This window comes from Anolis carolinensis, unplaced genomic scaffold, assembly GCF_035594765.1.
Source record: "Anolis carolinensis isolate JA03-04 unplaced genomic scaffold, rAnoCar3.1.pri scaffold_12, whole genome shotgun sequence".
NCBI lineage: Eukaryota > Metazoa > Chordata > Lepidosauria > Squamata > Dactyloidae > Anolis > Anolis carolinensis.
In genome coordinates this window covers 9232529-9304617 of record NW_026943823.1, presented here as the reverse complement: position 1 = coordinate 9304617, position 72089 = coordinate 9232529, and positions in this window count along the sequence as shown.

Here is a 72089-nt window from a genome sequence, read left to right as displayed (position 1 = left end):
AACTATACTCCTATTTATATTTTCCTGGATGGAAGCAAATGAACTGCCGCTTCCTGACATTGCCAATTTTATAAAGCCAAGCCATTAGATCAAACCTATCGGTGGATTTTGAGATATTAATGAATGGGTCAAGCGGATGCTTTATTTCTAGACTGATATTTTTAGAAGTAACTATAAATACAATGAGAAAAATTGTTTATTTATGTACCAGCATGAACTTTACGATCCACTGGGGAGGCCCTTCTCTCACTCCTGCCATCGTCTCAAACGTGTTTGGTGGGGACTGTGATGCCTAGGACACCTTTGGCCCCTGACCCTGTGGCCATTTCTGACCAGGACGAAGAACATTTTGGTTTTCTCCCACATCAGCAAGATTCAACTCCATTCCAGATGCCTCATGTTGACAACTCCCAGCCAGAGCCAATTAAGAATGCCCTTGAAACAGTGCCGGCTCTCCCAGATTCTCCGGAAAGTTTAGTGTTTGATCGTAGAGCATTTGTACAAACAGAAAGATCACAAAGACAAAGCCTACGGAGAAGCGCCAGATTAGCGGAGCGTGGTGACTATGGCTAAGCCCAGTTCTCTTGGGAAGTATTGGGGAGTTAGACACCTGATGCAGTGACTGTAACAAGCTCAGTTCTCTTGGGAAGTTTTAGGGAGTCAGGCACCTGGTTTGGGGGAGCTTGTCACGACCCAGGCTGCAGAGCACCAATAACCATACACAGAGGCCAGAATCTATCTAATATCTTTATTAAGGAAATATATAAAGTTAATAAAAGCAAGTGTATGAAATAGTTCAAAAGTAGACCTTTCAGGAAAGGTCAAAATTAGTCCAAAGAAACAATGTCCAATATAAAATATTAAGGTCCAAAGTTGTAATCCAATAACCGAAACACTCACTTTGCCAGGCAAAGTGAGGGGAGATGACAAGGTCCTTTAGTCCATGAACTTGAGCAAGGCTAGGAAATAACTTGAAACAAGGCTTAATACAAGGCAACAAGGAACGAGGAGCGAGAACAAGATCCGTGGAATTACTTGGCAAAATCCGGAAAACAAGGCAAGGTCCGTGGAGGTAAACAAGGCTGGAAACGGGAACGAAGGCTTGGAAACGGAGCGAAGGCTTGGAATCAGGAACAAGGCTTGAAACAGGAACGAGGCTTGGAAACGGAGCGCGCTGTCCACACACAACTTACTCCAGTAGCTGACGAATTGACTCCGCAAAATCCCTTTGTGGGTAAAACACCTAAATAGGGTCTAGTTTTCCCACCAAAGAGCAGTTCTCTGGGGAACCAGAAACGAAAGCTAATCTCTGAGTCCAGATGCATGACTCCTTAAGGTTTCCCATGGAAAGCAGGCTTAATCAGCTGAATTCTTAGCAGCTATCCTAGCACTCCTACGAGAGGCCGCTTGAACTCCTCTCTGTTGTTTACAAAACTCGTGGCGAGAAAACACAGGAGATTTAGACTCAGGGCTTGTTTGACAGATTTCTGGAAGACAAATCTCTTGCAGGTGCAAGGTTCCCAAATCTGGCTGGGAAGGTTCCAATTCTGACTGAGACGGTGAAAAACCCAAGTTCTCCTCTTCATCTGGGACTATAGTGCCATGAACGGGACTACATGGCCCATGACTCATCACAGAGCTTATGAACTTCAATAAAAGTATTGCGCTGACAACTTTACTTCAGACTGAGAAGCATCATTGTCTCTAGCTCTTGAAATCCAAGCGGCCTGAAGGTGCGCTTACTCTTGAGTAGACCGGGTAACGGTCTACCTCCTTGCCAAGTTTGGACTGCGTTTCAGCTCCTGTACATCTAGTTTCTGCCTTGCCCTGAAATCCTGCTTTTGGATATTTATTCTAGAGAACTCTGTTTGCTACTTGCTCTTTTCCCCACTCAATACTCAAGCCGAGTTTGAGTGTGTTTCGGTTTCTGGACTTTGGACTCTAATACTGGACATAAGACTTTCACTTATTGGACTAATTTTGATCTTTCCAGAAAGGTCAATTGCTTATTCAACTTTGCTGCTCATTTCCTTTAGGAACTTTATTTTCTTTAATAAAGATATTATATTGTTATTGGTCTTTGTGTTGGTTTTCGGTGCTCCAGCTGCCTAGGGGTGTAACAGTGACGAGGGAAAGGGCCTTTTCAGTTGTGGCTCCCCGGTTCTGGAACTCCCTTTGGAAAGAAATCAGACTAGCGCCCATGCTGATCTCCTTCAGGAAAGATATGAAAACCTGTTTTTTTCAAACCATTTTTAATTAAGAAGAACATCAAAGTGAGCCCCTACTGCTCTTTGTTCCAACACTTTGCACCTTATTGCTATACCATTCCACTAGAAGTTATAATGCATTGCACCTTGTTAACCTTATTCCTCGCCCTTAGTCTGAATATTGAAGTACCAACTATACCGCTCCAGGGCATTGAACATGTTTTAATTGTTTTAAATTGTTGTTGTTGTTGTATGTTTTTTCTTGATGTATTTAGTACTGTGTTTGGATTTGTTTTTACTGTTGTAATTTTATATTGTTTGGGCATGGTCCCTTTGTAAGCTGCCCCAAGTCCCTTTGGGGAGATGGGACAGGATATAAAAATAAAGTATTATTTATTTATTTATCGTGTCAGAAGCGAGTTGAGAATAAATGTATGAAAACTTAGCATCATACTAAATTTCCTTTGACCAGAAGCTGGTCACTTGAAGTGCCTCTGGTGTCCCCGTAAAAAGGTCCTCCGTGGTGCATGTGGCAGGGCTGAGGATGCATTGTAGTCAGTGGTCTTCTGTGTGCGCACGCAGTTATACTCACAGAAAGATCTATGTTTTAATATGCATACTCTGCAAGCAGTTTGATTCATACTCGCATTGGAATCAAACTGCTTGTAGAGTATGCATGTTAAAACATAGATCTTTCTGTGAGTATAACTTTTACATTATCCTTGTTATGTATCTTGTATGTCTCATGTAACTATGTGTATTGTAAATAACCTGTAGCCACTATATATGTTCCCTATAGGATCCATATAAAAAAAACTCAGAAAAACAACTTAAACTACAATCCACCTGATGAAGACTCTTTTGAGTTGATACCGGTTGTGGTTTCGGAGTCTACTAAGATAAATAAGAACAATTATTATATATAAGAAGAGGAGTCAATTTATGTATCTGGAACAATTAAAGAACTAAAGAACAATTATTGTTCATGAGAAGAGGAGTCAGTTCATCTTTCAAGAGAAAAATATTATTTTTACTGTGAATGTAACAGTCCTTTGATTGATTGTATAGCAATGCTTTTTGTATCTGTATTCATATTGATGCATTGAACTAAATATAGGTTTAATGTCATCTAAAACAATTTCTGTATTACAGTAACAGTGGATACTTCCCAACAGATACCAGCTAAACAGAATAATTTCTCCAGAAAAATTATAGGAGTGTTGTTTTGATATTTTAAATGCTGATTTTACTGCATATGTTGATGTATAAGTTGACATCACGTTTAAGTTGAGGACATGCAGATCAGCTTGCACAATTTAAATGTATAGGTCAGACCTTGTGTATACATGCATAAGCTGACCTTATGTATAATTCAAGGGCAGGTTTGAGATCCAAAGTTATGGATTTTGATATGACTCATGGTTACTTTGAGAATCATTCCACACAGAGGTGAAATCACTAATGCAGATTCAGGGTTGCCACCACTATTTCCTCTCCCAGGCATTCAGAAAAGCCAGAAATAGCATCATGGCAGACAAAGTAGAGCAGTGGTTCTCAACCTGTGGGTCCCCAGATGTTTTGGCCGTCAACTCCCATAAATCCTAACAGCTGGTAAACTGGCTGGGATTTCGGGGAGTTGTCAGCCAAAACACCTGTGGACCCATAGATTGAGAACCACTAGTCTAAAGCATACCGTTAACATTGAAGTCCAAAAGCATACATGCATGTACCTCCACTGAGGTCTAAAAAAGTAGTTCTCAACCTGTGGGTCCCCAAAAGGTTTGGCTGTCATACCCCAGCCACCTTTGGCTTCTGAACCTGATTCAGAAATGAACTTTGACCAGGATGAAGCTTATTCTGACTTTTTACATAGTCCGCAGAACTCCTTCCAATTACAGCTGCCGGCTGTTGATAGCTCGGATGATTCCTTAATTGGGAGAGAAACTAGAAATATTACTCCCATGGCTGAACCAGATGTTCTTAGTTCCCCAGAGAATGTGTCCTTCAACAGAAGGGAGTTTCTGCATCGCCAGAGATCAGAAAAACAAGGACTCCGCAGGAGTAACCTCTTGGCATCTCGAGGGGATAATGGTTAGAAGAATCCCTTGGGAACTTTTGGGGAGCTTGGCTTCCCTTCTTTGTGATCAGATCTAAGTTCCATAAAAGTGTCTTACACTGTGAACACTTTGCGGTGTCAACGTAGCTATTTCCTGAGAACAGTTCACTGACTCTAGCTCCTGATTCTACCAAGCCAAGTTTCCTGTTCCTGGTGGCCAAGCCGAGCTGCGACTCCCGAGTAGACCTGGAGTAAATCTACTTCCTTGCCTTGTTCCTGAATCAAGTGTGGTCTTAGCTTTGTCTCGTTCCTGCCTTGATATCAAAGACTTCCTAGTGACTTTGGACTTTGTTATTCACCCTTGCTTCCTCGTTGTTCCCAGCTCAAGAACTTTCCAACAGTTTTGAGCATGTTTCGGTTTCTGGACTTTGGACAATAATATTGGACATTTCTCTTTAACTCTTTGGACTAATTCATACCTTTTCACAAAGGACTATTATCTACTCAACCTTTCCACTTATTCATGCCTGAATGTATAATTGCTTTAATAAAGATATTATATGGTTATTGGTCTCTGTCTGTTTTCTAGTGCTCACACTGCCTTGGGGTGCAACATTGGCCTTCAACTCCCAGAAATCCTAACAGCTGGTAAACTGGCTGGGATTTCTGAGAGTTGTCGGCCAAAACACCTGTAGACCCATAGGTTGAGAACCACTGGTCTAAAGCATACTGTTAACATTGAAGTCCAAAAGCATACATGCATGCACCTCCACTGAGGTCTAAAGAAGTAGTTCTCAACCTGTGGGTTCCCAGATGTTTTGGCCTTCAACTCCCAGAAATCTTAACAGCTGGTAAATGGGCTGAGGTTTCGGGGAGTTGTCGGCCAAAACACCTGTGGACCCATAGGTTGAGAACCACTGGTCTAAAGCATACTGTTAACATTGAAGTCCAAAAGCATACATGCATCTACCTCCACTGAGGTCTAAAGAAGTGATTCTCAACCTGTAGGTCCCCAGATGTTTTGGCCTTCAACTCCCAGAAATCCTAACAGCTGGTAAATGGGCTGAGGTTTCGGGTAGTTGTCGGCCAAAATACCTGGTGGCCCACAGGTTGAGAACCACTGGAGTAGAGGGAGTGAGTACTTTTAAGTTCTCTTGGGATGGACTAAGTCTTTCGTCATCTTCTCAAGATAAAAGGGTCCATAAGTGACCCAAGGGAAACATTGACTCTGCTCTTTTTGGGTTGATTTTTGGACTAATACGCGAATATATAAGTATTTTGTGCTTGTGAAAATACAGAAGGAAAGTGACCACATTCCATCCCTGAAGTGAAGTCTCCCAATTTATGCTGAGGACAGCTCTACTTGAAGCCAACAATGACCAAGGCCAACAGCTGTGGGTGCTGGAAAGAATAGGGGCTGCTTGATAGGGTGCCATTTGTCCATGGGAGCCCAGTGGAGCTTTGAGCAGAGATCTTCAGCTCCTATTAATATTCCCAGCTTTGGCTGGTGCTGTGATTGGGTGATGGAGTGGATGATTGCTGCAGATTTTGTTCGGCGCAATCAGCTGCACATGAATGCCACCCGATGTATTATTTGCCATGTCGCTGATGAATATGCATGACCTTGGAGCAAGGCAACCTCAGGGCAAAGCCTAGGCTGATTTTGGCCAGGTAAAAGGACCTCACGTCCTCGGTGCTTCCAAAGGTAAATGTTATTTGAAGAGCTGGCTGCTTTACAGAATGCGTCAAACCCCGCATAAACAGAGGGTGCATTTAGCCATACCATGGATCCTCGCAGGAACGGCTCAAGTGTTGTTTTCCAGCGACTGGCCAACCAAGATGACTAGCAAAGTAACTGTATAAACATTTATATTGGAAATCAGATCTATTAACAAAGGTATTTTATTTTTTAAAACCCAAACACAAATGCGGCTTTGACGGGGATCCAAGGGCTGTTTTAGGCTTCCATCCCAACAGGACATTGACACTGTGTGGCTTGGAAGGCGTCCCGTGTCCCCTGCAGGAAAGCAATCTGCCCATTTGCATATCAAAGCAAAGAGAGAAGCCAACCCAACAGCCCTGGGAGGGGAAGCGGAGCTGGGGGGAAAGTCTCACTTCTGAACAACTCTGGATTAAAAACAAATACAATCCACGTCCCTTCTTCTTTTAAATACCATCCATTTAATGTGTTTCCCCTCTCAGTTGTTTGATTCTCAGGGAAGTCATTTCACATCAAATCCCCACTCCATCCCACTCCCAGGTAAGCTCTATAACAGCATTTCTCAACCTGGGGATCATAACCCTGAATGGGTTGCGAGGGGGTGTTGGTCATGGGGGTTCTGTGTGGGAAGTTTGTCCCAATTTGATCATTGGTGGGGTTCAAGGGGCTCTTTGATTGTAGGTTAATGATAAATCCCAGCAACGACAACTCCCAAATGTCAAGATCTATTTCCCCCAAACTCCATCAGTGTTCACATTTGGGCATATTGAGTATTCATGCCAAGTTTGGTCCAGATCCATCATTGTTTGAATCCACAATGCTCTCTGGATGTAGGTGAACTACAACTCCAAAACTCAAGGTCAGTGCCCAGCAAATTCTTCCAGTATTTCCTGTTGGTCATGGGAGTTCTGTGTGCCAAATCTGGTTCAGTTCCATCCTCCAGGCAGAAAGCAGCCAGGCTTTGAAGCTGCAAGGCCATTCAATGCTAATCAAGATGGCCAATTGCAACATTCCCACTTGCCTCACCCTGGACATTATTCCATAGATGTATAAACCTCACTTGCCTAGTTTCCAAGTGACCTCAACAACCTCTGAGATATGGGCGAAACGTCAGGAGAGAATGCTTCTGGAACATGGCTATACAGCCCGAAAAATTCACAGCAACCCAATGGCTTAATCGATTTTAATATTTATTCTTAGCATAGTTCTATTCATTTTTATTTATGCATGAATTTATTTATTTATTTATTTGCAGCATTTATATTCCGCCCTTCTCACCCTGAAGGGGACTCAGGGCGGATCACATTACACATATAGGCAAACATTCAATGCCTTTTAACATAGAACAAAGACAAGACAAACATAGGCTCCGAGCGGGCCTTGAACTCATGACCTCCTGGTCAGAGTGATTCATTGCAGCTGATTGCAGCTGGCTTGCTCTCCCGCCTGCGCCACAGCCCGGGCCTTATAGTTGTTCTTTTAGCAGACTATGATTATTTTTCATTCTCACTTTTATACGCTTGTTTATTGTACTTCTAGCCGTTCCTCTGATATGTTGTGAGCCATTTTGGGTACAGCTTTGTAAGGAAATGGCAAGCAAATGAACAGATGATGGATTACATTGATAGGATTCTATAAATGGCAACGAGTACAATAATCAGTAGTTAGTCTCCTAGGTCACTGAGTGTATTGACTGTTACTAATCGGAAAATATTGAGAATATACAGATCACAATATAAGAGAAGGATTTGTACACATTTGCTGATGAATCAAAACATCAAAATACTGCACATGGCATTTGGCATATGAAGTAAACTTTCAGCATGCATTCATGTTTGAGTTCTCACACCATCTGCTGGCAATGTCTCAAGAACATGGCATATTGCCATTTTGGCCCAGTTCACACAAAGAATTTTATTTCAGCGATAACACTGATGTATATGTTTGTTTCATTCGTAGGTAAACCTTTGTTCCTAAATGCGAGACCACTTATTTACAAAGGTACCAGAACACCCCAAGGGCAGCTAGTTAATACTTGGATGGAAGGTCACCAATGGCTTGAGAGGCCACCGGTAAATACCAAGTGCTGTAGGCTGTATTTCAAAAGAAGGAACTGGCATAACCATTTTTCTGTGTGTTTCTTGCCTAATAAAACTCTATAAAATTCACATGTATGTGTGTGTATATATGCCTTCAGGTTGCTTGTCAAGCTATGATGACCTTATGAATTTTATAGGGCTTTCTTAGGCAAAGAATACTTGAGGTTTTTTTTCATTCCTTCCTCCGAAATATCGCCTACAGCACTTGGCATTCATTGGTAGTTTCCTATCCAGTACAAACCAGAACTGACCCTTCTTAGCTTCCACGATCAGATGAGATCCATAAGTCAACAAGTTACTTAGAGGTATTTATATACATTTATTTATTACATCACTTCTACCCCGCCCTTCTCACCCATCAGGGGACTCAGGGCGGCTTACAATATAAACACATCAAAAAACAGATTTAAAAATCCATCAAGATTAAAAATTACAATAAAATTAAGAGTATACATTAAAAAATATACATACAGTAGAGTCTCACTTATCCAACATAAACGGGCCGGCAGAATGTTGGATAAGCGAATGTTGGATAATAAGAAGGCATTAAGGAAAAGCCTATTAACATCAAATTAGGTTGTGATTTTACAAATTAAGCACCAAAACATCATGTTACACAACAAATTTGACAGAAAAAGTAGTTCAATACACAGTAATGCTATGTAGTAATTACTGTATTTACGAATTTAGCACCAAAATATCATGATGTATTGAAAACATTGACTACAAAAATGAGTTGGATAATCCAGAACGTTGGATAAGTGAGGCTTGGATAAATGAGACTCTACTGTAATTATACATTTAAATATACATTTAAGGCGTACACACACACACTATGGCCTCTTCCACACAGCTCTATAAAATCCGCACTGAACCAGATTATATGACAGTGTGGACTCAAATAATCCAAAGCAGATATTGTGGCTTATCTGCCTTGATATTCTGGGTTATATGGCTGTTTGGCAGGACCCACACACATGTAAGACTTTCATCAAAACAGAAATAATAGGAACGCCTGAAATAGCACTGTTGTCATTTATGGATAATATTCAAATATCAAAAGAGTTAAAGGTACTAATCGCCAACTTGGTAACAGCAGCAAGATTGTTAATAGCCAAAAAACGGAAAGGAAGGGAGGAGTGCCAATTGGAAGAATGGTATAAGGAGATTTGGGATATTGCGATAAATGATAAATTGACATGTAATATTAAAATTAAAAGAGGGTTATTAAAAAAGGATGATTTTGGGAAGATATGGGGAAAATTTATATAGTTTGTATACGTAGAAGGAAAGGGGGGGAAACCTGTAAAAGAAACAATGGAATTTTGGAAATAAATATTGTAATTGGCTGGTCTGGGGTGAAGGGATAGCACTAGGTGAAGGGTAACAAAAGGTAAATAATATGAGTATGTAATATAGTTAGAGAGTGAAAATACCATAGGAGCTATGATATACATAACTCTGTATTGCAAATTTGTTAAAGAATGTATAAGTTTTAAATACTGAATATGTAAAATTCAAAAATTTTAAATAAATTTAAATAAAAAACTGAAAAAAAGAAGTAAATTGTATCAGTTACTTCCATTGCTTGCATTCAGGCTCAGATTTAGGTGTTTATCACACAATACAAGCAAGTTGGCATTGCAGTTGGATTGCTTCTTTTGGTAGCAGTCCCTATTGCATGGCACCATGTGCACCCAGGTGCTGGTCACCATGATTCTCCTATGAAGCGATTGATGAATAAACGCCATCAATAACTTCCAGTTCCGCAATAGCTTCCATCACAAGCTATTAATGGGGAAAATCCATTCATAGTTCCCATCACACCTATTTGGGTGCAATGGGTCTCTTCCACTTCTTTGTTGTCATGCCAGAAGTAAAATGATGCCAGGAGACAGGATCCTGCTCCTCTCCCACCTTTTGATGTTATTGTTCTTAAATGTTGAAAATATAGACATCAAGGAACAGCAGTAGTACCCAAAGCAGAGTTATGAAAATGTGTGTTATTAAGATTGCAGGACCATGAATTGGTGAACTGGCAAAATTGCACTAATGAAGGCGGATGCAATATTAAAGGTATGTGTATCCAAGTACAGTAGAGTCTCGCTTATCCAACACTCACTTATCCAATGTTCTGGATTATCCAACGCATTTTTGTAGTCAATGTTTTCAATATATCGTGATATTTTGGTGCTAAATATGTAAATACAGTAATTACTACATAGCATTATTGCGTATTGAACTACTTTTTTCTGTCAAATTTGTTGTTTAACATGATATTTTGGTGCTTAATTTGTAAAATCATAACCTAATTTGATGTTTAATAGGCTTTTCCTTAATCTCTCCTTGTTATCCAACGTATTCGCTTATCCAACGTTCTGCCGACCCGTTTAAGTTGGATAAGCGAAACTCTACTGTACTATCATTACTCTAGCAAAATAGTTAGTTGGTGCAATAAGTTGCGTTCAAAAGATCTGCAAACATATAAGCATTTTTAACCAAACTCCAGTTGTGAAACGTTGAGTTTTTAAATCTTTGTTGGATTTCGTTTTAACTCATCAGTTTGAAAGCTCCAGAGATCCCTCCTCCTCTTCTTTTTCTTCTCAACCCAATGGCTACCACATCCTGCACGCTCCGTGTTATTTTAGCCAAATGCTTGCACCGGTAATTCGTCTGTAATATGATTTTTTTTTCTTCCCTTCAGTTCTGAACGATCTGAAAAAGTAGCTTGCTGCTACATGTCCAGTATAATAAAAGCTGATGAGAAACAGCCGAAACGTTGCCTTTTCATGCATTCAAGTGGTGCACTATGGCTGGGAAAAGAGTGACTGCTTTGTTAATGGTGCAAAAATGCTTGGTGTTAGATCAGCAGGATTGTGTGTCTTTATTATGATTTCTAGCAAATGTACTTACTGGAAGGTTTATTTATTTTTAATTAAAATAAAACTGATGAGGGCCAGTAAATTTGAGACTGATGGACTGACCCTAGAAAGCAGTAATTCTTTCCTTTAAGGGTGCTTTGGTCCACGACGTCAGCTCCAGAGAGGAACCTAGGCGCTGTTAAAAGAGAAAATGAAGCCTCTTTTATTTTATTTTGAAAACACCTAAGGGTTTTTCCACACAGCCATATAACCCAGAATATCAAGGCAGAAAACCCCACAATATCTGCTTTGAACTGGGTTATCTGAGTCCACACTGACATATATTCCAGTTCAAAGCAGATAATGTGGCATTTTATTCACTTCCTCTGGATACTCTCTCTCTGGAGTCAATAATATATGAAATCTTGCAAATTTTACTCCCCCTTTCCCTGTGAAATAATAAAGAATTGCCACATAATATTTTATGTGTATGTTTTGCATACTAAATACTTGCATTACAAGCTAACAATGTTCCCGTTCTCCCACTCACTTTTTCACATTTGATTTATACCCTGTGCTGCCATGTTCCAGAAGCATTCTCTCCTGACGTTTCGCCCACATCTATGGCAGGCATCCTCAGAGGTTGTGAGGTCTGTTGGAAACTAAGCACGTGGGCTTTATATATATCTGTGGAATGTTCAGGGTGGGAGAAAGAACTCTTATCTGTTGGAGGCAAGCATGAATGTTGCAACTGGCCAGCTTGATTAGCATTGAATAGCCTTGCAGCTTCAAAGCCTGGCTGCTTCCTTCCTGAAGGAGTCCTTTCGTTGGGAGGTGTTAGTTGGTCCTGATTGTTTCCCGTCTGGAATTCCCCTGTTTTCGAGTGTTGTTTTATTTACTGTCCTGATTTTATTATTTTTATTATTATTAAAATGGTACTTAACCAAAGTTATCATACCATGATGAGACACCATGATTCATTGATAAGGATGGTCTTTCAGTAAAATGAAAACAAGCAAGAAAAATGGGGAGCCCCCGGTGGCGAGGTAGGTTAAACCGCTGAGCTGCGGAACTTGTTAACCGAAAGGTCGGCGGTTCGAATTTGGGGAGCAGGATGAGCTCCCGCTGTTAGCCCCAGTTTCTGTCAACCTAGCAGTTCGAAAACATGCAGATGTGAGTAGATCAATAGGAAGGTAACGGCGCTCCATGCAGTCATGCCTATGGCCACATGACCTTGGAGGTGTCTACGGACAATGCCGGCTCTTCGGCTTAGTAACGGAGATGAGCCCCAAACCCCAGAGTTGGACACGAATAGACTTTAACCTTTACCAAGCAGGAAAAATGGAAGGCCACATTATAGATCGATTTCTTCAACAAAGTTTGCAAGGCCTGGGTGGGGTCACCTTGGCGCTTGGTGTTTCAAAATTCACCAAAAAAAACCTACCGTATGACTTGGGTGGTGTGTCACTTTGAGAAAAAAAACATAATTTCACAATATGTATAGTTTAAATAACAAAAATGTATAATAGTAATATATAACTGTATTTAATAAATCAAAAACTATTTACTACCATTATTTCCATGTACAACAATCTATGGTACCTCTTGCAATTTCCATGCTGATTTCTCTCTATTGTAGTTTCAATGTAGTCATGAATAATGAATAATATAATAATAATATAATAGTAGTAATATTAGTAATATTAGTAATTAGTAATAGTAGTAATATACTAGAATAATAATAGAATAATAATAGAATGTGTGTGTGTGTGTGTGTGTGTGTGTGTGTGTGTGTGTGTGTATATATATATATATATATATATATAGTGATGGCATCACGGCAGCGGACAAAACAACAAAAGTAAACACCCCACAACCTCGAAAATTGACATCACAACCCCTCATCCATGCCTCTAGGTTGATACAACAAAAAGAAAAGAAAAATAAAATCCTAATTAGAGGGAGAGGGATAATTGCTTTTATTCAATTGCTGCCAGTTAGGCTAAGCTCCGCTCACTTGGTCTCCTAGCAACCCACTCAGCCCAGAGGACCCTTTACCTTAACTACCACCAATTCCTCAATACTTTATTTCCCAAAGCACCATACTTCGCCACAGCAACACGTGGCCGGGTACAGCTAGTATATATATATATATATATATACACAGTAGAGTCTCACTTATCCAACGTTCTGGATTATCCAACGCATTTTTGTAGTCAATGTTTTCAATACATCATGATATTTTGGTGCTAAATTCGTAAATACAGTAATTACTACATAGCATTACTGTGTATTGAACTATTTTTTCTGTCAAATTTGTTGTATAACATGATGTTTTGGTACCTAATTTGTAAAATCATAACCTAATTTTATGTTTAATAGGCTTTTCCTTAATCTCTCCTTATTATCCAAAATATTTGCTTATCCAACATTCTGCCGGCCTGTTTATGTTGGATAAGTGAGATTCTACTGTGTGTGTGTGTGTGTGTGTGTGTGTGTATATATATATATATTGCATAATTCCCATGGAGTAAACAACAAAACCACTTGACCAAATCACACCAAATTTGCCCACAATGACATTAGTCATCCAATCAATCTGCATGCAGCAGCGTGTCAGCAAAAATGGCTAGGCGTGTCAGTGCTGACACACGTGTCATAGGTTGGCCATCACTACCTTAAACTGAGGTTGATTTAGTACGCAACAAATACATAACTACATGGGCTAGATATAGAGTGGCTTACCATACAAGGTAGGGCAAAATCCCTAAAAGAGTATGAGATACAAAATTAGGGATGGCTATAATCTTAGGTCATTGAGTACTGTTTTGAAGAGTTGCTTGGGTTGCTGATGTCGTGCAGAATTTGGACTACATCTTCCTCTGTTCTCAAAGTCCCGATTTCATCCTATTTGTATGCAGAGGTCCCAGAGCTCAGAGCCTGTTGCATAGAACAAGGAGAGGAATCCGCTTCCCATGGCAGCGGCGGCAGAAGCATAAATTACGATTTCAGTCCATCCCTTCCTGTAAAAGCTCTCCAGCCTCTCAGGTGGCTTTTGGGATGACTTGGAGAGGCTGCCGAGTGACAGGAGCTCAGGTTTGTTTGCCTGGGAGCCGCTAGGCTCACGATAAGCACTAGCCAAAGACCAAAAAGTTCACCCTCTCCGGCAAGGTTACCCTTCTTGATGAGCATTTAAAAAGATAGCTCTAAGCCATTCACAATTATGACCTTGACTAGGAAAATGTAAGTTAATAAGGCTTCAACAAATTATGGTCTTTTTGGTCGATTTGCCTAGTGAACTGTTAATTGTAAAACTGAAAGACATTATGTTCGGCTTTCTCTATCACATCTTTTGTGTTTTAACAGTGACACTTCATTGAGTGCAATTAACAAAGCCTGGGAGATTTATTAACACACTTCTTCATGGCCAATGATCCATTCCACTTAAGACATAACACTGTAAAATGCACATTATCTCCTTTTGGCACTTACAATAATGCTTCATGAACTAGGAAGGCATATGTTAAAACAGATAAAATAGCATTATTAGCTGACAAATCTTACAATTTATTAGACAGTTAATTTATCAGCTTAAAAGACACTTAAAACAGCTGTGCATTTAATGTCTTTTTAATGTATCCAGTAAAACTTGCATAATTGCCTGTAGTGCCATTTATTTTTAGCTATGTTGCAAAATGTCTGCATTTACTGTTTACATCTTCTTAAATTTTTCCTGCAAGGCTCATCAGAGCAAAAGTGTGATGCCCATTGATGGAAGGGCAGGTCGCCCGCTCGAAATATGCTTGCTTTCCGGGACCCAACACAGTCTATATGAAGCCACTTTGGAAAGCATGCACTGAGTTGGATTGAAGTGGCTTTGCATTTCCAGAGGAGGAAGGGGAGAAAATGTGGAGGAAAAAAGAGAAAAGATAGACAGATTGGCAGGGAGGAAGGAAAGGGTATGCAAGCTAGTGGTATGCATCTGTGTGGAATCTCTGTTCGTTTAGTTTAGTTTCATTTGTTTTGTCTCAGTTTCATTTTCATCCCCGTTTCCGAAAATGGGGAGCCTATATGGATAGAATTTTCATTTCACGTCCGAAAAAAAATGAAAATTTTCGGACTATTGGTGGCAATGAGAGGGCTTCCGAGGCTCAGCCCCCCCCCCCCCCCCCAGCATTCAGTTTTTGGACTAGAGGAGTGAAAATTGCCACACACTGAGGGCATTTCAACCCCTTTTAGTCCACCAACTTTATTTATTTATTTATTTATTTTAAAGTATTTATATTTTGCCCTTCTCACCCCGAAGGGACTCAGGGCGGGTCACATTACACAAATAAGGCAAACATTCAATGCCTTTAACATAGAACAAAGACAAGACAAACATAGGCTCCGAGCTGGCCTCGAACTCATGACCTCTTGGTCAGAGTGATTTGTTGCAGCTGGCTACAGCTGGCTGGCTGCTCACCAGCCTGCGCCACAGCCCATTAAAACGTTTGGGTCTTCCCCAGATGTAATAGTTATTATAATTAATAACTATTGTTATTAATAGTAATATTATTATTAACACCCATTGGCACACATCAGCCGTCATGGGAAAGCAGACCTCTCTCAGACCCAGCTTAGGGTCCCAGAGTAATTATTGTTGTATTATTATTATTATTATTATTATTGTTATTATTATGAACACCCATTGGTACACATCAGCTGTCATGGGGAAGCAGTCCTCTCTCAGACTCAGCTTAGGGTCCCAGAGTAACTATTGTTGTTATTATTATTATTATTATTATTATTATTATTATTATTAACACCCATTGGTACAAATCACCTGTCATGGGGAAGCAGACCTCTCTCAGACTCAGCTTAGGGTCCCAGAGTAACTATTGTTTTTGATATTAATATTATTATTAACACCCATTGGTACACATAAGCTGTTGTATTATTATTATTATTATTGTTATTATTATGAACACCCATTGGTACACATCAGCTGTCATGGGTAAGCAGTCCTCTCTCAGACTCAGCTTAGGGTCCCAAAATAACTATAGTTATTAATATTATTATTATTATTAACACCCATTGGTACACATCACCTGTCATGGGGAAGCAGACCTCTCTCAGAATCAGCTTAGGGTCCCAGAGTAACTTTTGTTGTTGTTATTATTATTATTATTATTATTATTATTATTATTATTATTATTAGCACCCATTGGTACACATCAGGTGTCATGGGAAAGCAGACCTCTCTCAGACTCAGTTTAGCATCCCAGAGTAACTTTTGTTGTTATTAAAATTATTATTATTATTAACACCCATTGACACACATCAGCTGTCATGGGAAAGCAGACCGCTCTCAGACTCAGCTTAGAGTTGTTGTTGTTGTTGTTGTTGTTGTTGTTGTTGTTGTTGTTATTAACACCCATTGGTACATATCAGCTGTCATGGGAAAGCAGACCTCTGTCACTACCTGCTTATTGTTACGTGGCCCGAAACAAAAGGGGGAAAAAAGCAAGCACAGTTACCGTGCAGCTTTCTCTTTCATGTTGCCTTTTGTTTTGTCCGAAAATGGCATCTTTCATTTCGTGTATCCGGATGGATGATACTAAACGAATAGACGAATGAAACAGATGAAACGAATGCCGTGCACATCTCTAATGCAAGCTAATATAGGAATGAAGGGATGGACTGCCAAACATATCGGGTTGGAAACCAGTGCTCAGAGCCCATTGACAAGCCACATGGTTGGGGTATAAACTAACAAGGTTCCAAGGCAACATTAGCAGAGGTGTTTCATTTCATAATTAAGGCAATGGCTCCCGGAGGATCAATTGTAGCAGACCGAAGTACTATCTGTGCAGAAAAGGGAGGGTGGGTTGAGGATCCACGTTTAATGACTCTGGTGCATAAATTGGCTGTGTTTGTTTATTACTCCCTCCTTTAATGGAACCTTTGTTAGGTCTTCCCAACCCTCTTTTATTGTTATGTTTTCCCCTTTTCTAACAGAGTCACAGTGACATATTTTTTAAACCAAACAGCGCTGAATCATCAAAATAAAAATAAGGTGGGCATAGCCACTCTCGTTCATCGTCAGATTATCTGTAATCACTGTATAAATATTTTATCTACTTCCTAGCCGAGCGAACGAGAGAGGTCCCAAAGCAACTGAAAAAAAGAAATGCCTGCAGGTTGTACGTATGTTAAGGAGTTTGGCCACATTCCATCAGAAACAGTTCAGTCACTCTGTGTAGTTCAAAAATGTATTTATTTTACACATATTTGGCTCTCACAGCCACTGTGCCAGAGCTACAAAGTAAATAGCTGCAAATAACAAGTTATTTGTAATTAATTCCTTTCTTCCGGGAGTACAAATATAATTATTTCAAAGATACAATGTTATGTTGTGTCGAAGGCTTTCATGACAACCCCAGAATCATCCAAGGGAGTCTTGGGCATGCAATAGTAGTGTCCAAGCACTTGCTAGCAATTTATGGCATCACAATATACTCATCAGCGGTGCTGTGCTAATCAAACAATAAAGCCCTTTTCATTAGATGACTACCTCCGCCAGAGTAACGCGCTATTAAGTGCCCATGTTTAATTAGAACGGTAATTGATGAGACCTCACTCCAAATGAACGTAGGTGTGTGTATATGTCAATATCATTTGTCTTAACTTGGGGTGCAAGTGCGCTCTTCTTAGGATGTGGAACAATCTATCACAACCCTGGCTGTCAACCTGCAATTTCTGGAGCACTTTTCATTTGAATGACACAGGCTTCCCAAGGTCTTAGATGAGCACTTGCCCAGTCCTTTTAATTGGAGATATCGGGGGGTCTAACCCAGAACTATGTGCCAAGTGTGTACTCTAATAATGTGTCATGTTCCCTGCATGACAAGGAGGTCTAGATGTGTGTAAGTAGACCAAAAGAGAGAGAACCCCATACAGACAGATCCCTTATTCATCTACACTGTAGAATGAATAGAGTCTGATGCTTCTTAACTGTCATGGTTTAAAACTACGGAATCCTAGGAGTTGTACGAGGGTTGAATGAAAAGTAATGCCTCCACCTTTGTAACTCCTCAACAGATGACAGGTACTGGCTTGTTCAGTAGACTCTCCTCTACAGTTCCATTTGGCACTTTAACAACACAACCATTCAATGCTAAGGCTTCCCGCCAAATGGAACTGTCTGCGCAGGGTTCCATACTTCGCACTTTATCAACTCAACTGTTCAATGCTAAGGCTTAGCATTGAACCTTGAGCCTTAGCATTGAACAGTTGAGTTGATAAAGTGCGAAGTATGGAACCCTGCGCAGACAGTTCCATTTGGCGGGAAGCCTTAGCATTGAATGGTTGTGTTGTTAAAGTGCAAAGTATGGAACCCTGCGCAGACGGGGAAGCCTTAGCATTGAACTGTTGTGTTGTTAAAGTGCGAAGTATGGAACCCTGCGCAGATGGTCGGTCAATGTGACTTAAGCAACGTGCAGTCATTGAATTCTTGACAGCAGAAGGTCTCACCCCAAAGGAGATTCTTCAGAGAATGAAAGCTGTTTATCGTGATTGTGTTGATGTGAGTACTGTGCGTCGTTGGGCGAGTAAGTTTAAAGATGTTGAGGTGGGAACATCTGACTTGCGTGACAAACAAATACTTGGACGTCCTGTGACAGCAACCACCGAGTTTCACAAGCAAAAGGTTGACAGATTGATTCAGGACGATCGTTGTATCACTCAGAGAGAAATTTCAAGCATAATTTCAAACAAGAACGTGTGGTTCTCATTATTGCTTTGCTTAGCTATCAGAAGATCTGTGCATGATGGTGACTGTGAGATGTTGGTTGCGGAAACAGAGTGTCAACTTCTTCCGTGACGGCTTCAGAAAACTTGTTCATCGTTGGCAGAAATATACCCAATTGTCTGGTGATTATGTGGAAAAGTGAATAGTGGTCGTTAGAGAACATTCTAAGGATTATTTCTCCATTTGATTTATTAAAATATTCCTACCCAAACCCAAGTAACGAAGGTGGAGGCATTACTTTTCATTCAACCCTTGTAGTTTGAAGGGGGACCAGCCCCCTTTGATGAACCTCAATTCATGTCATAAATTCTGTCTCCTCACTTTGAAATTCAAGCCTTTTTTTCTAGATCGGTGGTTCTCAACCTATGGGTTCCCAGGTGTTTTGGCCTACAATTCCCAGAAATCCCAACCAGTTTACCAGCTTTAGGATTTCTGGGAGTTGAAGACCAAAACATCTGGGGACCCACAGGTTGAGAACCACTGTTCTAGATGTTGTTGGTCTCCAGGTGCTATCATTCCTCATGACAGCACCTAGAGCCCCCAATGGCTCAGTGGGTTAAACTTTTGTTGACACAAAACATGGAAGGAAGGAAAGAAGGGAGGGAGAGAAAGGGTCCTTCCACACAGCCATATAACTCGGAATATCAAGGCAGAAAAGCCCACATTATCTGCTTTGAACTGGGTTATCTGAGCCCACACTGCCATATATCCCAGTTCAAAGCAGATAACATGAGATTTTATTCAGCTCCATGGAAGAGGCCAAAGAGGGATGGAAGGAGGAAGGAAGATCTAAATGTACGATGACGGTTACGTTTCCCTTTTGATTCCCATCCTTGTTGACCCATTGCTCTGTGGAAGGATGGCTATTCCAGTCGATCGTTACAAATTAAATCACCCATCTAAAATAGCCAGATGTCATTATTAGGACTAACTAAAGAGGTCTAGGGAGGTGAAAAATCGTTTGAATTTACTGAAATCCTTTTCCAAGGGAGAGGTAAGAGAAAGCGGGGAAAATATGCAAATTAAATATGCACACAACAAACACAAAAAAGCAATAGTTGTAAGATGAGAAGGAAGAAATGTTGCTCAGGCATTTCCTAATGCCAAAAGTCCACACATTGTAATAAGTAGAGATGGGAAATAAGTTGTGTTGTCAAAGGCTTTCATGAGCCTCAGATGGCCTAGGGGATAAAAGCCTCGTGACATGAAGGTTGGGCTGCTGACCTGAAAGCTGCCAGGTTTGAATCCCACCCCAGGAGAGCGTGAATGAGCTCCCTCTATCAGCTCCAGCTCCATGCGGGGACATGAGAGAAGCCTCCCACATGGATGGTAAACACATCAAAACATCCGGGCAATGTCCCCTAGGCAACGTCCTTGCAGATGGCCAATTCTCTCACTCCAGAAGCAACTCCGGTTGCTCCTGACACGAAAAAAAAATGACCGGAATCACTGGGTTGCTGTGAGTTTTCCGGTCTGTATGGCCATGTTCCAGAAACGTTATCTCCTGACATTTCACTCACATCTATGGCAGGCATCTTCAGAGGTTGTGAGGTATGTTGGAAACTAGGCAAGTGGGGTTTATATATCTGTGGAATGTCCACGGTGGGAGAAAAAACTCTTGTCTGTTTGATGCAGGCAGGAAGCAGCCAGGCTTTGAAGCTGAAAGGCCATTCAATGCTAATCAAGCTGGCCAATTGCAACATTCACACTTGCCTCATACAGACAAGAGTTCTTTCTCCCACCCTGGATATTTTCTTCTCTGTGAATACGTTCTTAGAGTTGTAGTGTTATAAGAAACCATCAGGGCCAGCTAATCACCTCCCAACATAGGAATCCCCCAAGCAGGAAGCAGCCAGGCTTTGAAGCTGCAAGGCCATTCAATGCTAATCAAGCTGGCCAATTGCAACATTCACACCTCCTCAAACAGACAAGAGTTCTTTCTCCCACCCTGGACATTATTCCACAGATATATAAACCCCACTTGCCTAGTTTCCAACAGACTTCACAACCTCTGAGGATGTCTGCCATAGATGTGGGTGAAATGTCAGGAGAGAATGCTTCTGGAACATGGCCATACAGTCTGGAAAAATCACAGCAACCCAGGGAAATAAATTATTTCCATTTTCCTGTGAAAATATCAATTTTGCAATTTTCGAAGTGGCCAAATGTATAAAACAAATTGAGGTATTGAAACTGTTGAATCCATATAACAACAACAACAACAACAACAACAACTTTTTCCTTTCCACAACTGTGATGTCTGGTGTGTTGTGTTCCAGAACTTTGTCAGTCTGTATTTACGAATTTAGCACCAAAATATCATGATGTATTGAAAACATTGACTACAAAAATGTGTTGGATAATCCAGAACGTTGGATAAGCGAGTGTTGGATAAGTGAGACTCTACTGTAATACAAATGGTAAACGTAAATACACAACATACGATCCAAAGAATGAAAGATAAAACTAGTAACAAAACTCCCACTTAATATCTTCTTCATCCGTAAATTTGGCCAATATTATTGATAACCTTCTTTGTAAGAACATAACAATATAATGTCTTTAAAAAGTATTTTTATGAACTGAACTCCCATATATGTTCGCATGTATGTGTGTGTGTGTGTATGTATATGTATATATATAAAGCATAGACAGTAAAAGGGGAAGATGGAATCAGTCAGTTTTTCTTATACACAGGCATTTCTTGAGAACTTTAAGAGGCTGTGAAAGCTTCAGCAGACAAAAGCATGGCTGTCACCTCTCCATGGGCTCCAATGATGACCTTGCTCCTAGAAGTCAAGGGTTGCAAATAGGAAGGGCAAAGAACGATAGGTGCGCATGGGTGGTCTCACTGAGTGGCGTTAACCAAGGAGCCATTTCAGACAAAAAGCTGGGAAATTCAAACATCTGCAGATAAGAAAGACCTTTTTTTCTGTGACCTTGAGGAGGGACACATGGGGTGTACTAAGGAACTGGATCCTACTGGGACAAGAGACCGGCTTCCTTCATCCGAGAGCCTTCAGTACAGGAAACGGGATCTCATTTCAGCATCCTAATGATCTGGATGTTTATTCAAAGACAAAAAGAATACAAGGTTTGCTTTGGGAAAATGGCTTTTTTGTGGTGGGGGTGTTCCTTCCCTTTTGTTGATACGGTAGAGTCTCACTTATCCAACCTAAACAGGCCGGCAGAACCTTGGATATCTTCGATAATAAGGAGGGATTAAGGAAAAGCCTATTAAACATCAAGTTAGGTTATGATTTCACAAATTAAGCACCAAAACATCATGTTATACAACAAATTTGGCAGAAAAAGTTGTTCAATACGCAGTAATGCTATGTAGTAATTACTATATTTACGAATTTAGCACCAAAATATCACGATGTATTGAAAACATTACTACAAAAATGCGTTGGATAATCCAGAATGTTGGATAAGTGAATGTTGGATAAGTGAGACTCTACTGTATTTACAAATTTAGCACCAAAATATCATGATATTTGGGTCGGCTTATATTTGGGTCGGCTTATACTCGAGTATATACGGTATATTATTATCATTTGTAAAATGTTGGAGGAGTTCAGAGTGGTTGTTTTATATGGAAGAGGACTATTTGGATGTGCCCGATTTGAGGGTTGGTTGTTTTAAGATTTTGTGCCCATTTTCGGTTTCATAAGGAACCTTCGGTGGCGCAATGGGTTAAGCCCTTGTGCTGGCAGGACTGCTGACTTGAAGCTTGGGTTGCTGACCTGAAAGTTGCCAGTTCGAATCAAATCCAGGGAGAGGGTGAATGAGCTCCCTCTGTCAGCTCCAGCTCTATGCGGGGACATGAGAAAAGCCTCCAACAAGAATGGTTTTTTGTTTTTGTTTTTCCGTGTCAGGAGCAACTGGAATTGCTTCTGGAGTGAGAGAATTGGCCGTCTGCAAGGACGTTGCCCAGGGGACGCCCGGATGTTTTGATGTTTTACCATCCTTGTGAATGTGAATGGTAAAAACATCAAACATCTGGACATGCGATTTCCTGCTTCTTGGCAGGGGGTTGGACTGGATGGCCCATGAGGTCTCTTCCAACTCTACTATTCTATGATTCTATGATCATTCCCTAGGCAACATCCTTGCAGACAGCCAATTGTCTCACACCAAAAGTGACTTGCAATTTCTCAAGTCTCTCCTGACCCGAAAAAAAAAGGTTTCATAAAACTAATGCAGAACCATGCTCCACTTTCAGCAGTAGAGCTTGTCAGCCAAGATAGCAAGATCTCCCTATATTTATCTATATCTATAGATACGGATCTAAATATAAATATATCCGCCACTGCGGAATAATGAATGCCTCATGATCCTTTTATCTGCAGCCTGAAATTATGGATCCGCAGCCTGACAATCAGGATGTTTTCATAACAGAGGAGAAGGAGGCCGTCTTCTCCATCTCTTTTCCCTTCCAAACAAAAACAGTGTAGTTTTAGAAGAGAAGAAAGAGAAAAGGAGAGAAAGGAGAGATGTTTTTGTGATATAAAACAATGGCGGATCTCAGCAGGTGTTTTACAGCTTCGCCTTTGACCTGGCTTTGATGTGATCAGGACCAACGTGTCAGCCTGGATTTTCCGTCCACTTCATCATCCGCCTCTACCTGTCCCCTTGTTTGTTCCTGTCCTTACTCAGAGGAAGCCACGTCTGAAATGTTATGGAGGGAAAAAGGGCTGCGTACCTTGCCAACCGCGCTCCCTCGGCAGCAATAAAACGGTGATAAAAACGAAAACTGACACTTCAAAGAGAATACGAGTTGGAGCTGGAAGGACGTCCTTTGCATTTTTCTTTCTTGCTCTTCTCCAACGCAGCTCTTCTTCGGTTGCCCTTGATGCTTTTCAGGTTTTCTATTAAACAATGAATGTTCTTTCGGAGCAGCGAATACATTTGCCTTGCCCATGTAGGCCAAGATTATGTTGGATGTTTGCAGAGTATACCGTATATACCCGAATGTAAGCTGATGCACCTAATTTTACCACAAAAAAACTGGGAAAACATTGACTCCAGTATAAGCCGAGATACCAATAACATTTCATTAATTGAGGCATCAGTAGTTTAAATGTTTCTGAATCTTTACATCAAACTGTAATTTAAGATATGACTGTTGGCAAAGTTCATTCTGGCTTCAGTGGTGAGATAATTATCTTTTTCTATATTTAACTTTGCCAAATATTGGAAAGATAAAGAAATGCCGGATGTAAGATGTTGGATAAATAAGATCTGGGAAATAATGAATATGGATAAATTAACATACTTGTTACAAAACAATCAAGGTAGACCGAAGAAACAGACAAACTGGGAAATGGTCAAAAATTATTTGAAGGAAGAGGAATATAAGGTGACTATCTAAAAGGTAATAGAAGATAAGATCTACAAAACAATTGAGCATATAATAAAAGAAAATATACAAAATAGAGACACCAGATGGAGATGGTTGAAAGAAAAAATAAAACTTCGTGAAATTGTTGATGTATAAGACACTGTGCAAAGATGGAAGTCAATTTTAAGCTAAGGTTTTTTGTTTCCCCCTTTTCGTTCTTTTTTCTTCTTCTTTTTCTTGTTTTGTTTTGTTGTGTTTGTTTGTAATATTGTTATCATTCTTGAATCCCTTTTTCTCCCCCCCCCTCTTATTACATGTCTTATATTGCTTTTATTTTAATTATATGTTGAAAGCATTAATAAAAATTGATTTTTTTAAAAAAAGAAAGAAAGATATGACTGTTCAACTCTGATTAAATCATTATTTTCATCTGTGCCGGGCTGTGGTGCAGGCTGGTGAGCAGCCTGCTGCAATAAATCACTCTGACCATGAGGTCATGAGTTCGAGGCCAGCCCGTGGCGGGGTGAGCACCCGTCAATTAAAAAATAAAAAATAGCCCCTACTCGTTGCTGACCTAGCAACCCGAAAGATACAGTATCCAACATAAATGGGCTGGCAGAATGTTGGATAAGCAAATATGTTGGATAATAAGGAGGCATTAAGGAAAAGCCTATTAAACATTAAATTAGGTTATGATTTTACAAATGAAGCACCAAAACATCATGTTAAACAACAAATTTGGCAGAAAAAGTAGTTCAATACGCAGTAATGCTATGTAGTAATTACTGCATTTATGAATTTAGCACCAAAATATCACGATATATTGAAAACATTGACTACAAAAATGCGTTGGATAATCCAGAACGTTGGATAAACGAGTGTTGGATAAGTGAGACTCTACTGTAGTTGCATTTATCAAGTAGGACATAAGGTACCACTTATAAAGTGGGGAGGCAAGTTTAACTAATTTATGACGTTGGAATGAGGAAGTGCCGTCAGAGTGGATGATGAAGCAGCTGCTCCCCCCTGTGGCCAGAATCGAACATCCCCTCAGGAGAAGGTTAAATTGCCTCTGCGTCTGTCTCTGTCTCGGTTCTTATGTGTATATCGGCATTGAATGTTTGCCCTATATGTGTATAATGTGATCCGCCCTGAGTCCCCTTCGGGGTGAGAAGGGTGGAATATAAATACTGTAAATAAATAAATACTTCAATGTAAATGCCCTTATGTATCCTTTTAATAATAATAGAGTGAAATAATAAATGTAATAATACATAATAAATGCAGTAAAATAATAAATGTAATAATAATAATTAATAGAGTAAAATAATATATGTAACAATACCAATAATAATAGAGAAAAATAATAAATATACCATATATACTTGAGTATAAGCCGACCTGAATATAAGCCCACCAGGACCCTCACCTGAGTATAAGCCAAGGAGGTTTCTTTAAAGTCCTAAAAAAGGGCTGAAAAACTAGGTTTATACTCGAGTATATACAGTAACTCTCATAAACATACTTCCACCTGGACTTCCTGTGGCCATCAATGGCTTGAATGATATTTGTAAATACGTATTGTGTGCTGTGAGATGTAATTGTTAAGCAAGTTTGATAAAATATAATAGTAATATTGAGTCCCCGGTGGTGCAATGGGTTTAACCGCTGAGCTGCTGAACTTGCTGACCGAAAGGTTGGCGGTTCAAATCCGGGGAGCAGGGTGAGCTCCCACTGTTAGCCCCAGCTTCTGCCTACCTAGCAGTTCGAAAACATGCAAATATGAGTAGATCAATAGGTACCGCTCTGGAGGGAAGGTAATGGCACTCCATGCAGTCGTGCTTATGGCCACATAACCTGGGAGGTGTCTACAGACAATGCCGGCTCTTTGGCTTAGAAATGGAAATGAGCACCAACCCCCAGAGTTGATGGTAGGGGAAAACCTTTACATTAATATTAATATTGGGGCGGGGCGTATTTCCATATGTAAATAAAAGTAAAGTTTTCCCTCAACATTAAGTCTAGTTGTGTCCGACTCTGGGTGTTGGTGCTCATCTCCATTTCTAAGCCAAGGAGCCGGCGTTGTTAGTAGACACCTCCTAAGTCATGTGGCCGGTATGACTGCATGAAGTGTGGATGCCTTCCCACTGGGGCAGTACCTATTGATTTACTCACATTTGCATTTTTTAACTGCTAGGTTGGCAGAAGCTGGGGCTAACAGCGGGGGCTCACCCTGCTCCATGGATTCAAACCGCCTACCTTCCGTTAGCAAGTTCAGCAGCTCAGCGGTTAAACCCGCTGTGCTGCCATGGCCCTATTCATATGTAAATATGTAAATATTTATACATAAAGTTGTACATGAAAAATAAATTAACACTGTACTCATAGACATAGTGGCAACACCGCAGACAAAACTAATAACACCTAGGCCTTGTTGTAATGCAATACAATAGGCAAGCTTAGACTCATTAAATGTGGGTTCGGTTGAATGCAAACAGCTTTGAATTGCATAGATTTGTGCCGAAAGCCTTAGCGATGCCTAAAGGAGTGCTCTCTAAGCCTCCAGAGTGATTCTGTGGTTGGCTTCTGTTAGCCATAGAATTGCAATCTATGGGCTAAAGAAAACCCTTTTCTAGGCATAATATAATATATTGTATATACATATAATATTGATAATAATATTATAATGTAATAAAATAAAATACTAATAATACAATATAATAATATTGATTATATATTAAATATTAAATGTAATATTGCTAATAATATTACATAATAGTGGTATAGTACAATATCTATATACAGTAGAGTCTCACTTATCCAACACTCGCTTATCCAACGTTCTGGATTATCCAACGCATTTTTGTAGTCAATGTTTTCAATACATCGTGATATTTTGGTGCTAAATTCATAAATACAGTAATTACTACATAGCATTACTGCATATTGAACTACTTTTTCTGCCAAATTTGTTGTCTAACATGATGTTTTGGTGCTTCATTTGTAAAATCATAACCTAATTTGATGTTTAATAGGCTTTTCCTTAATGCCTCCTTATTATCCAACATATTTGCTTATCCAACATTCTGCCGGCCCGTTTATGTTGGATAAGTGAGACTCTACTGTATATAAAAGGGTAATGAAATTTCGGCCTAGGACAAAACAACAAAACTACACATCCCAGAAACACTAAACTTGGCAGCACAACCCCTCATGCATGCCTCTACGTTCATACAACAAAAAGAAAAGAAAAATAAAGTCCTAATTAAAGGGAGAGGAATAATTGTTTTTATCCAATTGCTGCCAGTTAGAAGGCTAAGCTCCACCCACTTGGTCTCCCTAGCAACCCACTCAGCCCAGGGGACAGGCAGAGTTAGGCCTCACTTAGGCCTCTTCCACACTGCCTATAAAATACATATTATCAGATTTTAACTGGATTATATGGCAGTGTAGACTCAAAGCCCTTCCACACAGCTATATAACCCATTTATAATGGACTTAATGTAAGGTAAAACCTTTACCCTTTACCTTAACTACCACCAGTTCGTCAACACTTTATCTCCCATACCACCATACTTCGCCACAGCAACGCGTGGCCGGGCACAACTAGTAGTAATATATAATGCTAATATTGTTCTATGCTAATAATATAATATATTGTATGTACATATAACTTGTAAGTCGCTCTGAGTCCCCTCGAGGTGAGGGAGGGCGGGGTATAAATGTAGTTATAAAAATCACTAGGTCCCCAAAGCAATTCTACAATATTTTTCAGCCAGAAGACCAAACATTGTTCATTTCAGGTAAGAAAACAGACATCCAGATGACATGTGGAAATCATATTACACAAAGGACCATTGAATGGGACGGCTGTATAATATAATGCATTCCATGCAAGCAAGGTGTTGATTTTAAGCCAAATAGATTTCAAGCTATTTACTAGGAGGGAAGACCCAATGGTTTCATTATCCTTATCCTTACAATTTCTCATTAATCCTTAATATTTGCCTTGGTGCAGCAAAAGCCCCCTTCATTAGTTCAACGGCCAGGAAATCAAGCATAGTATATTCTCTTTGAATTGATCACAGTTCAAAACCGTTGCCAGTAGATCTAACCATATATATTTTTCCCCTTCTCTGCTGTCGTTCCAGGTTCTCTCTTGATAAGGGACCTTTTTACCATTTTCCAGACAGGATTGTTGATTTTATCAGAGAGAGTCTCATTATTGCCGTTGCTTCCCCCAAGGCGGTTTTATGGCGAATCCAACATGCTTGAGGTAGAATTAGGTCCCCTTTGTGCTCAAGTGCAAGGCGTACAGGTAAATCCCTGATACAATCTCAAAGAAGTTAACACACCGGTTGTTCCGGCTTTTCGACTTAACGAGATGCCCCCAAATGGTTGGTTGGTTCAGGGTTGCTATTCTGAATCAATAAACATTGGGAATCTGACATTGGTTGTACGCCTGACCTTGCTCATTATCTTGGCTCACCGTAATGTCAGACACAACTTGTACTGAATTCTATGTTTTTCCCCCCAGGCATGAGATAATACATTCACATTCATTAATTTTAAGGTGAAACAGAGACAGAAGAATGGAGAAGCCCCAGTTAACTAAGGACACGTACTTTAGGCTTGCATTTCCCTGAAAAAATATCAATTTCACAGTTGCACGAGTGGCAAGAGGACGGAGCCACGTCTTGCCTTGGAAACCTATCCATTTCCATGTGATGCAAAGAGAAGAATGAACAACAAAATCATGACTGCACCTGACAAAACTGAATGATTTGAAATTTGGAGTGGAAAGAGGTACACTTAGATCCTTTAGGCAATGAGAAATATGCAATAAAACATGCCAACTAAGAAGAATGTGTGTCTTAAGGGCTTTAGCTGGTAAATCACCAACAGAAATAAGATCTACCAACCGAAAGGTGGCCAGTTTGAAGCTCGGTTGGGGTGAGCACCTGTCAAGCCCAGCTCACTGTTTACCTAAGCAGTTCAAAAACAGTTTAGAGCTGTGAGTAGAAAAATTAGGTACTGGTTGGGGTGAGCACCTGACTGTCAAGCCCAGCTTACTGTTTACCTAAGCAGTTCGAAAACAGTTTAGAGCTGTAAGTAGAGAAATTAGGTACCGGTTGGGGTGAGCACCTGACTGTCAACCCCTGTTTACCTAAGCAGTTCGAAAACAGTTTAGAGCTGTAAGTAGAGAAATTAGGTACCAGTTGGGGTGAGCGCTTGACTGTCAAGCCCAGCTCACTGTTTACCTAAGCAGTTCGAAAACAGCTTAAAGCTGTAAGTAGAGAAATTAGGTACCGCTAATTAAGCAGGGGAGGTATTTTATGACACCATAAAATGAAAATGACCAGAAATGCTGGTGACCAAAAGGAAAAAGGAAGTCCCGATGGCTCCTTGTCATAGAGAATGGAGCAAGAGCACCCACCGTGGCTGAATCTGAGCACAACCTCCAAAGCACCAAATTTAGCTCTCGACACAACATATCTCCATTTTGTCTGTTCTGTCTGTCTGTCCAAACGGCATTGAATGTTTGCCGTGCATGTGTACTGTAATTCGCCCTGAGTCCCCTTGGGGAGATAGGGCGGAATATAAATAAAGTGCTATTAAAATTATAATTATCTATATATATAAAAGGGTAATGAAATTTCGGCCTAGGACAAAACAACAAAACTACACATCCCAGAAACACTAAACTTGGCAGCACAACCCCACATCCATGCCTCTACGTTCATACAACAAAAAGCTCCAGCTACTCCAGAAAACGGCCAGGCTTTGAGACTGCAAGGCTATTCACTGCTATTCCACCTGGCCAACAAAGGATTCCCATAAGCCACAGCAACGCGTGGCCGGGCAAAGCTAGTTATTCATAAAATATATATCCCAAACTATTTGTGAAATGCATTTCAGAAGACAGTTCTGTGTACCTCATTTTAAGAAGGATCTAGATAAGTTGAAGCAGGTCCAGATGAGAAAAAACAATGATGATTAGAAGCATGGAGAACAAAACTTACGAGAAAAAGTTGAATAATATGAGCTGGGCAAGCTCAGCTTGGTGAAGAGAAGACTTAAATCCCTCAAGGGCTGTCTCAGAAAGGAGCAGGGAAATGAGTTCTCTGCTTCCTCAAATATTCTGACCAAATCTAATGGTTTGAAGTTACTTGATGATTAAACATTAGAAGGACCATCTTGACAGTTAAGAGTCAATTTCCTAAGCAATTGTCTTCCTCTCCTGATGTCTTCGGAAAGAGTGTGGACACATACTTGATGCTGATGCTTTTACTAGAGATCATGCCTTGAGATCATGGCCCATGAGATGCCTTCCATCTTGATGATTCGATGGGAAAAGTTTCTTGTAACCTGATATAGAACTGGCTCTGGACAAGAATGCTGCTGAGGATGTTTTCTCATCTGCTTTCCCAGGCCATGTGGAGAACAACTTTGGGAGCTGAGTATGTTTAGTTTGGAAAAGAGAAGACTGAGAGGAGACCTGATAGCCATATTTAAATATCTGATGGGATGTCACAGAGAAGACAGAGAGAGCTTGTTCTATGGTGGTCTTTCAAAACACAGACCAATGGATATTGTTCCTAACTGTTAGGAAAATACATTTACCGGCTGTTAGGAGTTGTGGGAGTTGGAGTCCAAAACATCAGGCCCAAGTTTGCCCATGCCTGATCTACACCATTGAATGAATGCAGTTTGACTGCCATAGTTCAAGGCTATAGAATCTGGGAGTTGTTGCTTCTCAAGAGTTTCTGTGCCAAAGAGTGCTGGTGCCTCACCAAACTACAACTCCCAGTATAAATGGTTTTGTGCATATGGTGAAATTGAATAGAGAGAAAGTTCTCATTCTCTCAACGGCATTGCCAGCTCTCCCAATGGATCATGTCATCTCATGATATTTCCAAAGTATAACAGCTTCAGTTTCGCCAACTTGACTTCTAAATATAAATCATTTCTTGGTCTTTTTGGTCTTTTTGGTAATTCATGGTACCAGTATAACTCTCTTCCAGCATTACGTTAGAAGGGCAGGCTGTGGCGCAGCTGTTTAGTAGCCAGTTGCAATAAATCACTATTGACTGAGAGGTCATGAGTTTGATTGAGTTTGGGTCGGATTGAGCTCCCAACCATTAATAGCCTAGTTTATTGTTGATCTATACAGCTCAAAAGACAGTTACATCTGTTGAATAGAAAATTTACGTACCGCTTTATCCGGGAAGACTAATTTAACTAATTTACGACACTATAAAAACTTCCAGCAGTGCATGGAAGAATGAGGAAGTACTCCATCAAGGACTCGGTGTCACAAGTGGACGGTGAAGCGGCAGTTCCCCCTGTGGCCGGAATCAAGCATACCTTCAGAAGTCAGAAGCTGGAAAATGTTAAATTACCTCTGTGTCTGTCTATATGTCATAAGTCTAATGGCATTGAATGCTTCCCATGTATATGTGCATTGTGATCCACCCTGGGTCCCCTTTGGGATGAGAAGGGTGGAATATAAATACTGCAAATAAATAAATAATACGTTTCGAATGAGTTTCTTCATCGCGTAACCACCATCAAAATCTTTCACAACCATGCATAGAAATGAATTGTGAAATGTCATGATGTGTGTATATATTAGACACAATGTAATCTTAGTCTGAGAATACCCAAATCATTCAAATCCTGAACTGCACGGTTTGCAAGTTCACCTGGCTGTCCGTTCAGATCTTGGATAAATGCAGAGAGGAAAAGTAAAGAAATACCTGCGAGTCTTGACATCGCACACATCAATTTCCCCTCCACAAGTTACTTCTACAAATGACAGGTTCACAACCGAACAAGCTTGGCATCTTCTTCTGATCTCTGTCTTCGGAGTTCAAATTTTACACTCCAGTGCAATTCATATTAAGAGACGTAGTTAAGGAGCAAAATTTGAGGAGGAGAAAAATACATGTCCAAGCATCCTAAAAAAATACTAGACGGGGGGAAATCCCTACTTCATTAATGTGCAAATCCTGCAGAATTGCCCAAAGATTTTCTTTTTATGTATGAGACACTTAATGAACACGATTGCCCATGGCAAGTTAAATATCAAATAATTCTTTAAAGTGCTAAGAGACATTTATAAGTGTGGTAATTGATATCTAACTAGCTAAAGCTCTCTTAATAAATGCCTAGGCATTCTTTAAAATTTCAAAGTATTAATTATAGAGGCGCATTTGCTATGATTTAGTGTAGTTGTGGCTCTCCAACCATTCCTATTATAAGCTTCAGCGTATGACATAATAACGGAGGGGGACAGATTTCAGCTCCTGATGAAAGAGGGCCTTGATAGAAAACTAAAGCAAAATATTCATGCATGGGAAGGGGAGGGAGAAGGAGGAAGGGAGAAAGGAAGGAAGGAAGGAAGGATATCAGCAGATACCTAAAAAATACAGAAATGATGAAGCTACCACATGGTTTATCATACAGAGAGGCCTGATGAAACATAAACAAGACTTGGGGGCTCATCTATACTAGGAACTTAAATAGACGAGTCTCCAACAGAATAACATTGTAGGATGATTTCACCCAAGTTGAGCCATGGAGCTTCACACCGCCCATCACAAGACGCAGACTCACTTATGGTGAGGCTCTCAGGCTTTACTGAGGCACAAACATCCTACAATGCTGTGCCCAGAACACGGGAGGCTTTCCATGTTCCATTGAAAACAACCGTGCCAGTACAGGGGGAAACCGCATGACAGCGCTGTCCCATGTGTGATGGGGTAGCATCCCTCTGGGAAAAATGCCGAGATTGCCCTGCTATAATAATAATAATAATAATAATAATAATAATAATAATAATAATAATAATAACAACTACACCCTCGCAGTGATGTTGACCGGCTATATCTGCCTAGAAGATCAGGTGGCAGAGGACTCTTACAAGTAAAACAAGTAGTCAACAACAACAATTCTTTATTGATTAGTCACTTTTGACCATATCAAAACATGTAAAACATACAATACGTACACACTTATGCATACATAAAATAAAACCATAGGTAAAGGTAAAGTAAAGGTATCCCCTGACGTTAAGTCCAGTCATGTCTGACTCTGGGGGTTGGTGCTCATCTCCATTTCTAAGCCGAAGATCCGGCGTTGTCCGTAGACACCTCCAAGGTCATGTGGCCGGCATGACTGCATGGAGCGCCGTTACCTTCCCGCCAGAGCAGTACCTATTAATCTACTCACATTGGCATGTTTTCGAACTGCTAGGTTGGCAGGAGCTGGAGCTAACAGTGGGTGCTCAAGCCGCTCCCGGAATTTGAACCTGGGACCTTTCGGTCTCCAGCTCAGTGCTTTAACGCACTTCGCCACCGGGGCTCCTATAAAACCATGTAAGGATACAAAACATCCCGACCTGGGGCCTAATAACCCGCTCCTAGACAAATACAGAGTAAAAAGGTTAAAATTAGTAATTTCCTAAGGTAAGGTTTGAACGAGGACAGGGGTAAGTAAAACAAGTGTCTTGTCCATAGTAAATTTTAAGTTTGGATTTTGTTAATGGCAATGTCTCAGCTCTCAGCTTCCATCTTCTCACGAATGGCCAGTGCTTTTTGTGTAAAAAGGGCCAGTTTTAAAATAGAGTTTTTATCTGAACCCTGTAGAAGGATGTGCAGTTTCTCCTTATTCTCTAAGTGAGTATGATTCTCCAGCAGAGGGTCTAAATAGAGAGATTGAATCCTGGTGTAGTAGGGGCATTTTAAGAAGAAATGTTCTGAGTCCTCCACTTCTGCATCTACCTCACAACACCCACAGGTTCTCTTCTTATAGGGGATATTCTGATGTCTACCTAGCTTGGACTTAATGTCAAGCTGCTCGAATCTAGCCCGGGTAAAAAGTTTTCTAATATATAATGGAAGAGTCAAGAAGAGGTAGGTTTCCATGCCCACGTTGCATTTAAATTTGGCCAGGTATGGAGTGGCTCTAGCTTGCGCTATGATCATAAGATCATTTTGTGCAGCAATGTCGAGGGCTCTGGTATACAATTGAGCACACTTTAGCCCCGAAATTTATTAGCTCGTGTGGGGCAAAATAATAATAATAATAATAATAATAATAATAATAATAATAATAATAATAATAATAACTGCACCCTCGCAGTGATGTTCACCGGCTATATCTGCCTAGAAGATCAGGGGGCAGAGGACTCTTACAAGTAGAACAAGTAGTCAAAGAAGAAGAACATGCCCTGGCAGAATATGTAAAGCAAAGTGAAGAACCTGCTTTGATTGAAGTCAAAAATCAGAAACTCCTCAAAGCACAGCAGACAAAAAATCAGTACAAGAAAACCGCACTACAAACTAGAGCTGACAGCTGGCACAACAAAACATTGCATGGAAAGTTCCTTGACAAAATTGAAGGAAAAGCTGATAAGGAGAAGACCTGGCTGTGGCTCACAAATGGGACCCTGAAGGAGGAGACAGAAGGCCTGATCCTTGCAGCCCAGGAGCAAGACATCAGAACAAAGGCAATTCAGGCCAAGATCGAAAAATCAGCTGATGACCCAAAATGCAGACTGTGCAAGGAAACCGACGAAACCATTGATCATCTCCTCAGCTGCTGTAAGAAAATCGCACAGACAGACTACAAACAGAGGCACAACTATGGGGCCCAAATGATTCATTGGAACTTATGCCTCAAGTACCACCTCCCAGCAGCAAAGAACTGGTGGGATCACAAACCTGCAAAAGTATTGGAAAATGAGCATGCAAAGATACTGTTGGACTTCCGAATCCAGACTGACAAAGTTCTGGAACACAACACACCAGACCTCACAGTTGTGGAAAAGAAAAAGGTTTGGATCATTGATGTTGCCATCCCAGGTGACAGTCGCATTGACGAAAAACAATAGGAAAAACTCAGCCGCTATCAGGACCTCAAGATTGAACTTCAAATGGCTCCAGGTTAGATTGGCACAGGTTGGTATCGTAAAGCAAACCAATGGGAGGTCTCCTCAAGTGAAACCAGTGATTTCTGAGTGCAGGGATGCCAAAGTTGCTAACTTTAATGGTTTTGGTTTTGGATCCAGCTTGTCTCTTGCCTCCGATGCCTGGCAAACAGTTTGGCTGAGTTCCCGTTCCCCAGCTCCCTGCCCATCTCCTTTGGACAGAGAGTGCAAATAATGGCATTTCTATATTTGGAAGCAAAGGTGATGAAGCATTCTTCCACCTTTCATTTGGCGGGAGGTGTTGCACAATGTATACCTACGCAGACAATGCCAGAAGTACGGTACTTGCAGTGTACACACAGCTTAGGTACACATGCCGCCCTGCATAATGACAGGCCTTTCGCTAGCCTTAAATAACAGTTGGTTATTACTTTTAATTGCCGAAAGGATGGAGCGTAATACCCAGGAGGCTAATTTGTTTATATTAGCAGGATGGGTCAGCGGCTTCAAACACAGACTACAGAAGTACTACTAGATTGCATTACACCATTTAAATAAATAGTAGCAATTTGTCAATGTCATCTTAGCTTCAATATTTTACTTTTCATTCCCCAGGAAACGGTACTCCCAATTAAGATGACCTCTCCTTTCTCCCCCGGCTCCCTCCCCGAATCTCCTTATTAATGGCTCGTGATGCTTTGTGGCCTTTCCGTTTGTTCCAAATCGAACTGCAACTGCATTTCTGAAAAGAATTGTGTAAAAAAATTAAAATGATGGACTTGCCAATCAATGTCCAATTCCAATTGGACTTTTGATATGGAAAGCAATGTGTGCAAGTGCACATTTTGTGTCTGTGTGTTTGTATATTAAAGGTTTAGGTCAGGGGTCCCCAAACTTTTTAAACAGGGGGCCAGTTCACGATGCTTTGGACCGTTGGAGGGCCGGACTATAGTTGACCACTGAGCAATAATAATAATTAATAATAATAATAACAACAATAAAAAAGAGGGTTGGAAGAGACCCTTTGGGACATCGAGTCCAATCCCCTTCTGCCTTTGTGCAACGAAAGCACCAGCAAAGCATCCCTGACAGAAGGCCACCCAGCCTCAATGTTAATAATAATAATAATAATAATAATACCCTAATAATACCCTAATAATAATACAGGGTTTTGGAACACAATACTCCTGACCTCAAAATTGTGTTAAAAAACAAAGTATGGATTGTCAATACTGCAATCCCAGGTGACAGCAGGATTGAGGAGAAACAACTGGAAAAGCTGACACAATATGAGGATTTAAAGATCGAATTACAAAGACTCTGGCACAAGCTAGTCAAGGTGGTCCCAGTGGTGATGGACACACTGGGTGCAGTGCCTCAAGACCTTGGCCTGCACTTAAACACAATCGGCGCTGACAAAATCCCCACCTGCCAGCTGCAGAAGGCCACCTGACTGGGATCTGCATGCATTATTCACCGATACATCACACAGTCCTAGGCACTTGGGAAGTGTCCGACGTGTGATCCAATTCAACAGTCAGCAGAGTGTCTGCTGTGGACTCATCTTGTTGTGTTTCTAATAATAATAATAATAATAATAATAATAATAATAATAATAATAATAATAATAATAATTGTAAGAGAAGAAGAGATCCCTTGGGTCATTTAGCCCAACCCCCTTCTGCCCTTGTGCCGTGGGGGGCCGGATAAATGACTTCGATGGGCCGCATCCGGCCCCCGGGCCTTAGTTTGGGGACCCCTGGTTTAGATAAAGGGTAAAAGTTTTCCCCTGACATTAAGTCCAGTCGTGTCCGACTCTTCCATGTTGCAGAAGTATTCTCCCCTGACGTTTCGCCCACATCTATGACAGGCATCCTCGACAACACAAAAATGAAAGCTTGGTGGGAGAAATCGGAAAGGACATTTGGGCAGAAGAATATAGTAAAGGTAAAGGTTTTCCCCGACATTAAGTCTAGTTGTGTCCAACTCTGGGGGTTTGTGCTCATCTCCATTTCTAAGCCGAAGAGCCGGCGTTGTCCGTAGACACCTCCAAGGCCATGTGGCCATAGGCATGACTGCATGGAGCACCGTTACCTTCTCGCCGGAGCAGTACCCATTGATCTACTCACATTTGCATGTTTTGGAACTACTAGTTTTATAGAAGCTGGGGCTAACAGGGGGCGCTCACTCTACTCCCTGGATTCGAACCTGTGACCTTTTGGTCCACAAGTTACTTTTTTTTCGTGTCAGGAGCAACCGAGTTGCTTCTGGAGTGAGCGAATTGGCCGTCTGCAAGGACATTACCCAGGGGACACCCAGAAGTTTTGATGTTTTACTATCCTTGTGGGAGGCTTCTCTCATGTTCCCGCATGGAGCTGGAGCTGACAGAGGGAGCTTATCCGTGTTCTCCCCGGATGGGATTCGAACCTGGCAGCTTTCAGGTCAGCAACCCAACCTTCAAGTCATGAGGCTTTTATCCCCTAGGCCACCAGAGGCTACTGACAGATACTGAGAGACTTTCCATGAAATGAGTTAGAGGCTCTGCTTATTGATAAGCGTTAGCTCTGTTTTAAGAATCAGTTCCATGCAAAAACATCTGTGTAAATCCCATGTGTTGGTGGTGAACATCTTCCATGCTGTATTAGGTTGCAAACAAGAGCTCAACGGGGATGATTTCATCCTTTCCTGTTCAGTCTTTGCATTAATGATCCTTCTTCCCATCTTGGTTCTCCTGCATTCTGTGCAGAATCTGGCTTGCTTTGCTTATGCAATGCTGACATTGCAGCCGTCCACTCTCAAACCCAAGGAAGCCCAAGATGCTTGCTCAAGACATTTTCTAATTATCGTAACAATGAAACCCTTTCCATTAAGCATGACAAGACCAAGGTCTTCATATTTTCAAAAAGCAATAAAAAGCGTAATTGGTCTTTAGATGGACATCCACTTGAACGAGGCTCAACGTACAAGTGCTTAAGCATTTAGTTCCATCCATCATTCCCCTGAATAGTCGGTGGAAATTATGTTATTGACAAAGCACATAATAGTATAGCTGTCATGCAATTTTTTTTAAATTCCAAAAGGGTTTTTCTAAGGTTTGGCTGCTAATTCAATGGCCTGTTATATAGAGCTGAGAAAATTCAAATACTTGTGTTAGCAAAGCCTCGGGCAAAGAAGCACTTTTTACAATGATTTTTATGCCAGCACTCACCTTCCTCATCCTCTTTCTAACTAGATTTTTTAGCAGCATCAGCATTAGAAAAAAGAGTGCTGGAGAAACGCAGACTTCACGCATCATGTTTCATCTATGTGTCTGCAGTAAACAACACAACAATATTATTAGTACTCCTAATATATTGCACAACTATAAACTTATTCCTTTGTCCCAAGATTGAAGTGCTATTATGTCATCCTTAGCTACTGGTTATGCTTTTCTTGTGTGAAGCTGTGATTTTATAGTTCTGATGTATTAATTTGTTGTAATTGGAATGTATTTTTATGTGGTTGTATTTTATTGTGTATTACCGGGTTTGGTCTCCTTGTAAGCCACCCCGAGTCCCCTCAGGGAGATAGGGTGGGATACAAGAATAAAGTGGTTGTTGTTGTTGTTGTTGTTGTTATTATTATTATTATTATTATTATTATTTTATTACTATTACTATTATTGTTATTGTTATTATTATTGTTATTATTATTAATGATTGTGATTATTGTGATGAGTATTGCTTAACTTCGTCTCCCAAGATTTCAGGAGGGTTACAACATAATTAAAAATGCAATAGATAGAAAAATAATACAATTGAAAACACATTAGGCTTGTGCAATCTGGGTAAAACTTGGTTTTCTTTTTATGCTCCCAATAAGAATCGATGCTTTATTACCAAGTGTATTAAGGTGAAGGAGTTTTGAGGATTCCCTTGCAGACACGGCTTGCTCACTTTTAGAATTCAACATCTCTCCGGCTTCTGCTAGTTTTCAGATGAAACACTTTGAGGTGGAATAAATATTCCAAATACATGAATAAGCATTTGCTTGCCCATATATTAATGTGTGACTTTCAGTTCTCCTGGAGAGAAGTTTACCTTAATGGAGGATATCTTTCTAGTTCAGAAGAAGTTGGAAAAGTAAGTCATGGTTCTTTTTTTCCTTTTCTGTAATTTTTATTAAGGTTGATTAAGTTCATTAACCCATTGACATTTTTATGTCAAGGAATAGCACTGTAATTTTACTTCTTCTTCTCACGGCATCCCACAGAAAACTGTTTCCAAAGTTTTGCTCGAAATATAAGGAAACAAACAAAATTGTCTACTAAAAAGATTTTTTTCTGTATTAAAGGTTCATGGTAGCTTCATGAATTTTATTGATATTATTCAACTGTGTTCAGATCTTATAAAAATAGCCATGTGAGATCTACTGCATTTTAACTCATGATGGAGTCCAGCACTTTGCCTTCGCAGTCATATTATATTTGCTTTTCTTTCTATTTTATTTTTTGGTTGCTGCAATTGTCTGTTTTAAAGCGTACTTGTTTTGTTTCATTTATATTATGTTATATTGTTATCATTCAAATACCATAATAATTAATATTCTTCTTACTGCCAATACTTGGTTGTGTTTGTGTTGTTAAGCAACTTCAAACACTTTCCTTTTCAGAGGGGATTTAAGTTAAAAAATGATAAATAAAGAAAACAACAAACAAACATTAACTAACACAAATTGAGTGTTTAAAGGGAAGGATGGCATTGCATAGTGTTGTAAAATGAAGTTTTATTTAAATAGCAAATTCTCATCTTCTTCATCTTTTTCCTCTTTTTCTCATTCTTATTCTAATTATTACTATTATTCTCAGTTTCACCATCAACCAAATGTTACTGAATGAAATTTTGGGTCTATATAAGGGTTTAGTTTATCTCCAAGAAAATTGGGAGTCTATGAAGAATTGGATAATATGACATAATCAAGTTCTATCACTTTTCTGGCAATTTTGGGAGGCTCCCAAAAATTGGATAGGAGCCCCCACCAAAAAGCGGGATGCGAAATGAGTCACGGCTTATCCCGAAAGCACAACCCTACTATCTATAGCAATTTCATCCAGAGCTTTTGTGGAATTCTTTCAAAACAGAAGCCTGAAAAAGAAAAGGCAATATATTTTGGGACTTTTAAGATTCAAGTCAAAAACAACAACTAGAAAGGCCTTTAAATCAGATTTTTCTGTTAAGTAGACAATGACCTCCATCAGGAATAGGAAATATATCATTCCATACATTTTTGTGAAACTTCAGTAGAGAAACAACATCAGTGTTGTCACCAATAAAAGAACGAAATGGATAACCAGTGCAGTTGTTTTATTATAAGTCATAGAAAATGTCCATCCTGTACGTTTTTCTTCAATCAACTTACTGGACAAGCATTAAGAAGTCCATAAGAAGCCATTAATATTCTTTATTTTTTCACAAACTAGTTTAATTGACTGATTTTCCCAAAAACAGATTTATTTTTCTCTCTGGAAGAATCCAAATCATGTATAATGACTGAATAATAAAGACTTTTTTTCTTTAAAAATAAGTATGTATTATTCTGCAATTATCCATGATTATTGGCTATGTTAAAATGAGAACTGCCATGAGAGCTAGTTCCTCTTGTGGATCTGTGTCTCTATTTGTACATCCTGCTGATGTAACATGTTTTATCTATAGAGATATGGATATAAATATACATAGATTAATACATAGATTAATAAATACAAATTCATAAAGTGAGGGGGAAAGCAAATGGGAGTGCAAACATGCACAAACATCAGCAATATATATATATTGGAAACTCAGAAAATGCTGCACATCTCCTCCCTAAATCTAATTTTTCAGTAGATGTCAGGAGCAAGTTCCCAACACTAATGGAATTAGGAGGTCGTTAAACTCAGGAGCCTGCCTTTGCTATTGATCTGAGGTCTCCAAAGGCCCTCACTTGAACCGAAGCAGAATTGTATTTTTCCCTTTTGCGTTACTGCAATTTTGTTTCGACAGAGACGTCATGCCAATCTCCATCTCTGGCTGGAAAACACGAAGCCGACCCATGCTCTGGTGAAAGACAGTCACAATGGTCATAAATGCACCAAAATGTTAACGGCACCTATTTACACAATTGCAAGGTCTACACATGGTCAAGTCCAGGACAGAACTGTGCCTACAACATTTTAGCCCTGAATGCATAACTAAGTAACATCTCTTGATCGCTCAGACCAGGGGTCCCCAAACTAAGGCCCGGGGGCCGGATGCGGCCCTCTGAGGTCATTTACCTGGCCCCCGCCCTCAGTTTTATAATATAATATATTGTATATACATATAATATTGATAATAATATTATAATGTAATACAATATAACATGAATACCATATAATAATATTATGTATTCTATATTACATATAATATTACTAATAATATTACAGTATAGTGGTATAGTTAAATATAGTAATCTATAATGCTAATATTGTGCTATGCATATAATATAATATATTGTATGTACATATAATTTGTAAGCCACTCTGAGTCCCCTTTGGGGTGAGAAGGGTGGGATACAAATGTAGTAAATAAATGCAGTAAATAAATAAATAAGTAATAATAAATAAATTTTAGACTTAGGCTCGCCCAAAGTCTGAAATGACTTGAAGGCACACAACAACAACAACAACAACAACAACAACAACCCTAATTAACTTGACTATCTCATTGGCCAGAAGCAGGACCACACTTCCCATTGAAATCCTGAAAAATGTATGTTGGTTAAAATTGTTTTTATTTTTAAATAATGCATTGTTCTTTCATTGTTCTTGTTGTTGATGATTTTGCACTACAAATAAGTCATGTGCAGTGTGCATCGGTATTAGTTTGTATTTTTTTTTTTCAAATGATAATCCGGCCCCTCAACAGTCTGAAGGATTGTGGACCGGTCCTCGGATTAAAAAGTTTGAGGACCCCTGGCTCAGACCTTCACAGACTGCTGTCATACCAAGCCATGGAGGTCTTTTCTGCTGCCGATTGAGGCATATCGGTATGATGTTTGCAGTCCTGCTCACCAGAAATGGCGGCTGAAACAACCAAAAGTAGGACCACGCTCACAATTCTCATCACAGCTCACTCACTGATAGGAAGGGACTGAAAACGCCATCCACTTACACACCAATTGGTCAAGAACAGATTGATCCCCATTGCATCTGATGGTCATTAATATAAGTTTAAGGGGCATTTATCATCATTGTAATAGTGTCACATGTAGCATCAATGAATATATTTATTTATTACTAGCTGTGCCTGGCCACGCATTGCTGTGGCAAAGTGGTGGTGGTATTGGTTAAAAATTGTTGTGGAATTTTTATTTGACATTATTTGTATTTTTAATTAATTTTATTGTAACTTATCTTTTTTATTTATTATATTTGACAGAAAAAGTAGTTCAATACACAATAATGCTATGTAGTAATTTAGCATCAAAATATCACGATATATTGAAAACATTGACTACAAAAATGGCTTGGATAATGCAGAAGCTTGGATAAGCGAGGCTTGGATAAGGGAGACTCTACTGTAGTAGTATTTGAAGTCTGTTACCTTCTTCAGTTTTTGTGTTGATTGATAATTGCTTGAGATCCCTGTTGTCTTTGGTTTGTTGTTAATTGTAATGTCTGATTCTGCTGAGTGCGGTTTATATTTTTATTGTGGTACAATATTCTTTTTTTTGTTTTGCCTGTGTAGGTGTTTATTATTGTTGTTGTTGTTGTGGTCATGAAGGTTGGATAAATTAAATGCTACTGTATTGTTTTTTGGAGGCCCACTGTAGCACTGACTGGCTTCTCAGCCTCAGTGCCTGGCTGTTTCTTGCCTGTGATGGTGTTGATTCTTATTGTTGTTGTTGTTGTCATTGTTATTATTGTAATTGTTTTTTTGGAGGCCAAGTGTGAATGTAGGGATTGGGGAGGTGGATGAGTTGTGTTGTCAAATTTTGTATTTGTTATAGTCACAATGCGTTGTTGTGAGTTTTGTGGGTCCGGATTGTGGTTTTGTGGTGTGGTTGTGTTGTTACAACTGAGAGGCAAGGCTTTTGTGTTGTGTTGCCAAATTTTGTATTTATGGGGCGTTTAGTTGTGTGACAGGTTTTGTATTTCTGGGGCGTTTAGTTGTGTTGTTATAGTCACGATGTATTGTTGTGAGTTTTGTGGGTCCGGATTGTGGTTTTGTGGTGTGGTTGTGTTGTTACAATCGGGAGGGAATGCTTTTGTGTTGTGTTGCCAAGTTTTGTATTTCTGGGGCGTTTAGTTGTGTTGTTATAGTCATGATGTGTTGTTGTGAGTTTTGTGGGTCTGGATTGTGGTTTTGTGTTGTGGTTGTGTTCTTACAACTGGGAGGCAAGGCTTTTGCGTTTTGTGTTCAAATTTTGTATTTCTGGGGCGTTTAGTTGTGTTATAGTCACGATGCGTTGTTGTGAGTTTTGTGGGTCCGGATTGTGGTTTTGTGGTGTAGTTGTGTTGCTACAACCAGGAGAAAAAGCTTTTGTGTTGTGTTGTCAAGTTTTGTATTTCTGGGGCGTTTCGTTGTGTGCCAAGTTTCGTATTTCTGGGGCGTTTAGTTGTGTTGTTATAGTCACGATGCATTGTTGTGAGTTTTGTGGATCCGGATTGTGGTTTTGTGGTGTGGTTGTGTTGTTACAACCGGGAGGCAAGGCTTTTGCGTTGTGTTGTTAAGTTTTATATTTCTGGTGCGTTTAGTTGTGTGCCAAGTTTTGTATTTCTGGGGCGTTTAGTTGTGTTGTTATAGTCATGATGCGTTGTTGTGAGTTTTATGGATCCGGATTGTGGTTTTGTGGTGTGGTTGTGTTGTTACAACCTGGAGGGAAGGCTTTTGCGTTGTGTTGCCAAGTTTCGTATTTCTGGGGCGTTTAGTTGTGTTGTTATAGTCACAATGCGTTGTTGTGAGTTTTGTGGGTCCTGTGTGGTTTTGTGGTGTGGTTGTGTTGTTACAACTGGGAGGCAAGGCTTTTGCATTGTGTTGCCAAGTTTTGTATTTCTGGGGCGTTTAGTTGTGTTGTTATCGCATGATGCGTTGTTGTGAGTTTTGTGGGTCCGGATTGTGGTTTTGTGGTGTGGTTGTGTTGTTGTAACCTGGAGGCAAGCCTTTTGCATTGTGTTGCCAAATTTCGTATTTCTGGGATGTTTCGTTTTGTTGTTATAGTCACTGCGCAAACAACTTTATCATTTTATATATATAGATTGTGTATACATATAATATTGATAATAATATTATAATGTAATACAATATACAGTAGAGTCTCACTTATCCAAGCTAAACGGGCCGGCAGAAGCTTGGATGAGCGAATATCTTGGATAATAAGGATGGATTAAGGAAAAGCCTATTAAACATCAAATTAGGTTATGATTTTACAAATTAAGCACATCATGTTATACAACAAATTTGACAGAAAAAGTAGTTCAATACGCAGTAATGTTATGTTGTAATTACTGTATTTACGAATTTAGCACCAAAATATCACGATATATTGAAAACATTGACTACAAAAATGGCTTGGATAATCCAGAGGCTTGGATAAGCGAGGCTTGGATAAGTGAGACTCTACTGTAATACTAATTTATTTATTATGGTATTTCTACCCTGCTCTTCCCACCCAGTAGGGGACACAGGGCGGCTAATAATAATAATAATACAATGTAATAGTATTGTATAATATAATAATATTAATTATATATTATATATTAAATGTAATATTATTATTAATAATAATATGGTATAGTGGTGTAGTACAATATAGTAATATATAATGGTAATATTGTGCTATGCTAATAATATAACTTGTAAGCCGCTCTGAGTCCCCTTTGGGGTGAGAGAGTGGAGTATAAATTTAGCAAGTAAATAAATAAATGATTGTTGTTGGGGGTTCTTTGTACTACAAATAAGACATGTGCAGTGTGCATAGGAATTTGTTCATATTTTTTTTTCAAATGATAATTTGGCCCCTCAACAATCTGAGGGACCATGAACCAGCCCTCCACTTAAAAAGTTTGAGGACCCCTGTTTTATACTAATAGACTAGCTGTGCCCGGCCATGCGTTGCTGTGGCAAAGTGGTGGTGGTATTGGTTAAAAATTGTTGTGTAATTTTTATTTGACGTTATTTGTATTTTTTTATTAATTTTATTGTAAGTTATATTTTTATTTATTATATTTTATTATTTTCTTGTATTATTTAGTATTTTATTGTATAGTATTTTATTGTATTAATTTTTAGTGTTTTTTATTATTTTTTATTGGGTTGCTAGGAGACCAAGTTGGAGGAGCTTAGCCTTCTAACTGGCAGCAATTGGATAAAAGCAATTATTCCTCTCCCTCTAATTAGGATTTTATTTTTATTTTATTTTTGTTGTATCAACCTAGAGCCGTGGATGATGGGTTGTGTTGTCAAATTTCGAGGTTGGGGGGCCTGTAGTTTTGCTGTTTTGTGGGTCGCCGTGATGCCATCACTCTTTTATATATATAGATTATATGAACCTCCTTTTCTTTTCAAGGGGCTTCCATTGTTATTGAGAGCAGAAGTATTTGGGCGATGCAACACTGTATTGACACAAGGATGTATAAGTGTAGCATGGCTCTCTTGAAAACAAAATTCCTTGAGCCCTTTTTGTGTTGGCTTTGTTTTCGCAGCCAAGTGAAGAGTGGGAAGGGGAGAAGCAGGATCCAAATGTTATTTCTGTAACAGGAAGACAAAGTAGGAGTTTTATCAGCAAGCTGAATAAATGCATCTTGGAACTGGGCTTGGATGTGCTTTGCATAAATGGTTCCTTTGAACCTGGCCGTTTTTTAAGGAAGCGAAGGAGAAGAAAGTGTAAAGAGCGCTTGTCTGAGGTTCCTTCCCATATCTGGCGGAGCATACAGGTGGCCAGGCACACAGAGTTCCTGCCAATTTCTAAAGTTACACTTTTATCCCCTAAACAAGCATCCGGATCCGGGTTACTTAGCAGGGCACCCGATGGGAGCCTCCGCGTGTGTATATTAAATATCACTTATTCCACAGCCCGGCCCTTCCAGCTTGATCTGAGACGGCTTCACCCTTTTTCCTGTGCTCCTCCGCTTTTGGGGTAATGGTCCTTCCCAGGAGAGTTGGTTCAGAAAGAATCTTCTTGTGGAAAAGGTCAGCGCGCAGGCTTCGGGGAGGGCCTTTTTTCCTCCTTTTCGACCTCCTCTCGTTCTCCAAAGGCACATGTTCAGCACATTTTGCTTTTGTGAAACGGAATATGGTTCAAGTTTGCTTCAATCAAGGGAAAGGAGGGGAAAAAAGGAAAAGGAAAAAAGGTTTGGCTGAAAGAACTTTATGTCAAAGTGCAAAAGGTTTTATACACAACGAATGGGCGCTCGGAGGGGAAGCCGAATGCGGCTCATTGTTTTGCTGCAAGAAGCAAAGGCCTGTGACACCCTCCGCCAAGACTTCTGGTGACAGCGCTGGAGATTGCCATCATTTTATTTATTTTGGATGGGAATGATTGATTGTAAGAGTCACATCAAGAAGGGCAGACCTTGCCTCTAATGAGAAACTTAATATGTATTCACAGCAAAAGATGCCGCGCAGAAAGAAAAGGCTGGAGGTTTCTGATCATTTCCAGAAATCGAATGTTTGGAACCTTTCTTTCCACAAAATTGTGGTTACTGTTTAGAATATTTATTTCTTGTACAACATTCAAGGGATTAAAAAGAATATTCGAAAATAATTTTTAATGGTTGAAAATGTGTTTCTTCAGCATCAGAGAATAATAATAATAATAATAATAATAATAATAATAATAATAATAATAATACTATTATTATTATAAGATAATGTGGGACTTCCGAATCCAGACTGACAAAGTTCTGGAACACAACACACCAGACATCACAGTTGTGGAAAAGAAAAAGGTTTGGATCATTGATGTTGCCATCCCAGGTGACAGTCGCATTGAAGAAAAACAACAAGAAAAACTCAGCCGCTATCAGGACCTCAAGATTGAACTTCAAAGACTCTGGCAGAACCCAGTGCAGGTGGTCCCGGTGGTGATCGGCACATTGGGTGCTGTGCCAAAAGATCTCAGCCGGCATTTGGAAACAATAGACATTGACAAAATTACGATCTGCCAACTGCAAAAGGCCACCCTACTGGGATCTGCACACATCATCCGAAAATACATCACACAGTCCTAGACACTTGGAAAGTGTTCGACTTGTGGTTTTGTGAAACGAAATCCAGCATGTCTGTCTTGTTTGCTGTGTCATACAACATAGTTGTGTCAATAATAATAATAATAATCTTTATTTATACCCCGCCACCATCTCCCCAACGGGGACTCGGGGCGGCTTACATGGGGCCATGCCCAGAACAATACACTATAACACAATATAAATAGAACAACAAATCATAACACATTGAACAATACAATAAATGATAATATATATTATATTACGCAAAATCAGAAGAACAATAAAACAGGGCGGGCTGCATGAACACTAAGATTAAAACTCGGGGTGAGAAAAGGAATAAGAGTAAAAACCACAGAATTCTGTAGTGACACGCAATCTTTTCAGTTTATTTATTTACAGTATTTATATTCCGCCCTTCTCACCCCGAAGGGGACTCAGGGCAGATCACATTACACATATAAGGCAAACATTCAATGCCTTAACATAGAACAAAGACAGAGACAAACACAGGCTCCGAGCTGGCCTCGAACTCATGACCTCTTGGTCAGAGTGATTTATTGCAGCTGGCTGCAGCTGGCTTCTCACCAGCCTGCGCCACAGCCCGGGCCACATACATGGCAAACATTTAGTGCCATATGAACATAGAGACAGAGACAAAGACACAGAGGCAATTTAACCTTCTCCAGCTTCCAGCTTCCTGAGGGTATGCTCAATTCCGGCCACAGGGGAAGCAGCTGCTTCATTATCCACTGTGACACCGAGTCCTTGGATACTTCCTCATTCCAAATGCTGCTGGATGATTTTATGGTGTCATAAATTAGTTAAATTAGCCTCCCCACATAAGTGGTACCTACATTTCCTACTTGATAGATGCAACTACTTTTAGGGTTGCTTAGGTCAACAACAAGCAGGGCTATTTTTTATTTTAATGGTCGGGTGCTCACTCTGACACGGGCTGGCCTCGAACTCATGACCTCTTGGTCATAGTGATTTATAGCAGCTGGCTACTAACCAGCCTGCGCCACAGGCTTATTTCTGTGCAAAATTTTCAGGTGAGCTATATGCACACCCACTCACATCTATACAGTAGAGTCTCGCTTATCCAACATAAACGGGCCAGCACAATATTGGATAAGCAAAATGTTAGATAATAAGAAGGGATTAAAGAAAAGCCTATTAAACATCAAATTATGTTATGATTTTACAGATCAAGCACCAAAACATTATGTTTTATGTTAAAATTGACAGAAAAAGCAGTTCAATACATGGTAACATTATGTAGTATCACTGTATTTACAAATTTAGCACCAAAACATAGCAATGTATTGAAAACATTGACTACAAAAACATTAAATACTAAAAGGCAGACTACATTGTATAATACAGAAAGTTGGTTAAGCGAGGGTTGGATAAACGAGACTCTACTGTATCAATATATCTGTGCATGCCCTATATATCCCACACTGCCCTATATCCCCGTTCAATGTTTGGTGCTAAATTCACAAATATAGTAATTCCTTCATAACATTACCATGTATTGAACTGCTTTTTCTGTCAATTTTCTGTAAAACACGATGTTTTGGTGCTTACTGTATATCTCAAGTATAAGCCTAGTTTTTCAGCCCTTTTTTTAAGACTAAAAAAGCCCCCCTCGGCTTACATTCGGGTGAGGGTCCTGGTTGGCTTATATTTGGGTCAGTTTATACTCGAGAATATATTATACATTTATTATTTTTCTCTATTATTATTGGTATTATTACATTTATTATTTTTCTCTATTATTGTTGCTACTATTACATTTGTTTTACTCTATTTTTATTACTATTATTAATACATTCATTATTTCACTCTGATCTTATTATTATTATATTTATTATTTTACTCTATTTATTACAACATGTATTATTTTCCTGTATTTATTATTAATATTATTATTCCATGTATTATTTTACTCTATTATTATTAAAAGGATACATAAGCACATTTACATTGAAGAAGATGAGAATCATGATTTGATCAGAGTTGGACAGTCTTATCTTAAATTTGAGCTTTATGTAAATATTCAAAAACATTTAACCCACTGATGCCTCAATTAATGTAATTTTATTGGGATCTATTTTTATTTCTGAAATTTACCACCCTCAACTTATACTGGAGTCAATGTTTTCCCAATTTTTTTGCGGTAAAATTAGGTGCCTCGGCTTATATTATTTTCCTGTATTATTATTATTATTATTATTATTATTATTATTATTATTATTATTATTATATGTATTATGGAGCCTCCGGTGGCCTAGGGGATAAAAGCCTTGTGATTTGAAGGTTGGGTTGCTGACCTGAAGGCTGCCAGGTTCGAATCCCACCCAGGGAGAGCGCGGGTGAGCTCCCTCTGTCAGCTCCAGCTCCATGCGGGGACATGAGAGAAGCCTCCCACAAGGATGGTAAAAACATCAAAACATCCAGGTGTCCCCTGGGCAACGTCCTTGCAGACGGCCAATTCTCTCACTCCAGAAGCAACTCCGGTTGCTCCTGACATGAAAAAAAAATTACATGTATTATTTTATTCTATTATTATTAAAAGGATACATAAGCACATTTACATTGAAGAAGATGAGAATAATGATTTGATCAGAGCTGGACAGTCTTATCTTAAATTAGAGCTTTATGTAAATATTGAAAAACATTTAACCTACTGATGCCTCAATTAATGTAATTTTATTGGGATCTATTTTTATTTCTGAAATTTACCACCCTCGGCTTATACTGGAGTCAATGTTTTCCCAATTTTTTTGTGGTAAAATTAGGTGCTTCGGCTTATATTTGGGACGTCTTATACTCAAGTATATACAGTAATTTGTAAAATCATAATGTAATTTGATGTTTAATAGGCTTTTCCTTAATCCCTCCTTATTATCCAACATTTTCACTTATCCAACGCTTTTATTTTTCAGTGATTGGTTTGGGGGTGGGTGCCAAAATTCTGTTCGCTTACACTTGAAAATGATCTAGGGCCAACCCTGGCTCTAATATAGAACTACCAGGACCATATTTCACTGTTGTTCTGCTCAAAAGTCCCATGAACGACCCTATCCTCATTTCCCATCGTATATTCCAGCAAGGGGAGTAATCTGAGATGATTTTTCTAGAGCCCTTTCAAATTTCATTCTCATTCAGTAGGAAGATGCTGCAAAGTATGCCATGATGGCATATGAATGAGGCCACCTACTGCTTAAACCTCATCTGAGCCTCCGCCGGTCTCCCTATCATGGGAGATAAGTACTTGGAAACGAGTCTCCAGAAACAAAGGAAGGAAATCAACACCCATCTTTATTTTCAAATTAGAGATTTGGACTCTCGCCCACGAGCCGCGCAGATGGATGGCGGTGGAAGGTCTTGAAGCTGCAAAATGACTTCAGCCCAGTTTGGGCAAGGAGAATGCTGTAGAGATTGCCAACTACCTTTTATATCGTCTCGTTTTCAGCTGTAACCATTTAAAAAAGGATCATTTCCCGAAGAGTCAGCATCGGGGTGCATAAATGGTTTGGCAAATATCACTTAGGAATAAGACAGTGGATATTCTATACGCAAAAGAAAATACTCTTCTTCCTCTAAATAACAAAAACAATACAGGGTTTTGTGGTATCTTATTAACTGGTTTTTCATGGCATAAGATTTGTATTTATTATGGCACAAGTGTTGAATTCTGAAATTTGTCTGTACTGCTCCAAGCTGGTTTGTTGCTTCTCCTGGTTGAATTTCTGCACAAAGGTATGACTTATCCAAAAACAAAGGGACCTCACGAAATTTTGTTCAAGTGAAAAGATTGTTTTGGAGCAGGTATCAACTACCTCGGCTCAGGCTGTGGTGCAGGCTAGAGAGCAGCTGCCATTAATCACTGCAATGAATCACTCTGACCAGGAGGTCATGAGTTCGAGGCCCGCTCGGAGCCTATGTTTGTTTGTCTTTGTTCTATGTTAAAAGGCATTGAATGTTTGCCTATATGTGTAATGTGATCCGCCCTGAGTCCCCTTCGGAGTGAGAAGGGCGGAATGTAAATGCTGTAAATAAATAAATAAATAAATAAACCACATGACTGATGTCCCTAGCTACCAAATATAACCTTCTCCCTGACATGCATAAAGCAAGGATACATTGCATGAATGCCTAGAGCAGGGGTCCCCAAACTAAGGCCTGGGGGCCGGATGAGGCCCTCCAAGGTCATTTACCTGGCCCCCGCCCTCAGTTTTATAATATAATACATTGTATATACATATAATATTGATAATAATATTATAATGTAATACAATATAACATTAATAATAATAATACCATACAATAGTATTAATTATATGTTATATATTACTAATAATATTACAGTATAGTGGTATAGTTCAATATAGTAATCCGTAATGCTAATAGTGTGCTATGCTAATAATATAACATATTGTATATAATTTGTAAGCCACTCTGAGTCCCCTTTGGGTGATAAGGGTGTGATACAAATGTAGTAAATAAATATAGTAAATAAATAAATAAATTTTAGACTTAGGCTCACCCAAAGTCTGAAATGACTTGAAGGCACACAACAACAACAACAACAACAACAACAACAACAACAACAACAACAATCCTAATTAACTTGACTATCTCATTGGCCAGAAGCAGGACCACACTTCCCATTGAAATCCTGATAAATGTATGTTGGTTAAAATTGTTTTTATTTTTAAATATTGTATTTCTCTTTCATTGTTATTTCACTGTTGTTGCTGTTGTTGTTTTTGCACTACAAATAATACATGTGTAATGTACACCGGAATTTGTTTGTATTTTTGTTCAAATGATAATTTGGCCCCTCAACAGTTTGAAGGATTGTGGACTGGCCCTCTGCATAAAAAGTTTGGGGACCCCTGGTCTAGAGCAGTGGTTCTCAACCTGGGGTCCCCAGATGTTTTTGGCCTACAACTCCCAGAAATCCCTGCCAGTTTACCAGCTGTTAGGATTTCTGGGAGTTGAAGGACAAAATATCTGGGAATCCACAGGCTGAGAACCACTAGTCTAGGGTCATACATATCTAAACCAATGGTCCCCAAGAACTAAAATGCTAAAACATGCTAAATAATGCTAAATAACTAAACATGCTATATATATATATATATATATATATATATATATATATATATATATGTGTGTGTGTGTGTATATATATATATATATATATTATTGTATATACATATAATATTCATAATATCATATTGTAATACAATATACTAATAATACAATATAATAATATTAATTATATATTATATTGTACATGTAATATTACTAATAATATTACCATATATTGATATAGTGCAATATAGTAATTTGCCAGTATTGTACTATGCTAATACAGTAGAGTCTCACTTATCCAACATAAACGGGCCAGCAGAATGTTGGATAAGCGAATATGTTGGATAATAAGGAGGCATTAAGGAAAAGCCTATTAAACATCAAATTAGGTTATGATTTTACAAATGAAGCACCAAAACATCATGTTAGACAACAAATTTGGCAGAAAAAGTAGTTCAATACACAATAATGCGATGTAGTAATTACTGTATTTACGAATTTAGCACCAAAATATCACGATACATTGAAAACATTGACTACAAAAATGTGTTGGATAATCCAGAACGTTGGATAAGCGAATGTTGGATAAGCGAGACTCTGCTGTAATATACTATTGTATGTAAATTTAATTTGAAAGCCGCTCTGAGTCCCCTTCGGGGTGAGAAGGGCGGCATATAAATGTAGCAAATAAATAAATAAATAAATAAATAAAATATGGTCTGCAGCCTCACTGTTACTACACCGTTGCAACGAGAGTGACTGGTCTCACAAAACCCCCTTATAGTTCCAAGGCAATTGGGATATCAGGAGAGGAGAGGCTGAATACCCGCAAAAAAAAAAATTAACAACAAGCCTCCTGCCTGCTGCTTCTCCTCCTCCTTCCTCCTTCTGAGCAGAGCCATTCCATGTGGCGCCTGGAAGCAGGGTGTCTTCATTTCTAGGTTTGTTCCTGGGGTTATTTGGGGTGCTGATTCAGAAAATTGCATTGGATAGACCACATCAGCTGTAGATTATTAAATATGGTTTTCTGTGGGCGAGCGGATGGCGACTACTGGATGGTATATGTTCTGTATCAGAAACTAGAGCTGATGTGGTCTATCCAATGCAATTTTCTGAATCAGCACCTCAAATAACTAAACTGAATCTAAAGTTTACCAAAAACAGATTCATAACCCTTTTGTTAATAATGTTGGAGAGTGGTCCCTGGTCAAAGTGGTCCCTGGTCAAAAAAAAAAAAAAAAAAGGTTGGGAACCATTGATCTAAACCAGTGGTTCTCAACCTGGGGTCTTCAGATGTTTTTGGCCTTCAACTCCCAGAAATTCTAACAGCTGGTAAACTGGCTGGGATTTCTGGTAGTTGTAGGCCAAAAACATCTGGGGAAACCAGGTTGAGAACCACTGATCTAAACCATACAACAGAGTCTAAAAATGGCCCGAGTGTTATGGAGTTCAAGCAAGCTGATGTTCTCATTAAATTGTGTTAGAAAGAGCCCAGGATTTGTAATTTCCTAGTTCAACAACTCTTTCAACAGTGACCGCTTCATTGCCATTCATGACATTGGGTACCCCAAACACGTTGATATTTTCGAGAAAGCTTTTGAAATTTATTATTCAAATTGACAAAGATACACCGAGTTGAGACTATGCATGGTTCTCCTTGTTCTCCTGTTCACTAGTAACAGAAAATAAAAATAAAATAAGGATGTAACTAGTTAATTAGTGGAATGTACAACTCATTTATTTTATGTACTTTCTTAACATCTTAATACCAATAAATTACATTTCTGGGTGCTTTTTAAAAATCCATTTCTCATTGTTTTTTTGTTTTATGTCTTAATCATACTCTTTTTATTGATTTTACTGTTGTTAGCCATCTCAAGTATCACTTTTTTGGCAGAAAGGGGGGCATTAATCCAATAAACCAACAAGCAAATGTAATAAAACCCAGAGCTTATCTTGATTTTACTACCCGAGATCGGCACCACTACCTGAATGGGAAGTAGAAATCAAACATCTATGAGTATTTTGTTATTTGTAGCTATTGGGTATATGTAATCCTGGTTTTCTTTTTTTTTAAGTAATAAAAATTAATATAATTCATCAATGTCACAAACAACAATACTCCAGTGAGATGAAAAAGGAAAAGGGCATAAATAAATAAAAATCCAAAGGGAACAATATAATCGTGGTGTAAAACTGGAGCAGAGATATAGCTTTGGGGGATTGTTAGCACTGCCACTCCAAATAGGAAAGCTACCCCCAATCAGTCTCCAAATTGCTATCAATGAAGAGAGTGAGGCATTGAAAATGGTTCACACCTAGAGCTCTGACATTTACGTGTTCACATGCTTCTGGAACATGGCCATACAGCCCAGAAAACTCACAGCAATCCACTAGCTCAACTGTTTACATGGGCCAAATTGTGGGAAAAAATTCAGAACCACCTATGACTTTAGTTAAAACAGTTCAAGCCCACACAAAGCAGCTTTGGCCACATTAACCTGGATCAGTTCCATGCATCATTTGGCTGCCACGGGGCTGATTTGTGCTAATGGTGAGCAATATACACTGGCTAAGTGGTCAGTGTAAATTGCCCTATATGCTCTTGTCATTCAGTGAATCTTAGTTACCTTACCAGCTCATTCTTTTTCTTCTGCAGGTGAGTGTTTTCATTCCATCCCCAAATCTCTTGGTGCTCCTTTGGACTAAAGTTGTATTCGAATCTATCTATATATATATAAAAGGAGAATGGCATCGCTCCACCAGGCAAAACAACAAAACTAAAGGCCCCCAAACTAGAAAATTGACAACACAACCCCTCATCCACGTCTCTACGTTCTTACAAACAAACTACACATCCCTAACCTCCAGGCTGCCTCCTAGAGAGGCCTGTAGCGAGGGGGTGGTTTTAGGGGTTCAACCCCCCCCCCCCCCGAAATTTTTCAGGTTATAAAAAAAACCTGGTTTACTCATGAATTTTAACTGGTTAACCAAATCCCCATGCTAAGTCTATGAGACGCAAAACATTAAGAGTCCCTCCAGGCACTATTTCAAGCAGATATTGACAGGTTTGTAGCGGGGAGAGGTGTGGGCTAGGGGTTCAAACCCCCCCGAAATTTTCAAAACCCCTCCCGAAATTTTTTTCTGGCTACGGTCCTGCTCCTAGGCCACAGCAAAAAAAACAAAAACAAAACAAAAACACCACTTCAGTGTGGATTTTAAACCATTGTGTAGAAGGGGCCTCATATAATCCTATTCCAGGCAAATCATATAACATTATCAGTATCACTTATCACGTTGGATAAGTGAGACTCTACTGTACATACACACACAGTAGAGTCTAGCTTATACAACCTTCGCTTATTCAGTGTTCTGGATTATCCAACACAGTTTGCCTTTTAGTAGTCAGTGTTTTTGTAATCAATGTTTCCAATACATTGTGATGTTTTGGTGCTAAATTCGTAAATACAGTAATTACTACATAATGTTATTGTGTATTGAACTGCTTTTTCTGTCGATTTGTTGTAAAACATGATGTTTTGGTGCTTAATTTGTAAAATCATAACGCAATGTGATGTTTAATAGGCTTTTCCTTAATCCCTCCTTATTATCCAACATTTTCGCTTATCCAACATTCCGCCGGCCCATTTATGTTGGATAAGTGAGACTCTACTGTATATAGGTTGAATGCTGAATATTAAGCGCTATATGTGCGTTGGGTTTATATTCTGATCTCTTATCTCATCCTCCCCTTTCCTTTTTTAAAAATATCCAAATTAATTATTGAATTTTCTCCACTCCCATGCCATTGCCCAGATATAGACAAACTGCAAATAATAATAATAATAATAATAATAATAATAATAATAATAATAATAATAATAAACTGGCATGGCATTTCTATTTCGAAATGTTCCAGCCTTACCTTTCCCGACTAGCAGAGGAGGGCACCCAAACGAACAAACTAGTTATACATGCACACAAAGTAGCAGGCGGAAAGTAATTCTGTATTCAGCTTTAATAGAGCTGAATCTCCTGCTGAGATTTCAATATCTGACAGCCATGCTTTCAGTGCCCCAAATGCCCAACCTTTTTTCTCCCCCTCATGTTTGACCTTGGGTATGATTATATTTCTATGCGTATCTCTTGCAATGTGAAACCATTTGCCTGTATCGCTCATCTCTCCTCTTCTCTTGCTTCCACTTTCTCTTTTTCCCTTTCTTTCTTTCCTTCTCCTCTGTCAATTCTTTTCTGGTATATGTAAAAATTGAGAGAAAGAAAAAGGAAGAGAGAAAGATATAGGGAGAGAAATTTAGAGAGACAGTTGGGAGATGGTTTGGTAATACTAACCAAATACTAATAATATAATATGAAAGCTGACTGGCACAACCTGGGATCACAACCAGACATAGTGAAGACATTTGTCCTTGCACTTTGCTACTCTACTGCTGAGTACACATGCCCCAGTGTGGAACACATCTCACCACGTTAAAACCATGTCTTAATGAGACATGCTGCATTATTATGGGATGTCTACACCCTACGCCACTGGAGAAATTATAATATTTAGCCAGTACTGCACCACCTGATATCCGCCAAGAAGTAGCAGCCTGTAATGAAAGGACCAAAGCATTGACATCTTCGGTCCATCCTCTGTTTGGATATCACCCAGTATGCCAACACTTTAAATCAGGAAATAGCTTCCTAAGATCTACAGAGATACTCACAGGAACATCTCAGCAAGCAAGAGTCCAAAAGTGGCAGGCTAAAACCCTAGATTAAGCCTTAGCTGTTCCTTGGTCATCTTTACCAGGTTGTTTGACTGTGTTCTACAATAGGATATGAATCAATGGTTTGTTCCACTTGAGAAGGCAGATGGGGAATTTACATGATTAGGTGCTCTCTCTCTATATATATGTGTGTGTATGTATATATATATATGGAGCCACCGGTGGTGCAGTGAGTTAAACCGCTGAGCTGCTGAACTTGCTGATTGAAAAGTCGGTGGTTTGACTCCAAAAGCAGAGTGGCTGTGATCTGTGACTTGCTAGCAGATTATTCCAAAAACATAACACATAAAGTGGCTACATTTGCAATCGCAGCCCAAAAGATCAAAGCTAAAGTAGCAAAATCCATACTTGAGGTCAGAAATGGAAATGGAAATGGTTTGGGATGATACAAATCAGACACTGTCATTGTTATGTTTCTGCCATCATAATTTTAAAGAGCTAGTTTTAATTTTTTGAATTTTTGGCCCATGAGGTCTCTTCCAACTCTACTATTCTATGATTCTATGATTCTATGAATAAGTTTTAATGTTTATATTGGAAAGTGTTTATAAAGGTTGTATATTACTGATGTCATGGCCTATGGCTAGTACATTAAACAATTCATTCATTCAAAAGCAGAGTGAGTGCCTGATGTCAGCTCCAGCTTCTGTCATCCTAGAAGTTTGAAAACATGTAAATGTGAGTAGATCAATAGGTACTACTCCACTGGGAAGGTAACGACACTCCATATAGTCATGCTGTCCACATGACCTTGGAGGTGTCTATGGACAACGCCAGCTCTTCAGCTTAGAAATGGAGATGAGCGAGACTCTCTAGATGGAAAACAATGTGTTGAGAAGAGTCTCATTTTATGCTTCCAGCCTTAATGTTTGACCTCTCCCAAACATGCAAGATTTAGAAGTACAATAGTTTTGTTTTTTAAGGAGACCCTTTTGTAACCCCATCCCTATCCCCGAATGATCTTGCTGAACTTTGCTTGTTAATGTAGAAAGTTCAGTTCATAGTCAAAGAATGTCACACCTAGTTTGCTGTGGCAAAAGTGGTTGCAACACACACAAACACACAGAATGACTTTCGTCTCCATTCATCTTTATCACTAATTTTGGGGGAAATGACACTCTACTTTGCGTGGCGAAACATAATTGAAATCATTGAAATTGCAAAGGCAACTAGCTGTTTTGGGAGGAATGAAAAAGATTTTTTTTCTGGCAACCTAAAATGTTTTGAAGTCCCAGCTTTTAATTAACTTGCTATCAATGAATTGATTGATTATCAACACCTTGCTTCCAGGTTCCCTTTGCCGCCTCCTTTTCATTTTCTTTGATGTTGCGTGTCAAATGCAGTGCGCATTTGTTCATTGGAGTATGTGAAAAGATATGAGAGGGTTGCTTCAACTTCCCGCATGGAGCTCTTTATGCCTTTTCAAAAGGAGGAGAAGTGAAAGAGGAACCCATATTGTCCTATTCTGCCCAGCTGTTCGTTGTCTGATCTTCTGGTGGTTTTCCACGTCATTCGTAGGCTGAAGTCAAGAATCAGGAGAATATCCAATAATGTGTCAACAAAAGAAGGACAAAGGAGGACATAAATGTGCATGTGGCATTTGGATATGGTAATGTAGGCAGAGACACAACAGTGGCTATCGTTGTATATATAGCAATGCAGTAACATTTCTCTCTGAACCAGCTTGGTATATTTATTTATTTATTTACAGTATTTATATTCCGCCCTTCTCACTCCAAAGGGGACTCAGGGCGGATTACAATGAACACATATATGGCAAACATTCAATGCCAACAGACAAACAACATATATAGACAGACACAGAGGCATTTAACATTTTTTTCCAGCTTCACGATTCCAGCCACAGAGCTATTGCTTCACTGTCCACTAGTGGCTGTACCTCCTCATTCCTTTCCTCGTGTTTTGCTGGCAGTTTTATGATGTTGTAAATTAGTTAAATTAGCCTCCCGCATAAAGCGTACCTAAATTTCCCTACTTGACAGATGCAACTGTCTTTCGGGGCTGCATAGGTCAACAGCAAGCTAGGCTATTTAATGGTCAGGGGCTTAATCCGACCTGGGCTTCGAACTCATGACCTCTCGGTCAGTAGTGATTTATTGCAGCTGGTTACTAGCCAGCTGCGCCACAGCCCGGCCTGGGTGTTGGGCACAGTGGTCTGGGTGTTGGGCTATAACTCCGCGCAGTCATGAAACACAATGGGTGACCTTGGGCATGTGACACACACTTTCAGACACAAGGGAAGGCAATGGTAAACCTCTTCAGATCAAAATATTGATAGGTATGACTTGGAGTCACCATAGGCTAGAAACAACTTGAAGGAACACAATAGTCTTTAGTAGGAAACACCAGGAATCTGTGTACCTGCTACTCAAGTCATGCCAGACTAATCTGATCTCTTTTTTTGATCGAGTTACAAGTTGGGTCGATACAGGGAATGCTGTGGATGTAGCGTACCTGGATTTCAGTAAGGCCTTCGACAAAGTCCCCCACGACCTTCTGGCAAACAAACTAGTAAAATGTGGGCCAGACAAAACTATGGTTAGGTGGATCTGTAATTGGCTAAGCGAACAAACCCAAAGGGTGCTCACCAATGCGTCGTCTTCATCTTGGAAAGAAGTCACGAGTGGAGTGCCGCAGGGCTCCGTCCTGGGCCCGGTTCTGTTCAACATCTTTATTAACGACTTAGACGAAGGGTCAGAAGGCACGATCATCAAGTTTGCAGACGACACCAAAATGGGAGGGATAGCCAACACTCCAGAAGACAGGAGCAGAATTCAAAACGATCTTGACAGACTAGAGAGATGGGCCAAAACTAACAAAATGAAGTTCAACAGGGACAAATGCAAGATACTTCACTTCGGCAGAAAAAATGGAAATCAAAGATACAAAATTGGGGACGATGCCTGGCTCGACAGCAGTGTGTGCGAAAAAGATCTTGGAGTCCTCGTGGACAACAAGTTAAACATGAGCCAACAATGTGATGCGGCAGCTAAAAAAGCCAACGGGATTCTGGCCTGCATCAATAGGGGAATAGCATCTAGATCCAGGGAAGTCTATTCTGCCTTGGTCAGACCACACCTGGAATCAGACTGTGTCCAATTCTGGGCACCGCAGTTGAAGGGAGATGTTGACAAGCTGGAAAGCGTCCAGAGGAGGGTGACTAAAATGATCAAAGGTCTGGAGAACAAGCCCTATGAGGAGAGAACTGGGCATGTTTAGCCTGCAGAAGAGAAGGCTGAGAGGAGACATGATAGCCATGTACAAATACGTGAAGGGAAGTCATAGGGAGAAGGGAGGGAGCTTCCTTTCTGCTGCCCTGCAGACTAGGACACGGAACAATGGCTTCAAACTACAGGAAAAGAGATTCCACCTGAACATCAGGAAGAACTTCCTCACAGTGAGAAGGGCTATTCGGCAGTGGAACTCTCTCCCCCAGACTGTGGTGGAGGCTCCTTCTTTGGAGGCTTTTAAGCAGAGGCTGGATGGCCATCTGTCGGGGGTGCTTTGAATGCGATTTCCTGCTTCTTAGCAGGGGGTTGGACTGGATGGCCCATGAGGTCTCTTCCAACTCTACGATTCTATGATTCTATGATTCTATGATTCTATGATTCTATGATTCTATGATTCTATGATTCTATGATTCTATGATTCTATGATTCTATGATTCTATGATTCTATGATTCTATGCCAGGTGCCAGAGCCATTGTCTTCCTTCTTGGGTCAATCTTCAGTCACTTTGAGTTATGGCAATTCTTATACATTTCATAGGGTTTTCCTAGGAAAGAATACTCAGTGGTGCCATTGCCTTCCTTGAAATATAGCACCAGATATTCCCTATGTTGGGTTCCTTATCTTTACACCAGCCTTTCATGGAGAGGACACCTTAAAACAGAGCTCCGTCACCTGGAAAAGAAACCAAGCTCACGGTGGTGGTTGAGGGCTTCCGTGACACTGGCCAGTGAATCCACTTCAATAGAAGGAGCTATCCAAAGTGCTGAATCTCTTTGAAGCATGCCATTGCTGCCGCTTCCAAGTTCAGGCTAAAACCGGGAGTGAATTCACCACGCCACTGACACCATTGCCACCAGCTGATAGAAATAGCAAAATCATGATATGCTTTTTGGAATGCAAGAAAAATGTGTTTAATATTGGTTAAATCCATGGATATGCAATCTGCGTATACAGAGAGTCAACTGTAAGAGGATTCAATCTGAAGTAAACATGTAGTGCATCGTATTACCTACCCCTTTCACAAACACACACACACACACACAGTTTATTCTTTATTAAAAGTTCCTGCATTTGTGCATACAGTAGAGTCTCACTTATCCAACACTCACTTATCCAATGTTCTGGATTATCCAATGCATTTTTGTAGTCAATGTTTTCAATACATCATGATATTTTGGTGCTAAATTCGTAAATACAGTCATTACTACATAGCATTACTGCGCATTGAACTACTTTTTCTGTCAAATTTGTTATATAACATGATGTTTTGGTGCTTAATTTGTAAAATCATAACCTAATTTAATGTTTAATAAGCTTTTCCTTAATCTCACCTTATTATCCAACATATTTGTTTATCCAGCATTCTGCCGGCCCGTTTATGTTGGATAAGTGAGACTCTACTGTATATGTAGGCACATTCTTCTCTCTCTCTTTTTTTTCTCTTTCTCTCTCACCCTGCTATATTTTTGCAGGGTATTTTTTCTTACCCAACGGCTTTTATCCAAATTCCCTGTGTGTGTGCCTATATGTGGTCACATCCTCCTCTCTCTCCCTTTTCCCCCACAAACACAAGGTATATATTTGCAGAGTACTTTTCTTACCAATCTTTTCTTGTCCCAGTTCCCTGTGTGCCTATATGTGGGCACGTCTTCCCCCCCACCCTTATAAAAGGTAAAGGTTTTCCCCTGACATTAAATATAGTTGTGTCCGACTCTAGGGGTTGGTGCTCATCTTCATTTCTAAGCCAAAGAGCCGGTGTTGTCCATAGGCACCTCCAAGGTCATGTGGCTGGCATGACTGCATGGAGTGCCACCTTCTTGCTGGAGCAGTACCTATTGATTTACTCACATTTTCATGTTTTCAAACTGCTTGGTTGGCAGAAGCTGTGGCTAGGCAAGAAACTAGGCAAGAGGGGTTTATATATCTGTGGAAAGTCCAGGTTGGGAGAAACAATTCTTGTCTGTTGGAGGCAAGAGTGAATGTTGCAATTGACCACCCTGATTAACACTGAATGGCCTTGCGGATTCAAAGCCTAGCTGCTTCTTGCCTGAGGGAATCCTTTGTTTGGAGTCCTTAGCTGGCCCTGATTGTTTCTTGTCTGGAATATCCCTGTTTTCAGAGTGTTGTTCTTTCTTTACTTTCCACAGATATATAAACTCACTTGACTAGTTTCCAACAAACTTCACAACCTCTGAGGATGCCTGCCATAGATGTGGGCAAAACGTCAGGAGGGAATGCTTCTGGAAGATGGCCATACAGCTTGGAAAAATCATAGCAACCAAGTGATTCAGGCCATGAAAGCCTTCGACAAGACATCCCCCCTCTCTCTCTTTCTCTCTTGTCTTTCTTTTTCTCTCTTTCTATGTCTATGTCTATGTTCTTTCTTTCTACTGTCTATGTTTTAAGTTATTTTAACTTTTGTAAGATGTGTTATTATACTGTGATTGTTTTGTGTTACTGTTTTTATTGATGTAATACTGTTTTAGGCTTGTCCCACTGTAAGCCGCCCCAAGTCCTTCGGGAGATGTAGATAATCTCTTCGGGAGATAATAAATTATTATTTATTGTATGTCACAGCAAACAAGATAGATATCACAAAATCACAAGTTGAACACTTCCCAAGAGTCTAGGACTGTGTGATGTATTTTCGGATGATGCGTGCAGATCCCAGCAGGGTGGCCTTTTGCAGTTGGCAGATCGTGATTTTGTCAATGTCTATTGTTTCCAAATGCCGGCTGAGATCTTTTGGAACGGCACCCAGTGTGCCCATCACCACCGGGACCACCTGCACTGGTTTCTGCCAGAGTCTTTGAAGTTCAATCTTGAGGTCCTGATCGCGGCTGAGTTTTTCCTGTTGTTTTTCATCAATCCGACTGTCACCTGGGATGGCGACATCAATGATCCAAACCTTTTTCTTTTCCACAACTGTGATGTCTGGTGTGTTGTGTTCCAGAACTTTGTCAGCCTGGATTCGGAAGTCCCACAGTATCTTTGCGTGCTCATTTTCCAATACTTTTGCAGGTTTGTGATCCCATCAGTTCTTTGCTGCTGGAAGGTGGTACTTGAGGCATAAGTTCCAATGGATCATTTGGGTCACATGATTGTGCCTCTGTTTGTAGTCTGTGCGATTTTTTTACAGCAGCTGAGGATATGATCAATGGTTTCATCGATTATTATTATTATTATTATTATTATTATTATTATTATTATTGTTATTATTATTATTACAGTAGAGTCTCACTTATCCAACACTCGCTTATCCAACGCTCTGGATTATCCAACGCATTTTTGTAGTCAATGTTTTCAATATATCGTGATATTCCTAACTACAGTAATTACTACATAGCATTACTGCGTATTGAACTACTTTTTCTGCCAAATTTCTTGTCTAACATGATGTTTTGGTGCTTCGTTTGTAAAATCATAACCTCATTTGATGTTTAATAGGCTTTTCCTTAATGCCTCCTTATTATCCAACATATTCGCTTATCCAACATTCTGCCGGCCCGTTTATGTTGGATAAGTGAGACTCTACTGTATTATTATTCGCCCATTATTCATTCAGTCTAGGTAGTCCTTACTTATCTTTGCGTGCTCATTTTCCACGACCGTTGCAGGTTTGTGATCCCACCAGTTCATATTATTATTTTTATTACACTCCTTTTGTCCAAATTCCACGTGTGTGTTTATATGAGGACACATGATTCTCTCTCTTATTTGTCTCTTTCCCTTACTCCCTAGTATATTCTTGCAGAGCATTTTTCTTACCAAGCTCTCCTTCTCCAAATTCCATGTGTGTGCACATATGTGGGCACATCTTTCTGCCTCTCTCTTCTTTCTCTTTCTCCCCCTCTCTCTTACACCCTGGCATATTTCTGCAGAGCCTTTTTCTTAACCAACCCTCCCCGCCTGGATTTTTCCAGATCCGCCTGCCCTGTGTGTGCGGGGCTGCGCGCATGTGTGTGCCGGTGTGCGTGTGCTTTATGACTCTGGGCTGTGCCTCAGAAGATTCCCCGCTCCATGGCATGCCTTTGCATAAATATTCTCCTTTACCTCTGAAGTCTCCCTCCGCTCCTGCAGCGGTGCCAGGGGTCAGAGGCACAAAGGTGCCGTCCCCTGACTGTAGCAAATACTGCCATGTGTTGTATGTTTGATGAATTAAAAGGATGCTGCCAACTTAATTACACTGTAACCCTTCAATAAAGGAAGGGCAAAGCTGATTAACTAGTGAATAATTGGGGGCTGATTGATGGCTCTTTCTCTCACCGCTAAAGGCTGTATATGTAATTATTTTGCCTTGGGGCCTAATTTTCCACTGTTAGCTTCTACTTTTGTCCTCAGCTGTAATTTATGGAAGCCCCCCTCCCAAAGTCTTGCAAAAAAGAGGAGGCAAGAAAATGAAGCAGCAGACCCCCCCCCCCCAATTCCCAAGATATGTCACCTACAAATGGCCAGCAGGCGACCGCAGACGCTAATATTTCACTCCATTTGGTAACATTAACACCCCACGCTCAGCACGGAAGGATAGGACTATTTGTCAACAGCTATCATAATATAGAGTTTGAATTTGACACCTAATAAGGTTGAGGCAACCGAACCAATGATTTTATGACTAGGATAAGTGCAGGATCAATGCGAATAAAAAGTCTAAATATTCTTTCAAAGGAAAAAAAGGGGGGGAGCATCATTTAGGGACTGGAAATACTTTTACTGAGATTGAAGGAAATGCTCCATTTTCTACCCCCTGAGATCATCGGAAGCGGGACTAGACTTGGAAATCCATGGAATTGGAAAAGCTTGAGGTGTGTTTGGAGAAATATAATAAGTATAAACCCATGTATGTGTGTAAAAAAAAATAAAGGTAAAGGTTTCCCCTTGACATCAAGTCTAGTCATGTCCGACTCTGGGGGTTGGTGCTGATCTCCATTTCTAAGCTGAAGAGCCGGTGTTGTCCAATGATTTTACAAATTAAGCACCAAAACATCATGTTTTACAACAAATTGACAGAAAAAGCAGTTCAATACATGGTAATGTTACGTAGTTATTATTAGTGGTGTGAATTCGTATAGAATTGCTGTTCCTTTTGTGTAGTTTCATTTGTGTCATCTCATTTTCGTATTTGTGTTCCGCTAATGAAAACAACATGAATTTTCATCGGGCTTACGAAAAAAACAAAAATGTTCAGACCATTGGCTGCAATGGAAGGGCTTCTGATGCTCACCACCCCCACCCCACCCCCCAGCTTGGTTTTTGGGCTAAAGGAGTGAAAATCACTACATATGGAGGTCATTTTAGCCCACTTTTAGCCCACCAACTTTTTAAACGTTTGGGTTTTCCCCAAAGTACAATTGTTATTAATATTATTTTTATTATTATCATCATCAAAACCCATTGATACACAATGGATGTAATTGGGAAGCACTGCTCTCCCAGACTCAGCTTAGGGTGCCAGAATAACTGCTGTTCTTAATATTAACATAAATATTATCATCAAGTCCCATCGATACATGTCGGATATAATTGGGAGGCACTGCTCTCTCGGACTCACCTTAGGGTGCCAGAATAACTGCAGTTCTTAATATTCATATAAATATTATCATCAAGACCCATCGATACACATTGGATGAATTTGGGAGACACTGCTCTCCCAGACTCAGTCTATGGTGCCAGAATAACTTCTGTTCTTAATATTCATATAAATATTATCATCGAGACCCATTGATACACATTGGATGTAATTTGGAGGCACTGCTCTCCCAGACTCAGCTTAGGGTGCCAGAATAACTATCGTTATTTATATTAATATTATTATTAACACCCATTGGTACATATCAGCTGTAATGGGAAAGCAGCCCTCTGTCAGTACTTGCTTATTGTTACGGGGCCGAAACGAAAGAAATCAAAAGCAAGTATGATGACTGTGTGGCTTTTATTTTCGTGCCACTTCTCGTTTCCTATGAAAATGTCGTTATTCGTTTTGTGTAGCTGAATGGTCGAAACAAAATGATAGCACGACAGAAACGAAGGAAATTTTTTCGCGCACATCTCTGTATTTACAAATTTAGTACCTAAACATCGCAATGAATTGAAAACATTGACACCAAAAACATTGACTACTAAAAGGCAGACTGTGTTGGATGATACAGAACATTGGATGAGCAAAGGTTGGATAAGCGAGACTCTACTGTACTATTCTAACCATTGCTTGTTTTACACCCGGTGACATGTCCTTTTTTAAAATGTCTAGATTGCAGTCCCTCCTTCTTTCACAATTTATGCTGAAGCCATAAGACAGCAACTGCCAATGAGAAGCTTTTATTTGATTCAGGTACATTATACCCAAAGGGAAGAACTATCCCTTTCGTTCCCATTTTGTCTGCATGGTCGGCTCCTTTGCCTGTGCATTGTTGACTCAAGATTTCAAGAAGAAACCTTTCTATCTGGCCATGCTATGTGTGTGTATGTGTGTGTGTTGGCCCCCAAAGAACTGGGGAGTGAGAGAACGGAGGAAAGAAAGAAAGAAAGAAAAAAGATTGATATTTGCCCTCTCCTCTTATCTGCAGTTGATTTATAAGTCAGTGCGAGTATGCAAGCGAAATAAAGGCAAAGACCTTGATGCCTCCCTGTGGAGAATATGCACCATTTGGATTGAAGGCATGAAAGGCAAGAAATTAATGTTAAGCTGATCATCTGTCACTATTGCAGGCCTGATGGTTTTGCAAAGAACGGGGGAACCGGATGACATGCCCTCCAGTCAAGGGCATGACTGCCCGCTGTTCGCATATTATAAACACAAAGCTTGGGGTTTGGAAGGGATTTAAATTTAAATTATACTGTACTTGGGGGGGAAGGCAAATCTTGACACAAGTTTATTTTCCTGAAGTATTAACATGCAGCATTCTTTTTTAAAAAAACAAACATATATACTGTGCATTGCCAGCTTTATGCAAAAGGCAAATAACTCGCCTTGCTTCTTTTTTATCCTTAATAGGTATCCATATATTTTTCTTTAAAGCAGGATGTTTGCTTAATGTAATCAGGCTTTAAAACTTACTCTGTGCATCCCAAGCTTTAGAGGCAGGGCATAAATAAGATAAAGCTCTTATTATTTCAACTGGCAGGAAAAGATGGCGAAAGTCAAAAAAAAGAAGGCAGCGGTTGTCTTTTTTCTATTCGGTGCAAACAGTTGGGATGGGAGGCATCATGTATCGGGCTGGAGGATAAGGAAAGACATCAAGCTCCCATTCTTATGTCAGGGATAAGCATAAAGAAAGAATAAATGGGATATTTTCTGTGATTATAAAGACGTTCTCTGATGACAGGGGGAGAGGGGAGCCTTCAAAATTAGGAAAGGATCCATGTTGAAGCCTGTTGACCTCCATGTGTTTGTTCCGTTGGTTTACAACTAAGAACATATGTAGTACTTTGCTCATCTGATGGCCTTCACTCTTAATCAACGTCAGGGCTCTGAGGATGGAAATCCACCGCTTTCCTAAATGCCTTTGTTAGAAGGGGAAAAGGATCAGAGTTTCATCAGTTCCATTTTTTCCACAAAAACTTCAAAAAAAAAGAAATTTTTACATTAAAAAGCTAAAAAGAATCGGAGATAAACTACAGCCAATTGTGTATAGAGCGGGCATTATCAGAGTCAGCCAGAAAACTTGGGCTGCTTAGCTCTGGAAAATCTATGTTGGAATGTGTGTATTTTGTCATTTTGGTGATGTTGTATTAAAATTGCCACTTCTTTTTTTCCCAAAAGGCTTCCCACCTTCAACAACAATAAGGTAAAGCTAAAAGTTGGGCCCGGGCTGTGGCGCAGGCTGTTGAGCAAGCCAGCTGCAGCCAGCTGCAACAAATCACTCTGACCAAGAGGTCATGAGTTCGAGGCCAGCTCGGAGCCCTGCATTTGTCTTTGTCTTTGTTCTATGTTAAGGCATTGAATGTTTGCCTTATATGTGTAATGTGATCCGCCCTGAGTCCCCTTCGGGGTGAGAAGGGCGGAATATAAATACTGTAAATAAATAAATAAATAAATAAATAAATAAATAAATAAATAAATGTAAAAATTCTCTCCTGACATTAAGTCTAGTTGTGTCCGACTCTGAGGGTCTTCTGGTCAGCAAGGTCTGCAGCTTAGTGGTTTCATCTGCTGCGCCACAGCGGCCCCCTAATTTGTAGAAATATATATTCATATTTCCCCATCTTTCATCATTTGTAGTCGGAGCGCTGAGCTGCTGAGCTGCTGAACCTGCAGACTGAAAGGTCACAGGTTTGAATCCGGGGAGCGGAGTGAGCACCTGCTATTAGCCCCAGCTTCTGCCAACCTAGCCATTTGAAAACATGCAAATGTGAGTAGATCAATAGGTACCGCTGTGGCGGGAAGGTAACGGTACTCCATACGGCCATGCCTATAGCCACATGACCTTGGAGGTGTCTACGGACAACGCCAGCTCTTCGGCTTAGAAATGGAGATGAGCACGAACCCCCAGAGTCAGACACGACTGGACTTAACATCAGGGGAAACCTTTACCTTTACCTTGTTTCCCCATCTTTCATCATTTGTAGTCGTGTAGTACCTAATTCCTGAAAATGCATTCTGGTCTCTGTTTCCGTGTGTTGTAGAAACAAAGTCCCACCAAAAGTGCCCATACACCATGCGATAGCCTCAGTAAAACTCTATTTCCGAAGCACATGGAAATGGAGCACATGTGATGAGGTCCAAAGGTAAGGGGGAAAAAAATTAACGAAACATTAAGACACAATTAGAGAATGGGCCAACGATGGTTCAAATTACATTGCCGGTTGCGCCCAGGGACAACGTCTCGGAATGCAATTCAAAAAGGGGGAGCAATCTGATTCAAATCCGAATTAAGACTCAAAACGATTTTTTGGACAACCCTAGAAACCACATCACTCCCATGTCGCTCTTGCTTTCTGCTCCTTTGTTCTCATTTCCAGTGCCCTGTCATATTCCAGTGCTGGCCCCAAATGGACATGGATATGCATCAGTCCATTTCAGTAGACTGCTTAATTTAAAAACCCTTATAATTTCTGAAGCCTATCTAGCTGCAGATATTGTGGTTCATGGGTTTCATTCTGATCCACATTCAGTGAAAATGCAGAGACTTAACTAGAACTGTTCCAGCTCAATCAGGACAGTTGGAAGGCATATAAACAGCATGGAGCATATAATGTAAAGGTAAAGGTTTTCCCCTGACATTAAATCTAGTCGTGTCTGACTCTGGGGGTTGGTGCTCATCTCCATTTCTAAGCCGAAGAGCCGATGTTGTCCATAGACACCTCCAAAGTCATATGACTGGCATGACTACATGGAACACCTGTGGCGTAGTGGATTAAAGCCGTATGACTTGAAGGTTGGGCTGCTGACCTGAAGGCTGCCAGGTTCGAATCCCACCCAGGGAGAGCACAGATGAGCTCCCTCTATCAGCTCCAGCTCCATGCAGGGACATGAGAAAAGCCTCCCACAAAGATGGTAAAAACATCAAAAACATTTGGGTCTCCCCCGGGCAACGTTCTTGCAGAAGGCCAATTGTCTCACACCAGTTTGCAGTTTCTCAAGTCACTCCTGACACAAAGAAAAAAAAAAACTTCCTGCCGGACTGGTACCTATTGATCTATTCACAATTGCATATTTTCGAACCGCTAGGTTGGCAGAAGCTGCGGCTAACAGCAGGAGCTCACACCACTCCCAATATTCAAACCACTGGCCTTTTGGTCATCAAGTTCAGCAACTCAGCAGTTTAATCTGCTGCACCACTGAGGGTTCCTTCAACAACAGTATGGCAGGCAAATAGACCCTGGTCTTCACCATGTTGGGAAGAGCGGTTCCTATTGAATTTCAGTGTTGTTTGTTTTGCATATTGTATAAAAATACACAAAGCTTCAGGAGGATTGTCTAGAGAAGAGCCCTCCTCTTTCCCAGTGAAAGGTTTACTCAAATGTGATCACAAATATCCTTTGATAAAGTGCTGTTAAGGAAAAAAAAGTATCTCTAAAAAGGGAGATTCAAAGCAAACATGTTAGAGAAGTGGCTGTTTTCAGCTGCCTTTACATATGCTCGAGATTATCCTCTAACCCCACCTTTTTCTCTTTCTCTCCCTTTTTCTCTCTCCATCCATCCCTGTCTAACCCATCACACCATCTTTCCTTCTATCAGTCAGGTCTCTTTTGTTTTGCTCGGCCACCTAATTCTTCTGATGACAATGAGACCATGGCTTTCCAGTTTTCCAGTCGGTGATTTGAATTTGCATGTTATCTTCCATCTCTTTCTATATATTATTTTTTATATTATAGATATATATTCACATCTCCACAAGCGATATGTGCTGATCCTCGCATCAGAAGGCAGGCAGCAGACTCAGCTAAACAGCTGGTCAGATTTGCATGAAAATGGGCTGCCCTTTCTGTGTTGTTTATTCTTTGAAAATTACAGTAGGTGGGGATCTCATTCACGTTCCCTCCCCTTCCCACAAATAAAGATAAAACTTCAGAGATATTAAAATAGGGCGGGTAAGCATTAAACTGTATCGTTTTACATATACAAAAAAGAAAACAGATTAGAGAGAATTAAACTCTTTGGAGACTCTGAACAGGGAAGAACAAAGGGTCGCAACTCCAGCAATGCAATGCAAAGCTGCCACACGGCTCTGAAAGGTCCATTACTATGAAAGGAAAAGCAGAATATGTTGGACCTTATGGCAAAGGTTGACTTCCAACAGGCACCAGAGAACTTGATTTCTCCCATTACTGCTATGTGTCTTCCTTTTGAGCAATCCATGGTTGCATCTAGATCAGGGGTCCTCAAACTTTTTAAGTGGAGGGCCGATTCATGGTCCCCCAGGCTGTTGAGGGGCCGAATTATCATTTGAAAAAAAAATACGAATAAATTCCTATGCTCACTGCACATGTCTTATTTGTAGTGCAAAAAAAAAAAAAAACAACAACTCAGAGCGGCTTACAAGTTGTGTGTACATACAATATATTATATTATTGGCATAGCACAATATTAGCATTATATATTACTACTAGCTGTGCCCGGCCACGTGTTGCTGTGGCTTTTTTTAGGTGGTTCCGTGTCTTAGAGCGGGGGAATCCTTTGTTGGGAGGTATTAGGTGGCCCTGATTGTTTTCTGGATGGAAATCCTTTGTTTTCAGAGTGTTGCTCTTTATTTTGTGTTTCGAAATGAAAGAGTGATGAGTACCGAATGGGTTTGGACCTTCAAAGAGTGGGTGTTTCTCTGTTTGGGGGGGGGGGGGAATCCTTTGTTGAGCATAAGAACGTAGAGACGTGGATGAGGGGTTGTATTGTCAATTTTCTAGGTTGGGGGGCCTTTAGTTTTGTTGTTTTGCCCAGTGGAGCGATGACATTATCCTTTTATATAGAGAGAGATAGAGAGATAGATAGATATTGTCCTATACCACTATCGTAATATTATTAGTAATATTACATTTAATATATAATGTATAATTAATATTATTATTATATTGTATAATTATTAGTATTATATTGTATTACATTATAATATTAGTATCAATATTATATGTATACACAATATATTCAATTATTACCATAGCACAATATTAGTAAATGAAAAAACAATACAATATTTAAAAATGAAAACAATTTTAATCAACATACAGTAAACCTATCAGGATTGCAATGGGAAGTGTGGGCCT